At 43.2% G+C, this 70,660-nt stretch overlaps 6 protein-coding genes across 7 annotated transcripts in view; 3 read left to right on the plus strand and 3 right to left on the minus strand.

Moving 5' to 3' along the window:
* Positions 1 to 8,042, minus strand: part of necab1 (N-terminal EF-hand calcium binding protein 1) — a 58,791-nt gene extending 50,749 nt beyond the window's left edge. Inside the window, exons 1-2 of the mRNA XM_056298832.1 lie at positions 7,956 to 8,042; positions 4,968 to 4,992 (exon numbers count right to left, since the gene is read on the minus strand). Coding sequence (XP_056154807.1) covers positions 4,968 to 4,992; positions 7,956 to 8,042 — 112 coding nt within the window. The remainder of the gene's footprint in view (positions 1 to 4,967; positions 4,993 to 7,955) is intronic.
* A 3,876-nt stretch (positions 8,043 to 11,918) lies between these two features.
* tmem64 (transmembrane protein 64) lies at positions 11,919 to 26,545 on the plus strand. Its single transcript, XM_056298948.1, has 3 exons — positions 11,919 to 12,775; positions 23,288 to 23,443; positions 26,354 to 26,545. The coding sequence occupies exons 1-3, from the start codon at positions 12,065 to 12,067 to the stop codon at positions 26,543 to 26,545; spliced, it is 1,059 nt and encodes a 352-aa protein (XP_056154923.1). The 5' UTR covers positions 11,919 to 12,064.
* Positions 26,546 to 36,358: 9,813 nt separating this feature from the next.
* On the minus strand, positions 36,359 to 47,556 carry tdp2b (tyrosyl-DNA phosphodiesterase 2b). The gene is made up of 7 exons (XM_056298658.1): positions 47,417 to 47,556; positions 41,601 to 41,719; positions 41,264 to 41,440; positions 40,839 to 40,930; positions 39,641 to 39,759; positions 39,167 to 39,337; positions 36,359 to 37,192 (listed from the first exon to the last, which is right to left on the minus strand). Exons 1-7 carry the CDS (start codon positions 47,540 to 47,542, stop codon positions 36,908 to 36,910), a joined length of 1,089 nt encoding a protein of 362 aa, XP_056154633.1. The 5' UTR covers positions 47,543 to 47,556; the 3' UTR covers positions 36,359 to 36,907.
* Positions 47,557 to 47,831: 275 nt separating this feature from the next.
* On the plus strand, positions 47,832 to 49,298 carry acot13 (acyl-CoA thioesterase 13). The gene is made up of 3 exons (XM_056298839.1): positions 47,832 to 48,014; positions 48,681 to 48,865; positions 49,044 to 49,298. Exons 1-3 carry the CDS (start codon positions 47,931 to 47,933, stop codon positions 49,201 to 49,203), a joined length of 429 nt encoding a protein of 142 aa, XP_056154814.1. The 5' UTR covers positions 47,832 to 47,930; the 3' UTR covers positions 49,204 to 49,298.
* A 136-nt stretch (positions 49,299 to 49,434) lies between these two features.
* c18h6orf62 (chromosome 18 C6orf62 homolog) lies at positions 49,435 to 54,050 on the minus strand. Its single transcript, XM_056297893.1, has 5 exons — positions 52,767 to 54,050; positions 52,447 to 52,623; positions 52,219 to 52,344; positions 51,462 to 51,596; positions 49,435 to 50,829 (listed from the first exon to the last, which is right to left on the minus strand). Exons 1-5 carry the CDS (start codon positions 52,893 to 52,895, stop codon positions 50,704 to 50,706), a joined length of 693 nt encoding a protein of 230 aa, XP_056153868.1. The 5' UTR covers positions 52,896 to 54,050; the 3' UTR covers positions 49,435 to 50,703.
* Positions 54,051 to 54,175: 125 nt separating this feature from the next.
* Positions 54,176 to 60,439, plus strand: gmnn (geminin DNA replication inhibitor). 2 transcript variants are annotated; one of them, XM_056297891.1, is made up of 7 exons: positions 54,176 to 54,272; positions 56,821 to 56,900; positions 57,712 to 57,813; positions 57,984 to 58,122; positions 58,337 to 58,419; positions 59,166 to 59,276; positions 59,455 to 60,439. In XM_056297891.1, the coding sequence occupies exons 1-7, from the start codon at positions 54,194 to 54,196 to the stop codon at positions 59,635 to 59,637; spliced, it is 777 nt and encodes a 258-aa protein (XP_056153866.1). In that variant the 5' UTR covers positions 54,176 to 54,193; the 3' UTR covers positions 59,638 to 60,439. The 2 variants fall into 2 exon arrangements, with proteins under 2 accessions (XP_056153866.1, XP_056153867.1); XM_056297892.1 differs by lacking the exon at positions 54,176 to 54,272 and adding an exon at positions 54,493 to 54,989.
* Positions 60,440 to 70,660: the final 10,221 nt, after the last annotated feature.

The raw sequence follows: 70,660 nt of genomic DNA on the forward strand, positions 1-70,660 counted from the left end.
TCTAATATATTCTGTTCCTAATTCTGTCCTTCGTCACGCCCAGTGAAAATCTTAGCATCTTCGACTCTGCCACCTCCAGCTCCGCCTCCTGTCTTTACGTCAGTGCCACTGTCTCCAAACCATACAACATAGCTGGTCTCACAACCATCTTGTAAACCTTCCCTTTAACTCTTGCTTGTACCCTTCTGTCGCAAATCACTCCTGACACTCTTCTTCACCCACTCCACCCTGCCTGCACTCTCTTCTTCACCTCTCTACCGCACTCCCTGTTACTTTGGACAGTTGACCCCAAGTATTTAAGCTCATATGCCTTCGTCACCTCCACTCTCTCCACCTTGACCATTCCACTGTCCCCCCTCTCATTCACACATAGGTATTCTGTCCTGCTCCTACTGACTTTCATTCCTCTTCTCTCCAGTGCATACCTCCACCTCTCCAGGCTCTCCTCAACCTGCACCCTACTCTCGCTACAGATCGCAATGTCATCCACGAACATCATCGTCAATGGAGACTCCTGCTTGATCTACCACTTTCAAGGAGATGAAACTGGTGAGTTGCAATGTTGTTATATGTATGTTATGTTAATGCGAGGAAAATATGCGCTGTGTTTAATATCCAAACCTTTAAATGTTATGATACTGCTGACTTATAAGCCTAACCTGTATTCCAGTCGTTATTAAGCCACCCCTGCCTCTCCCCCGGTCCGCCAGAATATTGTCAATATTAAACCGGTCCGCGGGGCAAAAAAGGTTGGGGACCCCTGAACTAAAGGGTCCAACCTGTTAGCCAGGGGCTAGTGAGTGTACACATCCGTGGTCGTACACTGTTAGACTACTCCCCTCCTTCGTGCTTCTGCATACCAGCTCCCCCTCATGCCTCCGAGCGCATATGCATCCCACCCCGCCACCAAATGTAGCGGGAATTCAGGAGGCAGGCAGGAATTGAATCTGGGTTTGCCCACACCGCGCTAACCAGTCAACTAAAAGGTCCGACCCATTAGCCAAGGGCTCGCGAGTCTACACAACTGTGGTCGTACACTGTTACAATAACAAAATCAAAACTCACCAATAGAAACATTAACTACAAGCAGATATAATCGCCTTTTTTTTTTGGACACGGAAAAAGGCTAGTTGATGAACTTTTTTCTTTGTCAACGAAATTAACATCAATTCTCAGATACTGTGAATTTCCAGTGGCTGAATGGACGAAAGTTGGTAAGCAGTGGTGGGAAAATATCATCAGTGATGATGAATAACAAGAGGGATCATTTGTTGAGAACAAATGAGCCCGAAAAATAAGGGGGCTCGCGAAGCAAATGAATGGACCGACCTGACAACTCCCACAAAAAAAAAAAAAGGTGTTCCCCGTGAAGACTTAAAGTAGTTCAAAATGACTCAGGTTTAGATATGAACTATAAAGAGGTGTTTGATAGCCGTGATACTTGAATATTGTTAATAAATATTTGAATTCAGATTTCACTAGGCGCGCTCTGAAGGTGAAGTTCATCATGGCTGTCATGTTGCTGTATAGCTACGTCTTCACTTGAAGCCGCTTTTGGAACATCCCCGCACACGCGCACACACACACACACACACACACACACACGTGTCACCCCCTCGGGTCAGTAGACAAACTGTGTCGGCCCCACAGTGACTCATTCATTGCTGCTTTTCAAAATAGTCCCAGCAGACTCCTGAAATAAAACTCTAATACATCAGGTGGGATGACGTCTTCCTATTTCACCTTTTCACGTAAACTCAACTCAGCCACCGCACGGGGACAGTCGTGTCACAAACATGAGGTTCATAATCCCAAACTAATTTTAAGAAAGTAGAATGTTCTTCTTCTGCAGTTACCGAATCAGAAGAATCATCATGTTTATTGGCCGTGTAGGTTTTCACTACATGGAATTTGACTCTGGTTTCGTGGCTCTCGGTGTACTTAACATAGAATAACAACACTACAACACAACAATCTTAAGATATGTAGGGTCCGCGGTGGTGTAGTGGTCTAAGCATCGGCTTTGTGTCGATGCAGTTGCCCACTGGGGACTCCCCGGTCTCGTCAGATCCGACTATGGCCGGATTCGATGAAGCAGCAATAATTGGCAACGCTGTCTTCAGGAGGGGGGCGAAGTCGGCTTGTGTTCGTCACATGAATGCGTCTCTGTGTGTGTGTCGGAAAAAGCAGTGGTTCAGCCTGGAGTCGCGTCGTCACGAAAGTGGCGAGGCATCTCCTTCGAGACTGCCGGCCGGAGAGATGCAGTTGGGGAACGCATCCAGTACGAGGGTGGGTGTTTGAATTAGAATAGGGAGCGTTTGGCCACTAAATTGGGAGAAAAGGGAAAAATCAGAAATAAATGTATAAAAAAAAAGATATGTACACAAGGATTGATTTATATACAGGTGAAATAAGAGGTGATAAAGTGCAATAGCGCAGAGAATATATCAGATATGCTGAAATAGATGTTAGCAGGTTACTTACATACATGCCTGAGGTAGATGGACATGACAGAGCGTACCAGTACACGTACAATGTACAGTACAGTCGGTTTTACTCATTTAATAAACACCAACACATATCTGATTTAGTTTCCTGCATGGGTGGGAGAGCAAAAACACACGAATCACTTGTTTTTGGCCAAAATTTCTTGAGAAGCTCAATTCCGGTGTATAACAATCTAAAAATGAATAAATCAAAATCTACCTGATTTGATGATGTTGCTTTGAGAATCTGTGCTATTTAATATAGCCCTGTGATGGCCTGGCAGCCTGTCCAGGGTGTCGCCCCACCTGCCGCCCAATGACTGCTGGGATAGGCTCCAGCATCCCCATGACCCTGAGAGCAGGATAAGCGGTTCGGATAATGGATGGATGGATGGACTTTGAGAATAGACCCTGTGAGTGTTTCGGGTGACATGTCTGACGTGTGCAGCGGGTGCAGATACTGTAAAATGGATGAAGGAATCAAGCTTCAGGAGTCATTTATTATAGTGCCTTAGTTACGATTTTTTGTTCTCTAAAAATACTGAATTGTGTGTGTTATAACTCATGTTGATATAATGAGGTTAGGGTTAGGGTTTTTAGAGAACAAAAAATCGTAACTAAGGCACAATAATAAATTCAGTCAAATGACAATAAAAATAACAAAATAAAATTTTGTTAACTAGAAAATATTAAACACTGTTCATTGCATGATGTTGTTGAATCAGGGAATTGGTGTGTCCATCACGACAAAGCGTCCTAATTGACTTTCCATTGGCATTGTTTCCGTGGTGCCGGCACGTAATTTTAACACATTAACGCGCCACCACCACGTAATGCGAGTGTTAAGAGGTCGTGGTCATTTCACGTATTTCTGTGAGATCAGGTTGTGTGTGGGGTACATGAGCTAGCTCTGCGGGGGTCCCACGAATCTCTGACTTCACTCCAGCGGGGCGTGTTTCTGGACCTTGTTGACCAGTTCTCTATAGCCAGTTAGCCTGTCAAACACACAGGTTGCCAAGTACATGTCTAAGTCGAGCCAAAATTAGTTGCTTGAGTTTATGTTAGCTGTTTATGGACAAAAGTTGGCCGATGAAATATCGCAGGCACCATTTGTGGCTGTGCAAGCTGATGAGACAACCGACGTGGCATGTGTAAGCCAGTGCGTGATTATGCTCAGGGAACAATCTGAGAACAATCTTCAGAGCACTTTTTCTGAAACATTGAAATGAACACAAATAGCCATCACAGCCGCCATGACATCTGCAGTCAGAGAGGAGTTTTGGTATACTTGAGAGGATCAAATCATTCCTCTGAAGTACTATGGGGCAGGATAGGCTGAACGCCCTGGCCATGCAGTGTATTGAGCGGGATTTCATCCAAAAATCACCAGACTTCAATGACATGGTGAGTAACCTGTTTGCATCCCAGAAAGGTCGTCGATGTGAGCTTCTCCTCAGATAAGGTAGACCCAAGCCTATAGACCTCTTAAAAGACCATCAGACACATTTAGCTTTCTTGTCTGCATATTGCTTGTCTCTCTTCTATAAAGACCTTTATTTTTGCTGCGCTTATCAAATTGTTTTATTCAGGACATGTTTGACAGTGTGTTGCAAAACAGTTGTGATAAAAACAGTTGCAGTATTTATTGGCAGTCATTTCCGTTGGGACACATTTTGTTGTGCATCCTTAGGTGAGCCCTTTTCTGACATTGTAGGCTACATGATTCTGCATTCTGTTCTTTCATGTAGCATATCATTCCATCATTCATGCACATGTTCTTGTTAAAATGGCATGTGTTAATGTGTACAGAGAAAAATAGTCAAATGGTGTGTGTATGTACGTATGTGTGTGTGTGTGAGAGAGTTTTTTGGCATCAGGCCATTATACTTCCCTGTACTGTTGTTGTAGAGCACTTGCTAGAACAAGGTCTATAGTGTCGTTGCTCTAACTTGGTATCTCAGATGTTGCAATGCCTGGTTGGGGAGCTTCTTTGATTGACATCCCCAAGGATAATCATTCATTCACCGGCCCTAATCCACAGCAAATGGTTGGAAAGGTGAATCAAAAAAACATGTCCTGTGACTACCCAGCCATCGAACCTAAATATTTTAAGATATCAACTACCAACTGTTTGGTGACGCGAGGGATGTAATTGGTTCCAAGAGAAGAAGAAAAAAGACATGGTTTTTGATTGGTTGCCACTCCGGTACGGAACCTTGTTGGGCATTGTCAGTCTCCTGTTTCCATGGAAACTAAAAGTATCAGCAGAGATCCATGATCAGAATTTCATTGAGAAAGTGCGTCTGTTTCCACAGATCCCTTTGACACATACACGGGGACGGAGCGCAGCCACAGTGGCAATGTGAACACAAGGGCAAATGGAAGTGTGTGTGTGTGTGTGTGTGTGTGTGTGTGTGTGTGTGTGTGTGTGTGTGTGTGATGTATGTGAACGTACAATCTGATAAATTGTTTGATTCTTACCGTTTTTATCTGCTCTCCGTAAGATCTGAAACAAGAAAGAGCAAGGGAGGATTGTCATTGACTGTTCGACTTCATCAAACAAGTTTTTTTTTTTTTAAAACAAACGGCCGTACGTTTGAGCATACATGCTCATATGTGCACTGGTGCTTGTTTTCCACTGTGCACATGCATTCTGCATGTGCGTGAACACAGATTTGTTTCGTTGTGTGTGTGTGTGTGTGTGTGTGTGTGTGTGTGTGTGTGTGTGTGTGTGTGCACGAGTGCACGCACATGCACCATTGATCATACTCTCAAAGACAGTGAGTCTTTAAATGATTGATAGTGCAGTCGTGGAGCCCAGCGGAGATAAAAGCTACACTGCCAGTGACCACATTAGCTTTAAAAGGTTGGGATCACCAACCTCAAAACAGTATTGCCTACCGTCTTGGGCCTAGGTCTAATGTTTTATCACGTTAATTCACTGTTTGTGTCTGAGATATACATTTATCATGGCTGTCTCGACAAACAAAAATACCCCGTTCTATGTGGGCACAGAAGGGGTCATGAGAAACTGAGCTGTGCTATAAGCAGGGGGGAAAAAAAAGAAAAATTCCAGCACATACACCACCTTCTGTCTCTTGGCAAGCTCTCCTGTTTGCAGCCATGCGTTATTTTGTCAACTTTATCTCTGTCAATCAGTCTCTGTCTCTTCTGGCGCGAGGTATATCTGTATCCGTGAAATTTCTGTCTCACCATTTCCTACCCTCCTGTTCCCTTTCTCTTTGTCAGAGAGACTCTACTCCGTCTTCATCAATCAGCCTTAATTTTGTCATATTAATGTCTCATATTTCACATCAGTCCCCGGCTTGTTCTCTGTTTATCCTGTCTATGAATTTAAGCCAGCCACAGACCTACTTTTGTCTGCACTTGTTCATTTGGGGTCATACTGTTTTTAATGGATTTAATGGTTTTAATGGCTGCAGCCGGGCGTTGAATGGACTCGCATCTCATCTAATTTTACTTCATCTCATCTCATTTTACCTCATCTCATCCCATTTCATCTCATCCAAGCTCACCTCATCTTATTTTGTTTAATCTCATCTCATCTAGTGCTGGGCAATATGGAAAAAGTTATCGCCATAATCACAGGACGTCTTTACATGATATGTATATATTACGATATCTGCTTACGTATGCCAAAATACCTTGTTTAAGGTTTATCATTGAACTGTTTGACCATGTAAAGTGAAATATCAAATCAAACCCATTTTTCAAATAATACTCCCTTCAAAAATTTCAGACCTCATTTTGTGAGAATTGTTTTGGTAATAGAGTCCAGTTATTGATTTAGACAACAGAATTGTGTTCCGCAATATGGCAATATCCATATTTCATCCCAATTTATAATACTGTTGGAAGATGATAATTGCTAATATTGAATTATCTCATCTCATCTCATCTCGCAGTCAATCTCATCTTGTTCAGTCGCATCACATCTGAGGTTCTCATATATTGCTGGGATGAAAGATCCCATTTTGATTTTTCCATAAAAAGGAAGTTTTGGAGGATCACCAGGGCCAACAATGTGCAGGAAAAAATTATTAAAAGATCCTGTTATTCTCTACCAGAAGGAAATACATGTTTCGAGCAAGCAGGTGTGTTTTAATGACATATGAGCAATAATAAGCAGAATGACTCAAAGGCCCATGTAGTAGGTGTCAAAAAAAGAGAGACGAGAAACAACATGCTTTCAATTGACTCCCATGAGATGATGAGTTGCGGTTGCGTTCCCTGTCGATCTGAGCCGTAACATACAAGAAACGCTCCACATCAATAAAACGTTTGATCTGGTGTACTGAGGGTTAGATATGGCATGCGAACAGCTTGTACTTTGCTGGGATTGGTTTGAATATCCTGACAGGGTGGGCGATGATTCTCCCTGCTGGTTTCCACCGCTTCTCTACCTCTTTCCTTCCCAGGCACTCAACACAAGTACATGTCCACGGTTAAGGCATCAAATGTGAGGGGATGATGGGATTATAATTAGGTGCTGCATCCTCAGGCTACAGAGGAAGCAGTGCCATTTTATGGGGGGGGGGGCTCTTTGGAGACGACCACTTGAGGAGCCTCAGTTCTGCTGATATAGATGAGGCCATGTTAAACCGCCTGTTAGCTGGCAGAGACATGTGAGCTTTAGGATCACGACCAAAAACACTTGCAAGTCTCATTATGTTGAATTATATTATATTATGACGCCTGTTTTCCCCAACTATTTCCGTTCTTTGTTATGTAAGTGTTTGTGCCTGATAAATATACCTCTGTGTGTGTGTGTGTGTGTGTGTGTGTGTGTGTGTTTCATTTCAGATACACGTTTTAAGCATTGTTTTACATAATCCTACTGAATTTGACACATTAAGAAAAAAAATCTGATGCTCTATCTTAAAATTCTGATCAGTGTCTTTAAGCTGATATGTTCGTCAAATAACCTTCCTGAACAACCAGGTTGTTAAATTGTTGCGTTTTAAGCACTGCCACTTAAATGGATGGCCAGCTAAATGTGATGCCCACGGCATGTAGTAAGAAGCGGACATGTTAAAGGTCAGGCTTGTCAGATTAATTCACTGTCTAGAAAATCGTGCCTTTTTTTTTTTTACATCACAGGCACATCAGTGGGATTTATATCCATGGTTAAACGTTACCCAGGTTCAAGAAGGCGAGTCTATAAAAATTAATTTGAATATCAATATGAAAAGTGAATTAACTGTTTCAATAGCCTTCCTAACCTTCATCTTACTAAGTTGTTCTTCAGAGCCATGTCAACGTAAAGATGTGTTGATATAAGCATATTCAATTAAAAAAAAACAAATTCATTGATTTTACAGTATAGCTTCTTTAGATACCATGGTACCTAATGCAAAGTTTTTGCGCTCGACCAAAGAGAGTGTTGGCGCACAGTGTGCGCACGAGGACCGCAGTGTGGACACATCTCAAGTGAAAAACGGTACTCACATCAATGAAAATGGACATTCCTTTTTTAAGCTCCATTGGGCTGCTGACCTCCTCCGCGAATAACTGCACCTCCTCGGAACAATCCATCTTGCGAAAATGTGATCTCAGATGTGAACTGAAGTGACAGTGTGCGTCTCTCCTCTTATGTCATCAGTTTTGGTGTAGCTATAACCTCTGAGAGGAGCGACTCTCAACAGTCTGAACCCGCTGTATCTCACGCACCACCGTCACCGCCAGCGGATGCGTCCTGTTATGCCAAGTTTTGTATCCCCCCCCGAAAAAGTATGTTCCCGCGTTCCCGCGGCGACGCAGATATGTGGAAGCACGTTCAAGAGTAGACCTTTTTTTTCTCTCGCATTTTTTACATCATCGACACGGTTTTAAGAAAAAGGTAGCGTACTGAGAGCAGGCGACTAGCAACTGGAAAAAATTGCTTGTGCGTTTCGTATGCTACCTTGTTGTAAAACCGTGTTGACAACCTAAAAATTGTAATGAATATATATATATATATATATGTAAACAAAATCAATTAAACGTCTACATGTTGGTATTTTTCATTTGCTTACGTGAAATGGAAATGTAAGGTCTGCTTTATAATGGATGGACTTTATAATGGATGCGCATCCCCGCGACGCCGCTGGTCGCATGGGGTACATATTCTTTCGTGTTTACAAAATATGCCATGACAATCCAAACTCGCTTACGCCGCAGGTTGTTGCAGACGCGCGTCTGTGTAATGCCGATGTTTCAGCCCCACTCATCCAATGACGACTATATCTATATCCATATCTCTCTCTGTATATATATCTATATCTCTATATATGTCTGTCTATCTCTGTCTCTATATATATAGATGTTATCATGCTGCTTTTACATGTGCCGTTTATTTCATACAGAATAATGCAAGTTCGTGTCATTTTGATATTTTGACATCATAGGTAACGTCATTACTTTCAGCCCGAGACCAACACGACTGAAGCCGTATCACTGCAGAGAGACGTAAGTCAGTAAATGTTACTGAATGAACTGTACCCTTTAGGATGTGTAGGGACTCGCAGAAAATTAAATTAAACATTTCATTGTTATGAGCAGAGACAAGCTGTAGATCCCAACATCATGTTTTTTTTTTTTTTTTTTTTAAAGAGAATCTGAGCTGCTGCCGCCAAACTCCCTTAAGGTCATGTGTGATTGTCTAATCCTGTTCAAATTTCTCAGAGTTCACAAATATTCATTCAAGAGCCATGTTTTTTCATTGCATTTTGATTGCATATAGTCTTCTTCACATGTCCCCAAACCACGTGATAAGAGTTGACCAAGGTAAGCCCTTTAGCCTGTTATTACACAGGATATTTTTAATAGATTCATGTTTTGAAGTTGTTATTTTATCATGCATAGATTACAACCCTGGCAATACTTACATTTGTGCACTGTTCTTTTCAATTTACGTGATTGTATCTATTAGTACGAGTACAGCAATGTTGCATTATTAGATGACAGTACTTCCTTTATTGAGAGGCATACCTAAACAGACAGAGCAACTTACTACATTTAAGTTTATGTTAAGAAAATGTGGCGTGTTTATAAATCTAACCATAGAAATGAAACTATAACCTAGCTGTACAAGTTTGGCGTGTAGTAGAGGAGTGGTACTTTGCTTCTGCTGCAACAGACCGAGCCTGTTAAAGTATAATTCCCCATTTGAAAGGATTAACCGTGTTTCTGTGTTCGAGCTGCAGAATAATTCATCGCCTTACCTAAATTCCACTTTGTGAGGGATCTTCCCGGCTCTTGCTTGACACCTGCGGTGCGCCTTGACGTTTGGCGGTGTAAAAACTGTGCAACACCTCCATCTAGTGGAGATTCATAATAGCACACATCTGCTTCGTGTGTTAAAGACACATCAGCTAATAATGTCTGTAATCCGCTAAAATGTCTCGGATAAAACAGGAAAGCTCGTTGCATCCGTGCTGCATCGAGGAAAAGACGAAATAATGTGATTTAATTTCTTTTGAGGACAACCACCCAAGGCTTCTCTGTGCACACAGACGTCTAAAGGGGGAATATGCGGTGTTCACTGGTAGATGGATGAATGCACATATTGTCTGCTTCATTCCCCTCATTATAAATGAAGCAGGGGAACTCCCTTTGGGCTATTATGTGGTCTCGTACATATATGAAGAAAGTCATGCAAACATGTCATTTCGACTTATTTCAAGTAGATTTGAATTTAGGAGGTTGCTTTTTTCCTCTTTAGGCAATGTTAAAATGTTTTTATTTCTTTCCAGTCACAACTAAACCCGAAGTATGATGAGATTTATTTTTTAAAATGATAAAATCAGGATTAACACGTGGGCCCTCACCAGTGAAATGAAGGCAATTATAGGGCACTTCTCAGCAATGAATAAGTTTTGATTTGGGCATGAATAATTCTTGAAGTTATATGTGTAGATTTGGATGATATCCCGTTTTCAACAGCATGGAACTGCTGTCGGTTATCTTGCCCACCTCGAGAGTGAAGAGACGGGGAGGGAGGTTTTCAAAATGAAATGGTCTGAGGGTCTTCCCCAGAACATTGTTAAATTCAGAAACCTTTTAATTACGGCATAGCATATACATCTTGTAATTCCTTGTAAAAATGCATTTGCAAACACCAACCAAAATTACGTCAGTTCATTATTTACATTTCCTTATTTAATTTGATCATAAATTGCATAGCCTTAGTGCCTTGCAATCCTACTGTTTATCACTTAACTAGGCCTTCAGCGACAAACAGTGGACCTTCAACGATGATCCTACTTTTTATCGTCGAAGGCCTTGTTAAATGAGGAATGGGGCACTTGCGTATGAACCGTCACTGAACTAATATTAAATCCAGAGACTTGGTGTGGAAAACATTCACCAGTATTTGAATTCTAGTAAAAGTCGGGATAAAATGGACCGCGCCAGAACTCCGTGAGAGGCTCATGGGAGAACCCCCCCCCCAGAAATACGGGGAGAACCGGGGGGGGGGTGCAAGTATAACAGCGCTGCTTATGTGGCACGACGGCTTATGCGACGATAAAAAGCCCCCTAACATAATGATCCAAAATAAACATCTGGAGAGAGGCGCCGTGTTATCGCGATAGGGAACGGAAGCCCGTGATTGGAGCAAAGCGGCGGCGGTCACATGGGTTTGGGGCGCTTGGCATTCTGGGACACAAACAGTGGTCGGTATCGGTATGAATAGCATTGGCGTGAACGGCGTCCGCTGTGCTGTGGGAAAGCGATGTGAGAAACAAGACGCAGCTGGATGTGGGGGGGGAAAAACAACAAAAACAAACAAAAGGGGTCTGTCTCCTGTTCGGACAACACGCCCGGATCGTCTCTCTGCACACGGAAAGTGGAGTTAGAAGGTAAACTCTCGCCGACTTTTGCCGTGAAATGGAGCGGAGGACTTTATCCGTGCGGCGAGCCAGCTAACGACGGAGAGCGGGTTAATAGCGCTGCGATGATTTATGCTAGTCGCTTAGCTGGAAAAGGGCAGAACTAATAATGCTGCTCTTGTCAGAGTCGTAAAAGTTCAAACCCTGCGACGATTCGAGTTCTATCCTGTACTCTCACACAAGCTGTCCGTTTGTTTTGGCCCCTTCGACGCTGTCACTTTATTCGCAGCCCCTTTTTTTTCTTCTTTTTATTTGGTTGCGCATACAAGCCCTGCTTTCATTTGTATGAACTGGATCCCAGCGCGGTGGATTTGTGATAAGTGTGGATATGGCATGTGTTACGAATATGATCTATACAATTGTTATTAGTGAGTCACTGAGCTGCCCTGCTGCCCATCTAGTTTACCCAAGATAAACGTAGTTATTATGTCGGATAATTAGTTTAATGACAACCGAGATTGAACGGATTTATCTCTATGGATCGTTACACAATCCCTCGCCCTATCACAGAGCCATGTGCTGGCTGTGCTGAAGCCATCTGTTATACTTTAATATATCCCATTTTCATGCTCAGCACGTTGGTGTTGCAAGAAATGGACCTTGGGCGGATATAAAGACTTGACGGGAATTTCAACAATTCAGACTATTCTGAGCCCAGTTGGTCATTTGGCCACCTGACGGGGCAACATGTGGATGGCAGGATCTGCGAACCTGCAGCTCCTCACCAAGCTCCTCAGACATGCAACGGGCAAAGCCCAGATCCAGTTGAACCGCTGGCTGCAGAAGACAACAACGGATGAGTGCGACAAAATCGACATCCTGATATGCAGCGCCTTTGATGAGAGAGGCGCCGGCATGGGAAAGTTTGACGCTGACCCCGAAGACGCCAGCAACGTCGGTGGGGTGGCCTTCAGCGGCGGCGGAGAGTTTCGGCACCCTTGTTGCATCACCACCTGTTGCTTCAAGAGTGCCCTGTTGGCTTGCATCCTGACGGCTGTGTGCTTCTCCTCCGTGGCCCTGGTGCGGCAGTACCTCAAGGACCTACTGATCTGGGTGGAGAGTATGGATAGTCTCGTCGGAGCCCTGCTGTTCATCGTCGGTTTGATCGTCGTGTCCTTTCCCTGCGGCTGGGGATATATCGTCCTGAACGTGGCAGCTGGCTATCTGTACGGTTTCATGCTGGGCATGGGACTTGTCATGGTCGGGGTTTTGATAGGAACTTTTGTGGCACACCTGGTGTGCAAGCGGCTGTTGACTGCCTGGGTACTTAATAAGATTGGAAACAGTGAACAGCTCAGTGCTGTCATACGAGTGGTGGAAGGAGGGAGTGGACTCAAAGTTGTGGCCTTAGCGAGACTCACACCCATACCCTTTGGGCTGCAAAATGCCGTTTTCTCGGTGAGTACAAAAATGTATTGTATCTTCCATAAACTGTGATCCTGTAATTATCATCTCTTACTTAGTGGGAAGGGATTGCAATGCAAATGTCTTTATGGGGGTTTAATGAGTTATTAGACAGTCACTATATATACATTTTAATTAATAAATCAGTGCTTTGCATGTACTCCTATCATGCGTTATGTGGCTGTGATACCCTTGAATGCTTGTCATCAGAAGGTCGTAGCAATGAGCCAGCCTAAAGGGTAGTTCATTAGCTTGATCAAGGATGCCTTAACGGGGCAAATAGCTGGCTGTTATATGGCTCAAAGCTCATGGAAGGGTCTCTGGATGCCAGGTCACCCTGCCAACTGGACAAAGACAACACTACTAGACCAAAGCTTTCCTTTCTCTTAAAGGGGACCTATTATGCTGTTTTTCAACAATTTAAGATAAGTCTTTGGGGTCCCCAAAACATGTCTTTTGAGTATTTTTACAGAAAATACCACTCAAATTAAGCGTTCTAGCATGCTTCTATACCCCTCTGTTGACCTGCTCAGATTACTGTGATTGAGCATATGCTAATTTGATGCAAATGAGCTGCTGCACCCCACGCCCCACTCCATGATGTCACCTCTTCAAGCCACTCCACCGAGTTGACTGATACTTGAGGATCTTCTTTGAGTGTGAAAAATAACACATCTATCATTGTGTATATTGCCGTTCGCAGTTTCACTGTACTTAGACTTGCATGGCATTGTTTTGCCAACTTCAGCTGGAACGTTGCCATCTAAAATAAACGTTATCCACTCAGCTCTTCTGCCCTCTGAGGTTGGGAGCCGATGTAGCGATTTGTGCGGGTTATTACAGCCAAGAACAGCGCATTTTCCGTGCAACACGCTATGCAAGCTAGCTAGCGGTACCTGCTAAAAATGTCGACCTTTATAGCCATGTAAGGCAGGTGGGTGGAGATATTCAACTGAAGGCGGGATTATTATAATGACTTTTCTTCCGTGACGTAAAGGGCGGAAGGATATTTGAGCGGCTTGCTGTGTCTGAACTTTTTTCAAAAGTTTTCAATTTGGCTGCCCACAACAAAATGACTGGGTAGTTTTACTTCAGTTTGTGTGTTAGTAGGCCCATCAGAGACTCAAATGTTTATGCAAAAACACGAAAAAAGTTAGTTTTGCACAATAGTTCCCCTTTAACTTAACAATAGTCCATGCTTGCCACAGTCAGTACAGACATTAGTCATGTTAGCTGAACATTTTGGACATACATTGCATACTGTACGTTGCTTCCAGCACCTGTCCTGTATAGCCACCACAGCTGGCATTAATCAGCAATATTCAAAGCAAGTCCTTGTCATGTGGTATATCCAAGTGCAGAAGACCAGTACATAGAGCATAAACATGTACAAGTTTTTTTTATTATTATTATTGTTCATTTGTATGAGGGGTTACTTCGATTAAATGGCACCAGTATTTCTCTTATCTAAAAGTATTAATTACCTTATCAATTTAAACTTTTGTGCCTGGACTGTTTGCCCTATTTTGGGTTACAATGTTTTCATTAACTTTAAACTTTCATGAGGGCATCTTTTTTCATGTTTTACTGCATTTCTTTGCATTATGCACTTGAAGCACAATGAAGAAAAAAAATCCAGACTTTGTAGATTTTGAATAACTTGCAGTCAGTTCTCAGTGAATTTAAGTTGCTGCCTATATTCCTCGTCACTGGGCATCCGTTCAAACCATAGGTCAAGGAAATGCCACCTAAGAATAAGCAGTGCTCCATAGTTGTAGACTATCAGCACTGTGATCAAGATATTGCTCACATCTGCACTCCTACAGTTCACGTGAGGCAGCTAACCTTCATAAGTTGCATGAATAATTTAAGGTCCCTGATTACTCCTTTCAGCCAACTCATTGATACCTCCTAACAATAAATGCCTACAGGGATGTGTTCCTCCGTTGTAGCCTAGCAGCTGAAGGGTTATGCCACAGGACAGGAGTGAAAAAGGTATGCCAGTTCCATTTGAATGATTAATGATGTATGTCAAGCCAATGGTGAACGTAATGTTGCGTGGCCACTCAGGCTTGAATTTACAAAGGAGCAATAAGCATCGGGCTAAGAAATTGCCCACAACTGTCTTCAAAGCTGCATACAGTACCTTTCGTGTTAATGGTAATGTTACAGTTTTAGCGTAATATATAGGGCTTAGATTTTTGATGAAACATGATATTAAGTGGTAGGAAGACTTTTTTTTTGATACATTAATCGCTGATATTTTTCTTAAGTCAGTTAAGAGATTTTCACAGCATTCATAACTAGACCAAAGCCACCACTCTGTGGCTACGCCTCATATACAACGATTCACTTTACTTTATATATACTTTTACATTTTGATCAGTATCAAAACTTTACTGACAAAAATCTAACTTAAAAAAAAAAGCACACGAAACAAAAACAGATTGAGAACTTTATGATGTCAAAAACATCACATTTTGTAGCCCCTGCCGTAGGGACCGGTGAAATTAACGATGTCCACTTTACCTCACTTGCACATTTGGTCAAACCTTTTTGTGTGAAAACAATTATCCAACAGTAAAATATCTTAAAAGGAAGAATCTCTGCAGTTCAGAGTTGAAATGGTGTTTTGCTGCTTAAAGCATAAAGTAAATAGGTGGTCAAGTTAATATATGAGAAGAGAAATTTAACATATATGACATGTTTTTTACAACTCTGCTGATTAAAGTTTCATAAGCCGTTAATATTTATGAAGACGTGGCCTGCTGGAATGAAAATTGGGCAAAATCCTTATTTTGGTATCCCTGTTGATCCTCTTTTGTTGGATTGAATAAGGTTTTCTGAGTTTGTACAAATTCTGCAATAGGAGAAGAAGGGTACCAAGAGATTTTGGAAAAACAAGGTCATTGTAACAAGATGATGCTGAGCCCCCCCCCCCCCCCCCCCACACACACACACACGCACTCCAGCCCACTGTTTGCTGTCTGTCCCTGGTGGTCACAGGGCACTGACATCATCATCATCTTCATTCTCCCTCATTCTCCAGGTACCAACTGGTGACAATCCAGGTGAAATTTGGACTCCGGGTCAAGCATTGATTAGATCAATGAGTTGTTTGATTAAGCATTTCCGTCATCGTGGCACTCGACACTCTTTGAAATGCAGCCATGTTCTGTAAAAGTGCAAAACAGTCCGGACTCGAAACTGGTACATACGTTGTAATGTAATGTACAGCGCATGTACCAACATGGTCTTTGGCTGTCATGTTAGGACCTGAGTTATTTAACCTGTTTTTAGAGGCAGTACTCAGTAGAGAGTGGTTGGACTGAAGTAAAGGCTCATACTGGCCTAATCTAATCGTAGACTCTAACCATCACTATTTCAAATCGTCTTTTCCAAGCTTCCTCATGCCGTTTCCCACTTATTCATGCAGATAATTTTAAGGAAAATGGGTGATCTTGCAGTTTGTTCTCAGTTACTTTAACGCTAGAACGACCAAGACAGTCATTATGACCGTTTTGGATTTTCAAAGTTTTATAACTTTGTGTGTGTGTGTGTGTGGGGGGGGGGGGGGATACAGATCTGCTGCTCCCTGATTGCACCTAAAATTGCATATATTTGCATTAAAATTAGTTTTAGATCAATTGCACAAAAAAAAGTTATAAGATCTACCTAAAACGACCATGACCGGTCAAAATGACTGCATGTAATTTGCGCGTGATCGTGCATGTCATGTCACTATTTATGACGTGAGGTGTTGCAGTATTTACAGTTGTTGGACAGCGGCAATTTTAAATTGTTTGAAAAATAGTATTAAAGTTGTTAAGATGTTAATTTTGGTGTCAGTCGTTTCTTAACAGACATAGTAACATACGTAATGCATTAATATCTCAATTGGGTATTTATCTTGACAAAATATAGAGTTTAAAAACCGATCGCCCGTGGTCGTTCCAGTAATTTTTACGTTCCGGTCGTTGTTTGGGACTGTTTGAATAGTTATTTTCATTTCTTTTTTTACATTTCACATTTTATAGGCCTCGTTACGTTTGTTAGATTAGCAATATGCGTTTTTCTTTTTGTTTTTCAGGTAATATTTTGCTATTCAAGTTGGACCATGTCTCTGAAGTTTAAATTGTTTAAAAATAGTATTATAGTTGTTACAATGTTAATTTTGGTGTCCGTCATGGCCTAACAGACGTACTAACATAGGCAACGCATTAATATCTCAATTGGGTATTTATCTGGACAGAGTTTAAAAACCTGCAGTCATTTTGACCGCCCATAGTCGTTTTAGGTAAGAGGGAAATCCTGATCGTTCTAGTGTTAATCATGTTTAAAGTATAACAAGTCCAATCTTTGATTCAGTAGACTGTTGTTTTTTTTAAGCTTGCATCAACTTGTTTTATAAATTAGACCTTTCTGACAGTCAGCAGTGAGAAGGTTGATAATACAAATCATCAAGAGATTGGACATCTAAAACACTCCTCATTGTGTTGGCAAATGGTAATAATGTAGCTTTACTAATAGCTTGGCATCTGGGAATCATTTCTTTGTCGGATCATTTGGGCTGAGACCTTCCTGGAGGTCATAGTAAGCTGACATAGATGGGCTTTGGCAAGGATAGGCAAAATGGATGAGAAAATTCAAGGACAGACCCATGAACACTCCACCAGCCGTTATGATTAAACTGTAAATAAGGACTAATAGAGGTAGAAATATACAATTCCTTTTCATTTTGAAATCACAGAATATTGTTTTTTTCCTCTCTTGTAACGGATACACAAGTAAATACACCTTTAAATTCAAGTAAAGCTATCGGCATACTGTAGATTCCCAAAAAGGCTGTGCATTTGGTCCATTTGCAGTGGCTTACAAATTTGAAGTAACTATTACTTACTCCAAGCCCAAGGACTAATGAAGGAAACCAGTCTAACAGAGTCTTGCAAACACTGTCAAAATGTGGAGATTGTTAGTCTTTTCTAAGATTGATATTGTTAATGTGTTTTTCCCAGAAATTCAGTTCAGTTGTATCAGTTGACAGGTTGAAAGACGGCCAAGATTTTACAGGACCACCACTGTTTGTACATTTGTTAATTTTTCTCCACAGACCAGCAACTGAAACCTCTGGTATTACAAAATTCCCTTTCCAAGTTCTTTACGTATATCACCACAACAGATGGTTTTGTCTTGCATGACTGACTTGGATGACTTCCCCTTGATGTCATTTCTTACAGCTCCGTGGAGCACACTGGGTCATAGTTCACTATCCAAAGCGTAGCGCATCACCCATCACAGGATCAAACTAGCTGTCTAAAAGGCTAAACCAGCAGTTGTATCTATCACCCTAATGGCGATCCAGACTCCTGCTCTGCAGACATTAATAAGAAGTGCCATGGTCAAAGGGGCAAACTCCTTCTGCTGCTTTTCACACCTGCTGCCACTGCCAATGGCATTATCGCTCCTGCTGAGTCTATTTGACAGACTCATATTGCGAAGTTTGCCAAATGACATCAGCGTAAAACAGAGGGGTTTGAGCTCAATCTACTTCAACGTTTAGCTTAACTCTTTCTGGTTATCTTATCTGCGTTCATGTTCAAAAGCAAACAACTGTACTGTCTCTTCGAGGTGGATGCATCTTGCAATGCCACAGGGGAAAAATCGGGCTGCCTACTCCTCGTACATAAAACTGAGGTTGGAGATCTTTTGTTCTTGCCAGAGAAATGAATATAATGGTGGAGCCCCCGCCGGAGAGTTGAGCCAGGGGCTGGAAAAAAAAACTGCTAATAAGCTGAATCCCTCACTCTGGCTCAAGACCCAAAGGGTTTTCAAACCCATCTATGCCTCTTTTTGTTAGACCTCTGGCAATCCATCTTACCTGGAGGCTCATTATCAAGCCTGGTTGATACTGAATCTTTATGGTCCTCCTCTCAACAATCAAAAGGGGTAAATGTGAAAGTGGGTGGTTACCACAAATTATTCCCCCACGCTTGATGCTTACTAGGTCAGGGTGGAATTATGTTTTGCCTGCTTTGCCCTTGGTAAGCACTTTCTGTGGAGGAGGCTACATTTCAGTGTGCCCCCCTGCTTCTTTCTGCTGATTTGGATGCTGGTGCATTACAGCGGGTAACCTAAAACGACGTAAAGACTGCTGCCGTTGGCAAAATAAGCCTGCAGCTCAGGAATAAAGGTCTTGGCAGCCCTTTTGAGGCATAGATGGAGATACGCTGATGAGCCAAAACATTGTGTATGTACTAGCTGAAAACTTATGGAATATTTTGCATATATATGGTAATCATTGGCGGCCTGGTGGCCCAGTGGTTAGCACTATCGCCTCACAGCAAGAAGGTCCTGGGTTCGAACCCCGGAGTTACCCAACCTTGGGGGTCATCCCAGGTTGTCCTCTGTGTGGAGTTTACATGTTCTCCCTGTGTCTGTCGTGGCTTTTCTCCGGGTGCTCTGGTTTCCCCCACCATCAAAAAGACATGTATGTTAGGGTTAATACTCCTGTCTGTGCCCCTGACCGAGGCATGGCAAGAAGAACTGGAGTTGGTCCCCGGGTGCTGCACGGAAGCTGCCCACTGCTCCTAGCTACACAGCTAGGATGGGTTAAATACAGAGCACAATTTCCCAATGGGGATTAATAAAGTATATCAAAATCCCCAAAAAAAAAAAGACCACTCAAGTGAACCGAATAACATTGATTATCTCCAAACAAGGGCACATGTCAAGGTCTTGGTAGTTTAGATGGTAAGCGAACAAACAGTTCTCGTAATCAACGTCTTGGATGCAGAAGAAATGGGCAGGAGTAAAGCCTGAGTGACTTTGACAAGGGCCAAATTGTTAGGGCCAGACAACTGGGTCAGAGCATCTCTGAAACGGCAAGGCTTGTGGGGTGCTCTTGATCAGCTGTGGTGAGTACCTACCGACAGTGCTCTTAGAAGGGACAAACCACAAACTTGCGACTGGGTGTTGAGCGCCCAAGGCTCATCGATGCGCGAGGGCAATGAACGCTATCCCATCTGGTCAAAATCGACAGAATCCGATATTAGAGTATTGTGGCACAAGTCAAAGAAAATTTTAACGATGGTTACGAGAGGAATGTGTCACAACACACAGTGTATTGCAGACCAGTCAGACTGCCCACGATGACCTCTGTCCACTGTTGAAAGCGCCTGCAATGGGGACCCAAGCATCGGAACTGGACCGTGGAGCAGTGGAAGAAGGTCGCCTGGCCCGAAGTGTCCCATTTTCTTTTAGATCACGTGGATGGCCGTGTATGTCTGCGCTGTTTACCTGGGTGATGCACCTCCAGGATGCACTGTGGGAAGACGGTGGAGGGAGTGTGAAGCTCTGGGCAAAGTTCTGCTGGGAAACCCTGGGTCCAGCTATTCATGTGGACATCAATTTGACACGTGCCAGCTACGTAAACGTAGTGTTGAATACGTAATGTGATTGCGTTGTGTTTTGGCTTTTGTATCCTCCACTTCTTTCACATATTATATCTTTAGATAAGAGTCAGAGTTTTTAATTCCATCAATCTTTAATCCTGCTGATTTCATTACTTGTCCCCCCCCCCCCCCCCAATTTAAGACTTAAGGTCTGCTATCCAATGAAATCAGGTTATGAAGTGCTTGGTTGAAATGAAAACCTGCACACCCTTTGGCCTCGAATTACTCCTGGTCAATAACATTGCAATAAGATTTTTTTTTTTTTGATCCCCCCGCCCCCCTTTTTCTCCCAATTGTATCCAGCCAATTACCCTACTCTTTCGAGCCGTCCCTGTCACTGCTCCACCCCTCCCCTGCTGATCTGGGGAGGGCTGCAGACTACCACATGCCTCCTCCGATACATGTGGAGTCACCAGCCACTTCTTTTCACCTGGCAGTGAGGAGTTTTGCCAGGGGTACGTAGCGCATGGGAGGATCACGCTATTCCCCCCACTTCCCCCTCCCCCCTGAACAGACACCCCGACCGACCATAGGAGGCGCTAGTGCAGCGACCAGGACACATACCCACATCCAGCTAACAGGGATTAGAACCAGTGATCCCCATGTTGGTAGGCAACGGAATAGACCGCTACACTACCTGGATGCCCTATAAAGACTACTTTTAACCATAATTACTGTTTTTTTATTATCAAAGATGCAGAGTTGCATCACTTTGACACTAGGTCACTTAAGTTCAGTCGAGGTTTTTGGTGTCAGTTGGACTTCTTTTATCCTCAGCAAATACTATTTCAGTTGGACGAAGTTGAACTTGAATCGGCAGATCCAAATAGGCTGGTTGAGGTTGAGAAGGAATTCTCTTAGTGGTTGTAAAAATACCCACAGCCAGCCATTCCCTCACCCTTCCCTGCCTTACGCTAAATAAACTAGCTAAGCCCCATCTTGTCTGGGCTGGGGCAAAAGCTCCACATGGATGAGACTTTAAAAGGCATGTGCATGCCTCTGCTGCTGATTTAGGATAACGGAGCGAGGAAGAGGAGAGCTCATACCCTCTTCTCTTCTTATTCGGATCACTCAGGCTCTCTGTGGCCCTCATGACAGCAAAGCAGTGTCTCAGGGGTCAGAGTGTCTTTAGCTTGTTTGCACACGGCGTTGACATATCAGCACTAATCTTTCAAGGAGAAACTCCAGCATCTAAGCCTGTTACTTGAATGTACTGGGAAAACAAGAAGCTTGCCATTATTGACCTGGCAGTGACATCAGCTCTGATAAAGTGTCGGTATCAAACCAAGTGTAATCTAACAAAGACTCATATCCGATAGCAGTAGAAGGGTATTGGATTTATCAGTGATAGAAGACACTGGCTGGTTTAGCCATGAATGTTTATAACCAAACATTACTCTGTTTTTCTTTTTTTGCATTTATCTTTATTACGATTGGAAGCATCAATGAAGAAAGAGAGAGAGAGAGAGAAGGAGAGATGTGCCTGAAAGATCCCGAGTTGGACTCAAACTCAGGATCCTGTGATTAGGCCTGAGCCTGCATGGTATCCGATTATCCGGTTGAGTTACCTAGATGACCCCTAGATGGTCTCGATGCACATGCCGTCGTCACACAGTAACCCTGGACGTGCCAGTATCGGCCACATCGTTGTCATAGTGAATACCATACCAAGGTCGCACTTACACACACACACACACACACACACACACACACACACACACACACACGCACAGCACAGCAAGGCACTCATACACAGCATATGGCTTACATAATCACTGGGGATCAAGGGTGACAGAGGTACACATTTATGTTTAGGTGGTTGTGTTGGGAAATCTAGTGATAACAGATGAGCTGGATGTGTGTAATGCCAGGTTACAGATAAGACTAGACACAGACGCAGGTACAGCAAACACCCCGCCCCGCCCCCTGCTAAAATGCTGCTGTGTTTATTGGCCAGAACCTTATCCCCTTTTTTAGACTTGGTTGTGAAATGTGCTGGCTAACCTCAAGGTTTCCTAATTTATGTGAAGATTTAAAAAAGTAATTAATTAAAAAACACTGCAAATATTTTTTTGAGCCCTTCCATATTTAAATTAAAGGTATAAACCGTTGCTGAAAAACAACAGCCGAAGTTAAATCAAAGAAGTATTAATGCATTGTTATGATCCAGAGCTACACTAAATTAAAGGGAAATTCAGCCAATTTTCAATGTTATTTCCCTGTATTAATCATAGCAGTTGCATTTCTATAACGTAAGCCAATGTGTGTGTACTGTAGCCCGCTATAGGAAACTGGCTTACTTCAGCTGTCATTTGATGTCAGTGGCTGATGGAAGAACTATAAGACATATCGTCTGAGATGTCTGTTTTCTAAGCTCTGCTGTTGAGAAACTGTTACACAATGCATGCTGGTACATGATGCAATGTAGAACAGCGCTCTTGGCAGGAGAACATTGATTTTTCTGTCAAAATGAGTTGCACCAAAGAAGTTATAGCAGTTTAAGGGGCTAGATAGACCACCAGCACATACTTGACATGTTTTCTGTGACATTTCCCTCTATTTGTTTTCCCTGCCATAGGTCTGTTGAAATAAACCTGCTTTTTTTTCTTTTTCTTTTTTTAAGAAGTGGTTAGCACTGTTGCCTCACAGCAAGAAGGTCCTGGGTTTGAACCCAAGGCCATCCCAGGTCCTTTCTGTGTGGAGTTTGCATGCTCTCCCCGTGTCTGTGTGGGTTTCCTCCAGGTGCTCCGGTTTCCCCCCACCATCAAAAAGACATGCATGTTAGGGTTAATACTCCTGTCTGTGCCCCTGAGCAAGGCAATGGAAAGAAGAACTGGAGTTGGTCCTCAGGTGCTGCCACTGCCTTCTGCTCCTATACAATAGGATGGGTTAAATGCAGAGGCCAAATTCATTGTAAGAATACAATTCGTTTGAAGAATAAAGTGGCTTTCTTTCTTTCTTTTCCTAATTTCTGCATAAAATGTGAAGGAGTGTTCTCTTTTACCTAAATGCAAAGCACAGGGAATGTTTCCTCATCACCGGTTTCCATTTTCAGATCACAGACGTGTCCTTGCCAAACTACCTGGTGGCCTCCTCTGTCGGCCTGCTGCCCACACAGCTCCTCAACTCCTACCTGGGCACCACGCTGCGCACCATGGAGGACGTCATCGCTGAGCAGAGTGTCAGCGGCTATTTTGTCTTCAGCCTGCAGGTGAGATATTGGGACCATGCAAGGCCTGTGTCGCTGGCTAAGTTTTTGTTCAAATTAAATGAGCAAGTAGGTTTACACACACTAGGGACTTTGTCTCATTAGGATGCTCAACGTAAAGACAGAGGACATTGTCTACGGGTCAAAAATGGCCCATAACAGTGTTTAACAGCAGAGAAAAGGCTAAATGATCTTTTTTCAACCTGAAATTTGATGACTTTTCCTACAGTGACCCCAACATTAGGAAAAGTGGAACATTGTGTTGTTCATATTTCTATGAGCGCTATCCACCATTTGGGTACTAAGATTGTCTTAGGGTCATGTTTGACCTGGAAGTTAAAATCAGCTTTATAAACAGGTTTATAAAAACGAGCGGTGTCCACTGATTAAATGCAGTCTTTCTGCACTATCAAGAGGGAAAACCCAGATAGTCACAAAGTTTGTGATGAATGACAGGTTGTTTCTTGGTGCAAAATAGATTTGGGGTTTAAAATTAAATCAAGTTGCTTTAATTCAGAGGTTTAACGACGGCGGATCATAAATGACCCTTAAGACAAGGGCAGTATACAGAATGTGTGGGCAACACAAGGATTAAAGTAGAAAAAAAAGAAAAATATCTATTACTATCGGAGTGCACTGAAATATCTTAATATTTAATCTGCAGCTAAGTAAAGGAGAAGTATGCAAAAAGTTCAGTGTTTGCCTTAAGCATACCAGTTTTCCTACTGTCCTGGAAAAGACTCAGGTTTTGCCATTTCTAATTTTGACAAGTTGGCATTTACCCAGCTATCTAAAAAGCATCTCTGGTCCCACAGACCAGCTACCAGCTAGTCCAAGTCAAAATATCTTGTAAATGTCAAAAATAGACTTTCATAAGAAGTTACTTCCCCCCCCCAGACACTGACCTTTTCTATATTTTCTGCTTTTTATAAGCCAGGCTGATTAGCTGACCTTACCTTTGTGACACTGACCATGTCACTGATGTGGTAACTGGAAAAAAATGAAAATGTCAATTTTTCTTACATGGTTGAATGACCTTTGCCATTCAGATACACATGTTGTGCACAAAATCTTTCTTCGTCATCCATGCTTGAATGCTTTACTCGCAGACGCCAGCGGTTGTGGTCGGGACGCTGTAGAGTAGCCTTAAGAGAAGACAAACATATTTCAGTCTGTTCATGGCAACTTTCCATGAAGGAGTAGTTATTAAAGCCATAGTGGAACATTGGAAGCTGGGGAGGATGTGAGCACATCACCAAGTCCCCATAACACAGCACAACATCTTTTGTGGTTTGAAAGAAAACATCTTTTTTATGGACTAGTTTTATAGTCAAGTCAATTTTATTTGTATAGCCCAATATCAAAAATTACAAATTTGCCTCAGGGGGCTTTACAGCAACACAGCATCCTGTCCTTAGACCCTCTCATCAGATAAGGAACAACTCCCTAAAAAAAAAAAAACCTTTAACAGGGAAAAAAATAGGAAGAAACCTCAGAGAGAGCAACAGAGGAGGGATCTCTCTCCCAAAACGGACAGATGTGCAATGGATGTTGTGTGTACACAGTTTACAGAATACAACATTGAAAGAAGATAAAAGAATTATAATGGGATTATAAAATATATTAAGAATATGATGAGGAGGGGCGGCATGATGGCCCAGTAGTTAGCACTGTTGCCTCACAGCGAGAAGGTCCTGGGTTCGAACCCCGGGGTTATCCAACCTTGGGGGTTATCCCGGGTCGTCCTCTGTGTGGAGTTTGCATGATCTCCCTGTGTCTGCGTGGGTTTACTCCGGGTGCTCCGGTTTCCTTCCACAGTCCAAAGACCTGTAGGTCAGGTGAATCGGACTTACTAAATTGTCCCTAGATGTGAATATGTCTGCCCTGGATGGACTGGTGACCTGTCCAGGGTGTTTCCCCGCCTGTTGCCCATTGACTTCTGGGATAGGCTCCAGCATCCCGTGACCCTAATTAGGATAAGTGGCTTGGAAAATGGATGCATGGATAATGATGAGGATGCTAAGCAGTGTCCAGATGCCACCGGTACAGCCCAGGACCACCATGTAGACCTGGCAATATACACAACATAACTTTTACTTACCCATGCGAACCGTGCTAGGCAAGAAACAGTGCCAGGCCCCTACATAACTGCCCCAAATGAACTAGGTGTTCAACATCCTTTACCCTCAGCTTACACCATCTGCAAAAGGCAATTTGCTTTTTATGTTCTCGGTCACTAGAGACTCTCTGCCGGTCTTGAACATCTGTGAGAAATGCCACCAATGCTAACCAGCTAACCCTCGGGTCATTTGAAACTGTCATCACTTTACTCTACACCTGCTCTCTTCCATACACTCTTCACAAGTGCTCAAAGCGTAAGGGTCTGTTTTCTGTATGCAACCTTTTAACAGATTTGCAGACGGTCGGAGAAACGGATCAGCTCAGTACTAATGGGGCATTAGTGTCGAGCAGTAAGAATTATTCCCTCTTACATGATCTGTATGAACCTTGATCTGCACCAAACTGATGATAATTCATTAAGAAATAAAAAACCTGTGGGCTGTTTTTATTTTTCCTGTCATATAAGGCTGGGCGATGTTGACAAAGTCAAACATCACAATACTTTTGACTGTATAATCATAATATGGATAATGTGATGATATTTGGGAAATAATCATTAGTAATGTGGATATGACGAACAAGCAGGTAGAGACATTCATTGTTCAACAGTCGAATAAATTTAGATAATTGTCTCACTTTACTGTAATTTTGCCTTTAAGACAAGGGGCATATTGCGTATTGCAACATATTACATATTGCAGTTTTAGTCTTAACATGAATATTGATGAACCCAATATTGTTGAGGTGGGAAAAGCTCTTCATCATCTCCGATCTTCCTTTTCCCTCCTGCAGATCATCATCAGCATCGGCCTGATGTTCTACGTCGTGCACCGTGCTCAGGTGGAGCTCAACGCCGCCATCGCCGCCTGCCAGATGGAGCTCAAGACCTCTCACATGAACGGCACCGCTGCCAACCACAGTGGCTTCACCTACTGCAGCAAGAGGGCGTCGGCCGGCACTGGGAACTGCGTCAATGTGGTATGACCAGGACCGATTGGAATTGAACCAGCTGTTGACCTTATTGAAGGAGGAAGCACTTGCTTACCCTGGATGAAGAAGAGTGAAGGTGGTCCTAGCGTCATGCGACATAGGGGAATGCATTGAGGTTTTGGGGGTCTCTAACATTGTGTCGGGGGTCGTACAGCATGTTGGTTTATCAACATTGCATCCCGACCATCCTCCCATTAATCCTCAGCAGTGAACGTCTTTATCCAGACACTTTTTTATCGTTCAGAATTTTGGGACCAGTCACCATTGAACCCATGAAACAAATGGTACAGAAAGAAATGTTCTTTTTTTTTCTGGTACATCATCTCAAAAGTTGGGGTTGTTGTTGTTTTTCCCCCTTTTTTTTTTCTTTCTTAATTTAAAAAAAAAAAAGAAGGTACTTCAAGTTTGTCCAGCTCTGTTACAGGAGTTGTCGAGCAAATGTGACCGGTGGTGGTTGAGTGAGTGAGTGCGTGAGTGAGCGAGCGAGCGAGTCATTTAAAAAGCTAGCTAGACGTAAACTGCCTGCTAACACGTTGAATGTGCAACCTGGGACTTTACAGAGTGTCAAGGAGATTTTATTTCTTTATATTCGCAACTTAAGTGTCAAAACAAATCCAACCTATGCACCTTCCATGCATATTACATCTGTCTCTGGACTTTCAGGACGTTTCCTGGGTCCTCTGTCTGCAGCCGATGCTGATCTGCAACACAATAGATAAGGGCATTTTACCTTTTTTGTTTTTCTTGGAAAAGATTTGGCTTCTGGTTCATATTTTGAAAGTGTCTTATCGTTAGGCCACAAAGCGGGCAAAAAAAATCAAATCCCTCAGTCAGCATGTGTGAGCTATGCTGGTTAAAAACCACATCAGCTGAACGGCGACCCCTCTGGCTGGGATCAGTTTTAGGGCTTCCGCGGTTGTGATGAGAGCAGATGGACAGGAGAGCTGCGTTCACAGCAGCAAACTCAGGAACGTTCTGCCAGGAGAGACGAGCGGTGCCAGGTTTCATTCCCGAGTAGCAAAGCAGCTCTCCACCATTCAGCTACTCCCCGCTCACATTCTGCAACAGAGATCTCCTTTTCTCCCGACTAATATGACTTGATAATATTTTAACGTCTCTTTTTTTTTGTTTGCCTCATTTAGTTTTTGTTTAGCAAGGGGATCGTTTCTTGTTAGTGATTACGTACCTCTCGTTTAAGACTGTAGTTTTACCATTGACTTCTGTGTGCAATACGACAGCAAACGAACGGCATGATTGTCATATTTCAGTGCTCAAACCAAACCGAGAAATGCATGCTAAAGGACGACACAAGGGAAAGCCCGTGTCTTCAGTCCCCCTTTTCCCGTTTGTTTCGTTTATTTTGCTACCTTGGTTCTTCGCTAGTGTCAAAGTGTACGCCAGATGAGATGACAAGGCTGTTATTTTCAGTGTGCCATACATAACTAGCTAAATATCAGGTGCCATGACACTGGCCTCACTTGATTTTGGGTATGTGTGACTTATGACTTACTTTATTATTACTATTGTTTGTTGCTGAATGATACTGTTGGTGATATTCGTTGTTAATAATTGATATGACAACGTGTTTCGGACTTTGGCCCTTAATGCAACAGAAAATCTCTCGTAGTTTTGTTTTTTCTTTTGCACAGTTCACTCCAATAGACAAACACTATTTTCGTATTAAGAGAAAAAAGTTGGGAGTTTGTGCCCTGGCCAATTGGAAGAGTCATAAACGGTGTGTCTCAAAGCCGACAATCAAACACACAATGGACTCACAATCAATGAATGTGATCATGACTTTATTTTGCATTACGTGTATAAATGTTATTATCGTCATCATCGTGTTGCTGCTCCTCAGACGAAGTCTGATCGAGGAATAATAAGGGCTCCTATACGAGACATCCATGTTGTCCCCCGCTCATTGCTCGCACAAGCCTGTGCTGTCGTCACTGGTACTGTGTTCCCTCCAGTTTTACTGTCGTACTGAAAATCTTTTTTTTGTTTGTTTTTTTGTTAAAAAAACAAAACGCAGGCAGTGTGTGTAATGTGCATCCAAATACATTCCATGCTGTCAGCCATATGAAATGCTGTAGATTTATTTCCGTGCTAAACGTCTTCATGTTGTCGCCGGCTGAAAGAGCCCCCCCCCCCCCCCCCGTCATCTCAGAATATATAGCAATAATGTTGGGGAGTGGAGAGCAGCTGGGATCTTCAGCCAGGTGTGGCCAGTTGCTCCACTTTCCCCTGTAAAGATCAGGTGGATCAGTAATTGGTTAAAGTGAAATAGATGTTGATTTGTATTCCGATGTAAGGCTCGATTTGAATCGAATACCGAACCCCCCCCCCCCAGGCTTGTGTTTAAACTCTTCCACCTGCCTCGCATCTACTTCTGTCTCGTTACGACGGACGTGTGACGCGGAAGACAGGCGTCGGTAGTACGGAACGCAGATTGGGCCAAAAAAATAAGTTTTAGGGCTAGATTGACGTTTGCATTAATATGTCAACTTTGTGCATTTTAAGACTACAGGAAAACAGCCTGTTAAGTAGTTAGTAACGTTCCATACAATATGGACGCCAGCACCAGTGACTGGTAGAGCTTTAGCATCACCCTACTTTGGAGAGCGTCACCTTATTTTGGAGAGCGTTTCGGCAGATGGTTAAGATGTACTCAGCATTTGACATATCTACTGTCATATGAAAGTCGTCTACAGTCCCAATACCTACATTTCCTTGCTTTAACTTAAAGTTTATATGAGTTGGGTAAAGTGGGTTTCATATTCCTTCCCCCCCGCTCCTTTTCTCCCCAATTGTACCTGGCCAATCACCCTGCTCTCTGAGCCGTCCCGGTCGCTGCTCCACCCCCTCTGCTGGACCAGGGAGGGCTGCAGACTATCACATGTCTCCTCCGATACATGTGGAGTCGCCAGCCGCTTCTTTTTCACCTGACAGTGAGGAGTTTCGCCAGGGGGGATGTATTGCGTGGGAGGATCACGCTATTCCCTCCAGTCCCCCCCCCGAACAGGCGCCCTGACCGACCAGAGGAGGTGCCAGTACAGCGACAGGACACATACCCACATCCGGCTTCCCACCCGCAGACACGGCCAATTGTGTCTGTAGGGACGCTCGACCAAGCCGGAGGCAACACGGGGATTCGATCTGACGATTCCCGTATTGGTAGGCAACGGAATAGACTGCTATGCTACCCGGGTTTCATTCCTGAGAGCTCATTTGGTACACTTTTTTTTAATATATATATATATATATATACACTACCGTTCAAAAGTTTGGGATCACCCAAACAATTTCGTGTTTTCCATGAAAAGTCACACTTATTCACCACCATATGTTGTGAAATGAATAGAAAATAGAGTCAAGACATTGACAAGGTTAGAAATAATGATTTGTATTTGAAATAAGATTTTTTTTACATCAAACTTTGCTTTCGTCAAAGAATCCTCCATTTGCAGCAATTACAGCATTGCAGACCTTTGGCATTCTAGCTGTTAATTTGTTGAGGTAATCTGGAGAAATTGCACCCCACGCTTCCAGAAGCAGCTCCCACAAGTTGGATTGGTTGGATGGGCACTTCTTTGAGCAGATTGAGTTTCTGGAGCATCACATTTGTGGGGTCAATTAAACGCTCAAAATGGCCAGAAAAAGAGAACTTTCATCTGAAACTCGACAGTCTATTCTTGTTCTTAGAAATGAAGGCTATTCCATGCGAGAAATTGCTAAGAAATTGAAGATTTCCTACAGCGGTGTGTTCTACTCCCTTCAGAGGACAGCACAAACAGGCTCTAACAGGTACTATTTAATGAAGATGCCAGTTGGGGACCTGTGAGGCGTCTGTTTCTCAAACTAGAGACTCTAATGTACTTATCTTCTTGCTCAGTTGTGCAACGCGGCCTCCCACTTCTTTTTCTACTCTGGTTAGAGCCTGTTTGTGCTGTCCTCTGAAGGGAGTAGTACACACCGGTGTAGGAAATCTTCAATTTCTTAGCAATTTCTCGCATGGAATAGCCTTCATTTCTAAGAACAAGAATAGACTGTCGAGTTTCAGATGAAAGTTCTCTTTTTCTGGCCATTTTGAGCGTTTAATTGACCCCACAAATGTGATGCTCCAGAAACTCAATCTGCTCAAAGAAGTGCCCATCCAACCAATCCAACTTGTGGGAGCTGCTTCTGGAAGCGTGGGGTGCAGTTTCTCCAGATTACCTCAACAAATTAACAGCTAGAATGCCAAAGGTCTGCAATGCTGTAATTGCTGCAAATGGAGGATTCTTTGACGAAAGCAAAGTTTGATGTAAAAAAAATCTTATTTCAAATACAAATCATTATTTCTAACCTTGTCAATGTCTTGACTCTATTTTCTATTCATTTCACAACATATGGTGGTGAATAAGTGTGACTTTTCATGGAAAACACAAAATTGTTTGGGTGATCCCAAACTTTTGAACGGTAGTGTATATATATATATTGTGAGATAGCTGTTGGCTGATTCGCTTGTTTTTTGTTGGGGGGATTTGGTATGCTGGGTTTGGTGACAGTCTTCTGTGGGGCGTCCTCTCCAAACTTAAGGTGATTCTCATAGTTGGTGACAAATTGGTGAGAAACAAATGAATTTTCCGACAAATTTAATGCCAGAAAAAAGAAAAAAAAATCAAAAACGTGCGAAGACCCGAGCTCATGATCAACCGCCGTTGATTAAAAAAAAAAAAAAAAAGGTTCCTATAGCGTTTTAGACTCATTTGGGCTTTTGAAAACTTTATAGATGGTGTTTCAAATAAATATAAATATATAGATAAAACAACAGGAGCAGTTTTCCACTTAAGGCTTCTGGGTCTTTCTATGTGGGCTCTACTTAGATATAGTTATGCAACAACAGATTTCAAAGGGAGGTGTGTTTCATAGACATCCATGCAAGACCTGAGTCTGGGATGTAACTGCACATTTAAAGTATTGGTACTCGCTCGAGTACAGTGTGATATTACCTAAAAGGTCTGTGCAATATCTATGAGATGGATTACTTCCCCACCCGTATCAAGTGCATTACACATATACTGTATTTTGTAATACAGAGAATTTTTTCCGACAGTGGATGAATATTGATATTTATCACTGTACGATGCTTGTCAGTGTTATTTATGGGCGAGAAATAAAACCTGTCTTTCTTTAAAAAAAAAAAAAAAAACCCAGAAAAACCTAAACTCTTGTTTCAGTTTTGTTTTGTACAAGTGATTTAACTTTCAGAGACCATCCCCGTTTTTCCTGAAACCTTAAAACTGGAATCACAACACCGAAACGCAGCCTTGTCCGCGACCCTCAAAATCTCTGGATGTCTCCGGATCCTCCTTCCCTGAACTCCAGTGTGATGTGATTGCCATGGAAGTGGGAGGAGACGAAGGGTGTCTGACTTTTGAAGGCTCTCTCTCCTGGCTTCTCTCGCTCTGCGATAACTTTTAGTCCTCGCAAGGGCGGAAGGTACCCCACACACACACACACACACACACACACACACACACACACACACACACACACACACACACACACACACACACACAGCAGAACTGTAAGGCCAGAAATAATGCTGGCTTCTGGGGCAGTTTGTCACAGCGATTTGGAAGTGAGGTGGTGATGGAGTGCTACTGCGGAGCTTCGCTGCCACCACTTACACTTGCCCTTGTCAAGCTATGAGAATGTGTGTGTGTGCATGTGTGTGTATGAGCGTACATATGTAAATATGTGCTTGAGTGTGGATGATGTCGGACAGACATGGTTCAAATTGGCCTTCATGCCACAGCTTGTGAACACCCCTGTGAGGATGCAACTCTAATTGCCCAACACACATACACACACACACACACACACACACACACACACACACACACACACACACACACAGGGAAGGTGCCCCACAGCCATCTGGTCAGACCCCCACTGCAGCTTACAATACAGGGAGTCAAAGAGGATCCAGTCACAGCCCATCAATCAAAGGCAAACAGAGCAGCAGACTCCTCTTGTATTTTACTGCTCCATCTGTTACCGGTGGGAGCTGTGGCAGAGATTTTTCAGCTGCTCTTTACACAACCCACTGACATCCGCTGGGTTCCGGGTCAGATCCATGCCCGACCCGACCCCCCCTTAAAGGACAAGACTTCAACCCCGGAGCCCTCCCATCGGCTACGCAGTCGTCCTCCCGGAAACCGGGAGTATTGGTCTTGACAGCCATCACGTGGTAAAAGAAAAGCTCTCACTGAGGGCCATTCTTCTGGGGGATGAAGTGCCAAAAGTCTTTAAGGACCTTGGCGATTCCAGATACTTCTCTGGGGGAGTGAAAATGTTAAGAAAGAAAAAAAGGGGGGGTTGGGGTGATTTTTGGAGTGCATCCATCTGGGCTTTGTGTAGGGAAACTCATATTTGTGTATGCGTACAGATTTGCCAAAGAGGAAAAAGTTGACAGGCCCCCAGCAGGGCGCTCATCTTACTCAAGGGGATAAATCACATGACCACTTTCTTGGTCCAGACAGCTGTTGCCTCCTTCTGTACCATCAATGACCTGCTTTACCCACCCCCACTTCTCCTCTGGATGTGGTAATGAGTGACTGCACAGGTGTTGTGTAAAGTAATCTGAAGCAGGCCACCTCCGGAGAACCGTTCGTAACCAGAAAGAGGGGATATAAACCAAACGCCTTACTTTGCAGGCCTTAGGGGATACCCACTGTAATGAACTGTGAAATTTAAAAGAAATTTTTAATTTTGTCTGTAACCATACAAAAATAACCAGAATCAGTAAAAGTTATTTTTGTATGGTTACAGGCAAAATGAACTTTTTTTTTTAATTTCATAGTTCATTACAGTGGGTATCCCCTGAAGCCTGCAGTTCCAATAACTATGCCGTTATGGATTTGTAATCATGTTGCAAAAGTTGCTAATTGAAGAAATTATTCTTCTCAACCACTAGGGGGGATTTCACCTTTCCTCCCTGTGACTCTTTTTAAACAGGATGTGTCCTAACAGGGCTCGCCTCTCCCTGGTTTACCTCGGCACCCAGATCTGAGACCAGCGGAGGAGCCGATTTATATAGAAACATTCTTCTTTCTCTTGCATTCGTCTCAGTTGGATTCACACATACCCAGCCAAACCGATTTGAACGGTTTCCAGCTTGGATATGGTCATCGAATCTGTTTAGAACAGGCCTGAGTTATCATTTCTAGATAAAGCTCCTTCTGTAGAATTCAAACCATTTCATGCTGAGGTAGAAACGCAGCCACCAGGGAGCAACTCTATACATCCATCCATCCATTATCCAAGCCGCTTATCCTACTCAGGGTCCTGGGATGCTGGAGCCTATCCCAGCAGTCATTGGGCGGCAGGCGGGGAGACACCCTGGACAGGTAGCCAGTCCATCACAGGGCCCACACACACACACACACACACACACACACCTAGGGACAATTTTAGAATAGCCGATTCATTTAATGCAGTAGACTGCAAATACAAATAGACTACAGATCTCATCAAATAGGACAACGCTGAGTCGGGAGTCTGGATGTTATTTAACTTACTCATCAGGCTAATGCTGAGAATTAACACAACAAAACAAACAGCAGGAGCAGAGAGAAGAGAGAGGATTCACATTCCTGAACTGTCTACTCCTTCAATGGGTGCCTTTGAGGGGGTAAAATGAAAATTCGTCAGAGAATTTACCCCAAATTTTAGCAGTCGTATTTCTTATTGACGCCATATGTGAAATTCGCCAAAAAAAAAAAATGAACGTGACCAACATCAATAGCAAACTTGAGTTTTTGAGTCCTTTAGTTAAAATGTAGTCATATTTAAAGTCCAATAAAAGCATTTAAGTTGGATAAAATTACTGTCACCTGATAGTAAATAACCCAGGACATCACAAGCTGCACATTGCAACGAATGATTCTGTAACGCCCCCTTGTGGCTAAGTATATGTGTAACGGCATATTCTGTGTTTCATGACAGAAATGTCAAAATACGAGCCATTCTTAAACTGTAACAACTGTTGATAATACAATAGCAATAAAAGTACACCAAAGAAACATTTCAGATTTTCACATTTATTGGTACCGTTTATGCTTTATTGGCACTTTTTAAGTGTAGCAGTAAAAACAATCCAGCCAGTGAGGATGCACAAGTGTCAAGAGTGTGCCACCATTCTACCACCTCACGTCAGGTGCTCCACTCACACACCGAGTTTGGTTTCAACCACTGATGCCAAAAGGGCAATTAAAGACAATTCAACTCTCTCCAGACTGAATCATTCATCCATGGCAAAGTGTTCAACCTATAGAATGCTTCTGGCAGACCAAAATATGCGGCAATAATGACTTGACCAACCAGCAACTGAAGACACCCTGCGTTTGGAGGTGGAATCCTCTTTATGACTATTTGAGTCAGCTGACATTTCTTCAGAAGCTTCCTGAGATCATGCCTGCCTTGCAACTCCCACTGTTCAGAGGTAGAGCCTTGGGAAATACTGCAGAGTCCTCAAGCCCATTACCATTGCAATTGACCACCTTCAAGGTCAGAACTCATGCTACTATGGTGAGCTCATACCTACTCTGTTTGCTGTTCAGGTTAAACTACATCACCTGCAAGCGTCAAACCTGCGGTAATGCTCACATATCTTGCAAGCCACCATAGCTAGCTTTGAGGAAAGGTTCAGTAGCTTCTTACAACTGAAGACTGACGTCACTGAAGCCATCCTGGCTACAGCAACCCACCCGTTTTTCAAGATGAGGTGGTTGTCTACCGAACTAGGTGCAGAGAAGAAGATACATTGCCTGTTTCTGCACTCAGCTGAAGAGCTTGGCCATGTGAGACTGCCTCAAACACCGCTGAAGAGAATGAAGATGATTTCCTCATTTTCACTACTCTCACTTCAGCGTCTTAGGGTTATACTGCAATTTCACGAATTAATCACAAATGAATATCATCCTGTTTTCAAATATTTGTGATACTAAAAATCCTTGAATTTAATGTAAATTCATAACAACCTTGTTTCCATTTGCCTCTACCATTTCCAATCCCAACAACAGGAACTGAGAGCTAGTTGGGCAGAAAGATGTTGCCCAGCCACAACAAAGCAGAGTAGGAGACCCTTCACTTTCTGGAGGACCCCAGAAAGGACGATTCATATCCGCTGATCAAGCTACTCTTTGTGAGATTCAACACCACTTTGCCACCATTGGCACCGGTTAAGCATCTCTTCTCCTTTGCAGGCATGGTTTACCCTCCTCACAGAAGGCAATTAACAGCTGTGCTGAAAAACAACTAAAACTGAAAATTGTTAGATATTAGTTGTGCTGAAAAACAAAACAGAAATGGAAGGACTGCAGGGTTGGGAGTACACAAAGGAGTATACTGTTTTTCCTCTTCTACTATTTTGTACTGTATTTAACAGTACCATTACTCTTCTGTAATGGTCCTGTTATGTGTCTTTTGCGCTCAGTTGGTTGTAAAGTTGAGATCTCAGAAATGTACTTACTCCACTGCACTTGGAAAAGGCATTTGCTAAATGCCCAGTCTTATTGTCTTCTGCAAGAACTATTGCGTCACTGTGGCCCAACTTTTCAGTTCCCCCAGTTGCATTTCAATTGGCTGTTCATGCAGTCAGCCAATGGTTGCTTTGACTGACAGAAACCACCCAGCATACACCCCTGAATTCGCAGCCTCCCACCTCCAAGATATCCTGATTGGCCACTTCAAATCTGTGACGTGGAGGAATTGGCACAGCTAAGGTCAGACCCATATTGAGGCTACTAAATGCCTAACGTGATATCAGTTTGTATAGAATATATTTTCAAACGACAAATTACTTGTATTTTAATTACATTCATTTTCTCATAACAGTATTTTTTATTTTATTTTAACACATTTGATGAGCAAGTATTTGTAACACAACCCTTTTTGATGTGTGCCCATCTCTGCTGATACACAGAATACTACTTTGGTTAAAAGGAAACGAGGCGCTCAACATTAAATGCATTTCCTTGCATCGCACAGGTATGGATGTCCTGCAGGAAGGAGCGGGTCTACGTGTGCGAGTACTGTGAGGTTGAAGCAGCAAAGTAATTTAAGTCTCAGGACAAATCTTTCAGACTTTATAGTAGTTATTCACCAACAGGATATTTTCTGATCCAAACCCGCTTTACCTAGCTAAAATCAGACCTTAACTCCCCCCCATCATCATTCTTTAATACTTGCCTACCAAACCTCTGCATTTATTTACAACTTCTTCGGGCCAGTCTCGTAAAATTAAAACTTCAACTTCTTCGCCTGCACAGTTGACCAAAACGACTCAGATTCCAGCTGATCTGAGCATCCCTACACGGGAGGGGAGAGGCTGCAGTAAATTCCCCAGTGATCACTAGTATAGCGGCCACAGTCCAGCTTCTCCTGTCCCACTAAGGCCATGTTCTCAGCGGCCAGGCTGGGGACGCCCTCCCTTGTGGCTGGGCGGACATACAACCGGTCGAAGCGGCAGCGGCTGATGTACTGGACGTTCTTGTTGGTGTTGCTCTTGGTGTCCCAGGTGTAGCGGCAGTGCTCCCGCTTGCCCAACCGCTCCCACACATCATAGACATCAGGTGGGAGGCCCACCTTGGCCACCTAGGATAGACACGATGTGATTAATGCAGAGACCCTGTCATATATTATCTCTGGTGTTAATAATAGAGACAAATGCATGTCTCCCCACCTGCCACCCAATGACTGCTGGGATAGGCTCCAGCATCCCCGCGACCCTGAGTAGGATAAGCGGTTTGGATAATGGATGGATGTATGAAAAACTATAAAAATAAACGGGGAACTATACGGACAAGGTGGAACAACCATATACACTGATGAGTCAAAATATTATGACCACCTGCCTAATATGCTGTTGGCCTTCTTGAGTGCTGCCAAAACGGCGCCGAACTGCTAAGGCATGGACTCTCTGGTATCTGGCACCAAAACATTAGCAGCAGATCCTTCCAAGAACTAAGTAGCAAGGTGTAGCCGCCCCTGATTGGACTTGAGGTCCAGCACATCCCACAGATGCTCAATCAGCTCGGGACCTGGAGAATCTGGAGGCTAGGGCAACACCTTGAACACTTCATGTTCCTCAAACCATTCCTGAACAGTGTGGCACAGCACATTATCCTGCTGAAAGAGGTCACTGCCATCAAGGAATTCCATTGCCATGAAGGGGTGTACCTGGTCTGCAATGATGCTTAGGTAGGTGGCACATGTCAAATTGACGTCCACATGAATGGCCGGACCCAGAGATTCCCAGCAGAACATTGCCCCAAGCATCAAACTCTCTCCACTCCCTCCTTGTATTCCCACAGTGCATCCTGGTGCAATCACTTCCCCAGGTAAAAGATGTACACGTACACAGCCATCCACGTGCTCTAAAAGAAAATGGGACTCTTCAGGCCAGGCGACCTTCTCCCTCTGCTACCAGGTCCAGTTCCGACACTCGCGTGCCCATTGTAGGCACTTTCGGTGCTGGACAAGGGTCATCACGGGCACTGACTGGTATGTGCACATGAAGCCCCACACACAGCAGGGTGCAATGCACTGTATGTTGTGACACATTCCCCCCATAACCATAATTAAATTTTTCTGTGACTTGAGCCACAGTAGACCTTTTTTTTTCCTTCCCCTTTTTCTCCACAATTGTATCCAGCCAACTACTCCATTCTTTCGAGCCATCATGATCTCTGCTCCACCTTCTCTGCCGATCCGAGATGAGCTGCAGACTACCACATGCCTCTTCCGATACATGTAGAGTCACCAGCCGCTTCTTTTCACCTGACTGAAGGGGTGCTTCGCCAGGTTGACGTTGCACATGGGAGGATCACACTATCCCCCCAGTTCCCCCTCCCCCCCGAACAGGTGCCCCAACTGACCAGAGGAGGCGCTAGTGCAGCGACCAGGACACATACCCACATTCGGCTTCCCACCCACAGACACGGCCAATTGTGTCTGTAGGGACACTGGCAATCCCTGTGTTGGTAGGCAATGGAATAGACCACCACACCACCCGGACAGCCCACAGTAGACGTTTTGGCGGTTTGGACCAGACGGTATAGCCTTCATTGCCGTCGCGCATCGATGAGCTTTGGGTGCCCAACACCCAGTCACCAGTTTGTGGTTCGTCCCTCCTCAGACCACTGTCAGTAGGTACTTACCAGTGCTGACCAGGATCACCCTACAAGCCTTGCATTTCAGAGATGCTCTGACCCAGTCATCTGACCATAACAATTTGGCCCTTGTCAAAGTCACTCAGGTCTTTACTCCTGCCCATTTCTCCTGCATCCAACACATTGACTACGAGAATTGATTGTTCACTTACCATCTAATCTACCCAGACCTTGACATATGCCCTTCTTTGGAGATAATCAATGTTATCTGGTAATGTTTTGGCTCATCAGTGTATGTGATCAGACAGACAAAGCTTATTATACTCTGCTAATGGGTCATCATTTCTGTTCAACTAATAAGCCTCGTGGCGCAGTGAAGAAGGGGTAAAAAAGAGAGGATAAAAAAAAAACTATTTTGCCATAAGATCCTGTCCCGACTGGAAGAGGGAGGGTTTACCTCTGTGTCTCTCAGGTTGGTGTCCCCGCCAAACAGGACGGTGAGGTTATCGGGTGCATCCCTCATCCTCTGCATTACGAGGCTCAGCTGCTTCATGCGCTCCGCAGCATGGCCCTTGCAGCTCTCGAAGTGAGACGTCATCAGACACAGCTCATGACCTTTGAACGTCACCTGATTCAAGAGGAGGACACTTAGAAGTCGCACTAGGTCTGAATCAATCAACATCCCTGTTGTTTTTAGCTGAGCAAGCTTGAAAATTCATGGAATTTGATCTAATGGGTTGCCCACGTCAAACACAAAAGGTGTTGTGCAACAGTATGAAGTAGAATATCACAGAGTAACGTGAAGAAAAAAAGCTTGGCTGAAGTCAGTCAGTCTTTCTCAAAACATGCTGTATAAATAAAGTTTGATTGACCGATTCATTGAAATGAAAAAAGCACATTCTAATGTGATGTGTTGTGAGTGTGAACTAACATGAGCGATAAGCAGATTCCTCATCATCTGGGTGGTGGGATAAGGAACGATCTCGCTCCCCTGCAGTTTGACTCTTGACTTCTTCAGCATCATCCCGGTGAAGTAACCGTCCTCACCACCTGGTATGAAGGTCAGAGCAGTGTGAGAAAACAGCAAAGCCAATCACTGGCTCAGCACTACCCACAGGGTTGAAAATGACTGTTTCTGTATAATGTGAACTAAGGTGCTCAGTCCATCCATCCATCCATTATCCGAACCGCTTATCCTGCTTTCAGGGTCGTGGGGATGCTGGAGCCTATCCCAGCAGTCGCTGGGCGGCAAGCGGAGAGACACCCTGCACAGGCCACCAAACCATCACAGGGCCGACACAATCGCGCACACATATTCATAGCTAGGGACAATTTAGTACAGCTGATTCACCTGACCTACAAGTCTTTGGACTGTGGGAGGAAACCGGAGCCCCCAGATGAAAACCATGCAGACACAGGGAGAACATGTAAACTCCACACAGGATGACCCGGGACGACCCCCAAGGTTGGACTACCCCGGGGCTCGAACCCAGGACCTACTTGCTGTGAGGCAACCACGCTAACCACTGCGCCACCGTGCCGCCTGGTGCTCAGTCCATGTTGTGTATATTGCCCTTTGTATGATGCAGTACTCTGTCCTATTTATCAAGTTTCTCAGTCCGGTCCTCAGAGACACCCAATACTGCTGGTTTTCTATTGTGGCAAGAAGATAATAAAGTTATCAAAATCCCTATAAAGGTGTTCATGATTTGGATATTCTTTGTTCAACTATTTTTTTCAACTACATGAGCAACACAAGGTATAAAAAGGAATATTTTTTTGCATGTAAACCTTCGGGATTCTAACTTTACGCCGTGCTTCAACATCTTTTTACTGAGCTACAGTACGATGCACTGTATATATAAAGAGTTGATTATGCAATGCTCCCTCTGTGTGGTTAATTTTGGTTGAACTGGGGAAGTAAAGACTGAAATGATCGGTTGACAAAAAAAAAATGTGTTGTCAGTGGGCTTACAAGTTAAGCAGGACGAAGGATGTTATTTCTTAGCGGTGCAGTCTAGCTATAGGTATGACAGATGGTGCCGAGTTTCACATGAATGCAGAGAAAAAACAGGGATTGAAAATGAAGACTTTAGCTCTATTAAAATCAACCCCTCCAAATATAATACCTTCGACAAATGAGTAGCTGACTGCCCGTTTCTTCAAGTAGTGGATGTAGGGAGGAATGAGCTCCTGCAGAAACACCACATCAGGTGTATATCTACATAGAAAGGAGATCCCATTGTTCAAAGCTGAATCTCCTTTATCCTTTCTGTTTCAAATATCTGAGAGGGGGGGTGTTTTATAGCTTATCCTGAACTCAAAAACAGAATTTTCTGAAATAAAGACAATATAATAAATAGCAAACAAGGTATCTAACTAAAAACAAATTTAAAAAAACATTAAATAGTATAAATAAATGAGTAAAACAAAGTAATGTCCTCCATTAGAAGGCCTAACCAGTTCTTCAGGCAGCACAATTTGTACTCAGCTTGAACTAAATGCCGTACCACAAGACGCAATAATAAGCCAAAATGTAGAAATGCACTCTTACAAAACTATGTAGGAGCATAAGCCTCTGGCACGCTCTTGGATGTTGTTTGTGTCTAGTCCATCCACGTTCCAAGTAAGCAGTGACAGTTTATTCTCATTTTTATCCTCTGGTTTTTGTGAGATGTCTGCTGTGCTGGAACCAGTAGAGCAGGCTGGCTGATCTCCTGTCAGGTCTATGCTGGAAAATTATAAGAGACTAAATTAGTCAATAAATAATTAGTTAATGCATAACTGGCAATCGTTGACTACTGGGACTTATGAACAGCAGTAAAACTGGGCAAACAGCATAGTGCAAGAGCATCAACTCTACAAACACAGCTGAGATATGGTCCGCCTACCAGTCAACTGCAGAACTGTCATCCTGCTTCTTGGCTTCAATATTGCCGTCTCTCTCTGGTGAATCCTCTACTTCAAAAACCCTCTCCATGTCAGCCTCAAAGAAAGATTCCAAAGCTCGCTAAAAAGACACAAGAGCAGAAAAGCCATGCATTTTTACATGGCTTGATACTTGCTGCGGCCAGTGGTACCTGGCTACTATACATAAGCCTCGTCGTTGGGTAAAAGTTGCATCAGTAAATTGCTGGCACTTTCTTTGTACAAGCAAGTCTCACACAGAAGACTGTGGAAAAAGAACACTTTGGACATTTTGGTACAATATAGTACAAGTAAAATTGCAGAGTGACTCGCTGCCTTTTGGTAGGTATGGTGGGTGCACAGTTAAAACAGATCCAACAGATGTGAAAAGGATAGCTATCATACCTAATAATAGGTATAAGGTAATATAATGGTAAATTATATTACAAAGTCACAGAAAGTTGAATCAGTTCATCTGGACACAATATGCTACAGCAGCTAACGTAAATTAGTTTAGTCGACTGACTAACCGAACGCCGCAACGGGAGAGTGGGAAAGGATAACGGTCGTCGGGATGGATGGACTAAAACCTCCCTCAACATTAGTGTTAGACTCCAGCAACCTAGCCAAGCCGTGGAAGAGTTGGAAGGAGGAGTTTACACTGTACACGGACCTCACCATGCCCTAACACAGAGAGGTAAACCAGTAACATTTGAAAGTAGAGCACTTCCACCTACTGAGAGAGGCTATGCCCAAATAGAAAAGGAACGCAGTCAGATTTGCTGTAGCGCAGTCCCGAGTCAAAATCAGATCAAGAGTATTGCCCGCTTTGTGTGTGGGAGGGGTGGGAACCTGTCTGAGGTCAAAGGACGACAGGAGAGACAGGAAGTTAGTCGCTTGGGTTTTGTCAGTAAGGATATTTATGTCTCCCGTGACAATCAGTGGTGTGTCATCGTCAGGAATGGCTGAGAGTAACATGTGCAGTTCGACTACAAAGTTCCCCAGTTGACACCCTGGTGGGCAGTATATGACAACCACAAATAGCTTAATAGGAGCAGTAACCATGACTGCATGGTATTCAATGGGGGAGTTGTTGCTTAGCAGACAAAGCTTAGTGAATTTCCAGTTTTTGGAAATGAGGACACCTGTACTGCCTCCATGCCCAACAGAACGGGGTGTGTGAGTTTTGTGCAGATGATGATTTTATACTTATCTGTTGTATTAACTTTTTATTGTCTACCCTGCTTTGTTTTGATTTTATGCTGCCTGATACAGTGCTGCTTGTTTTTGTTTTGTTTTTTACTTGTGTTCTGTAAGGTGTCCTTGAGTGCTCTGAAAGGCGCCCACAAAAAAAATGTATTATTATTAAATGTATTAAGGCGGAGTCAACAGAGAGTGCGGCCGGTGTGGCAGTGTTTTCTGGGCATAGCCAGGTTTCGGTCAGGGCTAGTACCCGAATGCCTGACAGATTAGCAAGTGCTTGGATAAATTCTGTTTTATTTACAGCCAATTAGCAATTCCATAAGCCAAAAGTGAGGGAGGCCTGAGTAGAGGAGGCTTTCCTGAATGAATAGAGGTTCTCAGGGTTGCATTGTCTGTGACAGATGCGATTTTTTCGACAACGGTGAATGACAGGGATGCCTTTGTAGCACATGGTGGGTGAGGCAGGCAAAGAGCGAAAATAGTAGAAAAGGGAATTACCAATCAGTGTCCTTGCTCAGTGGACTCGCACAGGTAGACTCGCAGGTTTTTACCTAATTCAGTCTTAACACAATGAGTCTTAACATACTGAACTCGCCCCGTCTGATTTTCCCAACAAAGGAAGCAACAGAGGATGCGACCTGCATCAGCTGACCCACCTATTGGAGCTCAGCAAGTGAAACTTGCAAGTGCTCAGCCCAACAAAGCCTGATAACGGCCTAAATCCGAATCAAAACTCAAAACAAGTTTTAAATCACTTACCAACCGACTGCAGTGTCCTATGTTCAAGATCAGAGCTTGTTCTGCTGAGTTTAAGTCACTCTCTTATAAGCTGACGGTGAAAACCCCGCCACCGTCTGATTTTCACCACAAAGGAAGCAATAGAGGGCGTTATACGTGTAACACCGAATTATACACGTGTAACACTGCATTATGTAATAATGTAATAAATTTTCACATCATTATGTAATAACACCGCATTATGTAATAATGTAATTAATTTTCACATCATTATGTAATAATCTGCCACATTTTGTAATAAAATGCCTGAATGCATATGTTGCCCCATTTTGTAATAAGTTATTACATATTGCAGTGGTTATTACAAAATGCGGGAGCTGCACTTTTTTTGTAAGGAAAATTTAATAATATGGTGCATTATGTAATAATCAACCAAAATGGATGTCTCAATTAAAAAAAAAATCGTTACATTAGAACGTTTATTTTAAGCATTTTAGCATGAATCATGATTAAAAATTAATTTTAAAAACTATTAGTTAAGTAGATTAGGGGTATCTTTCATTAGTCAAAACTACATCAAGTGTAACTGTATTCATTATATTAATAGAAATTGTACTTGGAAGTTCACAGAGACATAGAGACTGCACTACGCGAGTGTTACACTGACACAAACATCACTGGTACACACAAATGTCAGGAGACACACACATGCAATCAGGATTATGTTATGCAAATCTTCCACAGAATAAAAAAACAAACAGGCAAAAGATAAAAAATAGTTGCACAAAAAAGACCAATATGGAACAGAAAAAACTTTCAAATTCTTTATTCTATCAATGTCCAGTTGTATGTTTACGCAAAGCAAATGTACCATATTGTAGTGGTGAACAATACTATGGATGAACATTTAGACTAAATATAGACTAAAAATAGTCTAAATAATCAATCAAATCAAAATTAGGTATTATCGTTAATTATGTTTATGTACTTTAAGTAATTAAATGAAAAAACAGCCACAGAAAAAGCTCTAGCCTAATAACACTGATTTGCAGTGGATTTCCAATATGCAGAAAGTTTACTTTAAACTTGCAAAAACTTCTTCTCAGGTAGCTACGATAGAAATAACTTTTCCTCCAACATGTTCTCCACTTAAAACAACCAATTACATACTTAGAGTAAAGATAAACGATCTGGAAACTACTAAACTAGATCTAAGCTACAGACACTTGGAAGGTGCTTTAAACAAGAGAATGTAGTTGCAAAACAAAGGATAAGATACCAATTCTTCCAAAAAATATCCTTGGTTTTTAATTGACCTTAGCCAATATACTTCAGCAAGACCCAGGCCATCATCCACTTGCTATTTTTTTTCCAAATAGCTCCCTTAGTCTCACTGAAAGACCGCTACCACATCCAGCTGATTTATAGAGCCCCATGACACTGTCATTGTCCAACTGAACGCTTTCAGCTAAAGTTCCCTAATGTAGATTTGAGGATGAAATGGTGATGCAAGTTCTTGAGAAAGTTGAGAAACCCTGTTAAATACCCCAAGCATCGACATGTCTACATCTAGTGTCAACTGCACAATATATGACAGCAGTTCTGTCAGCAGGATGGGCATGTCATGTTTTCCATCATAATGTAGCATCATCATAGGGCTCATCCAGGGGATCATGATGGTGTTCATCATGACAGATGCATACTTGGATAGCATATCACGATGTGGGGCCTATGGTGATCACATAACACCACAAAGGGCTGCTGAGATTTTCAATGTTCAATTTCTCAAACCGGTGGCTGATTTTACGGATGTTCTATAAGGGGAAAAGTATTTGACGGTGTCCTCTGTGAAGCCTATGCTGGACCTTCTAAAGGGAGAACTCTTATCCCCAGACCTCAAGCACACCACACTCACAGCAAACATCAAGGAAAAAATGTGCTGTGTTCTTGACGTAAAGTACAGCGCAACACCACTTCAAGAGCTCCTGAGAAAGGCCATCCTCCTCGATCCAAGGTAGAGGGGCAACATCGGGGATGCAGTGGTCATGGATGATACTAAAGACCAGCTTTTAAGGGAGATGATGGAGATGAGAGAGGAAGGAGGCAACAGTGATGGAGGTGGGGACTGTAACAGAGCTGTGGCAGAAGATGATGAATCTGCATCTCCTGCACCCAAGAAGAAGAGGCTGTGCGACCTGTTGCAGAACAGAAGAACCCAAATTGCTAACCAGGCTGTGCCAAAAAGAGTGCAGGCTGATACTGAACTGAGACAGTACCTGCAGGAAGAGACACTTGATCTCTTGGCGGATCCTCTGATGTGGTGGTACAACAACCAAGCAAGGTTCCCTTTGATGGCCAAGTTAGCAAGAAAGTACATGTGCATTTGTGCAACAAGTACTGCCTCTGAGAGAATGTTCAGTATGGCTGGCAACATTGTGACCCCAATCAGATGTTGCCTTAAGCCAGATAAGGTCAACATGTTGGTGTTCCTGGCCTGGAGTCTACCTAAACAGTGAGGAGCATGACTGTCTGTGGTTGTGGTTGACAAAGATATGGCCTGTTCTGGCCATAGTGCATTGTTTATTTTGATTATTAATACCTTCCATTTTCAGTAATTTCTTTTTATATTTCAATAATAGGCTTTGTATATTTAAATGGTTATTTATGTCATATCTGCCCTGTGCAATTCTTGTTTACAAAGTCTAAAAGGGAAACAGAAATTAAATTTTTATTTATATATTCCAATGTTCAGTGCCAATAAATGGCTCTTCTTCTTCATCAGGTACATGTGTATTATTCAACTATGATTAGGCTTATACAATAATAGTGGCATAAAATGATCAGAAAAAGACAATTAAATCATTAATTGCAATTATTTGTATGACAGTTAATCGTCAATTAAAATTTAATGATCGTGACAGCCCTACACACAACAGTGTTCCTTCTTCAACTTCCACCATTTGAGCCTTGGCTCTGCCTTCACTCTCTCCCTCTTGATCTCCAAAGTCATCCTCCAGAACACCATCCAATGTTGCCTAGCTACGTTCTCCCCTGTCACCACCTTGCAGTCTCCAATCCCTTTCAGATCACGCCTCCTACATAATATATAGTGCACCTGTGTGGACGTTCCTCCACTCTTATACGTCATCCTGTGTTCCTCCCTCTTCTTGAAATATGTATTCACCACAGCCATTTCCATCCTTTTCGCAAAATCCACCACCATCTGCCCTTCGAAATTCTTCTACTTGACACCATACTTGTCCATCACCCCTGTTCCCTTCACCAACATGCCCACTGAAGTCCGCTCCAATCACCACTCTCTCCTCCATGAGTACACTCTCCATCACTTCATCTAGCTCACTCCAGAAGTATCTCTTCCATCTCACACCCAACTTGCAGGGCATATGCACTGATAACATTCATCATCACACCTTTCCCGCTTTACTTATATCACTCTTCACTTTCAACACACTCTTGTCATACTCTTCCTCCAGATTTACCCTTACCCCATTTCTCCTCCCATCGGCACCATGGTATAAGAGTTTGAACCCACCTCCGATACTCCTGGCCGTACTTCCCTTCCACCTGGTCTCTTGTGCACACAGTCTACCTTCCTTCTCTGCAATCCATCCATCCATCACATCAGCCAGCCCTCCCCTTTTACCAGTCATAGCGCCAACATTCAAAGTTCCGACTCGCACCTCCACACTCTTACCCTTCCCTCTCTCCTTCTCCCGACAGTAGCATAGTTTCCACCAGCACCCTGCCAGCCAAAAGTACCGGTGGCGGTCGTTGGTAACCCGGGCCTCGACCTAGTCAATAAATCTGTGCAATAAATAAAGATTATTATTTACTGTACCTCCATTTCCCAGTCGTTCTCAGCCAGGTAGCATTGAGCCACGGCACTGTCGGTGGCCGTAATTGTGACAAATTCGTCGCAAATGCGACTTCTTGATTCCGCCACGTCAGAAACAGCGGAGCTCATCTTTGGTTTGGCTCTCATCGGACGCGCTCACACTCGTGTACACCCGGAAAAAGCGTCCGGGTGGGAAAGTTTAAAGAACAACAGCAACAACTGTGTTCCGCTGCAAGTGAAAAATGCGACGCTAAAGATTACACCACTAAGAGAAATGCATTTACAAAATAACATGATTTAAAGTGTCATTGTTGTTTGTTTGGTTTTTTTTACTAATTGCTCTTAAAATCCGAAACGTGGGCCAAATACATTTAATGGGAACTTCTGTATAAAGTGCGGGTGCTGCGAGTGGTGTCCACACGACTTAGCAGAAAAGCAACGCCGTGGTGAGGTAAATACAACTGCACCTCTTGGTTTCCTGAAGGCAGAGGGCACCGTTTCGATACCCTCTGTCGCCATGGCGTCAATGTCTTTACAATCGATAAAACAATTAATGAAAGCGATGGTGGATCACTCGGGTTTCGACCGAGTCCTGAACAAGGTAACGCGACCTGTCCTGCTCTGTCGTCTAGTGTTGCTGTACCTGCGCTCGTGTTTACATTTAATTGTCCTCGTGCATATTAACGTCATTGTGGTTTTTTTAAAGTCTGCTTATTAATTCAGAATGAAACATGCCGAAGTGTGTTTGGTTTTGTACTTTTATGGTCAATCCGTGTGAGAAGGGAAGGACATTAATGAAGGACATACATGAAATTTCCTTAACTGGAGGTTAATTCAATGTCTGCGTCATCCTAGTGTTGCTTTGTACACGTTTGTGTGCAATGTGAAGGTTTATGTGACTTGCAGTTGCTTTTACACGAATTTATTTTGTGTTTTCAACTTCAACCCCACACCCCCTCCACACACACACACACACACACACACACACACACACACACACACACTATACTATCATACTGTAAAATCTGCACTTTAGCAAGTACACACTGTACTTTGTTCTTGGAAAATATAATTTCATTCATACTTATTCCATTTGTTTCCTTTCTGTAAATGTCGACTCTCTTGTGGCTGTTGTGACAACTTAATTACCCCCCCCCCCGGATAAACAAAGGTTTATCTTCTCAAATTCATTACTTTGAAATAGGACAGCAGTCTGTTTGGGTTCAAATTAAAGCTCAGTGTTATGTTTCACACGCAACCTCCTTAGATGAACATTGTGTCAGCGATCCCTGGTAAGATGGTGTGTGAGATGAAGGTGGAGGAGGAGCACACGAACCGAGGAGGGACCCTGCACGGCGGACTCACGGCCACACTGGTGGATGTGGTCTCCACTGGGGCCATCATGTACAGTGAACGCGGCTTACCGGGGGTCAGTGTTGACATGAACATAACGTGAGTCTATCAACATGTCACGCTTCATGTGAATTTGACTTTTCTCCTGTCTTAAATAGAATACTGCCTCCATTTCTGCTCACGTGACCTTGAGTCCAAATGTCTCACTCTGGTCAGATTGAAGAATAACTTTACTATGGCAGAACTGGGGGAGGAAAACCACATCATTCTCTTACAGATACATGAATGCCGCCAAAATAGGGGAGGATGTGCTGATCACTGCTCAGGTTCTGAAGCAAGGGAGGACCCTGGCCTTCGCCACTGTAGACCTTACGAACAAGGCCACAGGGAAAATGATTGCACAAGGGAGGCACACAAAGCATCTTGGCAGCAGCTAATTCGCCTACCCAATGTGCCTGTAAATTGTAATGTAACGTCATGGCGCAGCCAAATAAAGACTATTAACTGAAAATGAAAGCCCACTGTGTCCTGTTGGGTCAGATTTAGTTGCGTGTAGCCACTAACTGTGACAGTTTTCTGAACTAGTTTTCTACAGTGAATATGTTAAATGTTTTATACAAAAGGGCTACATGATACTCATTGGGAAGAATAGAAAAGACAAATTATGATTTGAAAATTTGCACTGTATTGGGATATTTTCAGCAGTATTGATTTCAGAATAATTACAGAATGAACCCCAGAAGAAAAATGACCCACCATAAACTCTTTCAACTGAACATACTGAATCAACAAGGAGCGTTAACTATATGTACTACTGTGCTTCATATTCTTGAAAAGCAAGCTTGCAAAAACCAATTTAAATTTTATAAGCACTGCAGCAAATTATCCTATTTATAGTCAGTCAAATTTAACAAAAATCAGATTAATTTTCATCTTGTCTGTTAGGTACATTAAATTTTAACATTAGTCCCCATTTAAAATTTCCCATTAACTCACAGCCCCCAAAAAAACAATCAAAAAAAAAAAACCATTCAACATGAGATTTCAGTAGCTTGAATGAATAGTGCATGAACAGCTTGACGGTGATAACCTTCAAAATCTAACATATCCCAACTTCTTATCTGCATCCCAGCTTTTAAGTTACTCATGAAATTTTACCAAAGGCCTGCCTAATATTGGGAGGAAAGCAAATGACACCCTTTTTTGGGGGGAGGGGGGAGGGGGGAAAAGCATCAAAACCAAAGGCTGTTTAAAGAAATGAAGCAGTACCTACACCAAATGATTTTTCGACAAATATTGTTCATCTTGAAATCTTTACTTACGCAGGTGTTTTAACACCTACTCATGCCTGTCCTCGGTCAAAAAATTAAGTTGTTCTAGAAATACCCCCCCCCCTCTTCCCTCCTTGACATTACTAACAAGTTTTAACAATCCTTTTTTCATAACAAGAATACCAAACGCATCCCTTTGAAGACACAGTGAAGATCGGTGTGTCGTTCCTGTTCCGATGCAACATCAAGTGTTTCTTGGGTGACGGGTGTCGTTGACGCAGCGGCTCCAAGAGAACAACCATCCACTCAAAAATCAATGTTCGTGCAGGTTCAAATAAACAAAACTGAATGAGGGAGCTGGGAGGAGCATGAGGGGAGAAAGGGTAACAACCAGGTATGGTGGGGGTGTGGGGGGGAAATCCAATATCAGTGAGGGGAGGATGAGGAATGTCAGCGGTGAGAGCAAAATCAAAAGATAGCAACTGAACCAACCTCTGGGAATCAAAAGAAAAAACAACGGGGTAACAAAGGAGGAGGAATCCAAGCGCAAGTTCAATTCTACTGGATGGAACAGGGTGGAGATGATTAGATCAACTTGCTTCAGTGGGCTTAGGTAGAAGGGAGGAGAGGATATTTCCTCTCCCTGGCTGGGTGGAGGAGGAGACCTTAGTCAGGCATGTATGGGCGGAGGTGATCCTCAATGTCTCCCACACCCCAGCAGGTCAGCTGGTCCTGGGGCAAGTACAGGCAGAGGCTACACAACTTGAAAACTGTGGCCTTGGTTTTAGGAGTCTGCGTAAACAAGACAGATATTTTAAAATAGTTGAAATTATGGTTGAAAAGAGTCTGAAGCTCAATTGCTATTACGTCTCAGATATGTTTAATCAACAAGCTTAGCTGATTACAGCCTGGAAGATTTACATGAGTAAGATGGTCCTTTTTGATACTTTCTATTGCCACGGAATCATCAATAACCAAATCATTAACACTTTAATAGTCGCTCTTTTTACTCATTACCCTCTGCTAGGGAATTACCGCCAAGAATAAAGAGCTACCTAACTTTTTTACATTTTCAGCAAACAAGCCAAATCAAATGTAGAAGGCAGCAGGAGGTGCCAAATTTAAAGATAAAGTTATTTTGGCTAGTAAGCAGATATGGTAGGACAAACACATAAAATAACTTTACCGACAGATATAAGTTCTATAACTAAAATTCAGGTTCAACCATGATTTCTTGGTTTGGCTGTGAGGAAGATGCTAACGTTAAAGCACTGGTGACTGTTTCTTTGTGAATCAATCCTTTGCGATTTGATATGGTCAAACACAACTACAAAAACCACAAATCATTCTAGATTTCAGTACATTAAATAGACCCAACAATACTCATGATTTTAACTAAGCAGCTGACAGCACCTCTGTCTTACCTGCAAGTGCTGTCTATCCATAAAGAGAAATACAGACTGAGCAGGGTTGTTCATGACCATTCCAGCCTTGTCCTTGCGGCCCACAGCATGCAAGAACTGCTTCTCGTAGTCTCCATGATGAAATTCAAACTTGGCCTTTAGGACAGAAGAAGTGCCATAAATTGCATTAAGGCATGAAACCGTGGTGAAAAGTAAAAAAAAAAAAGTACTACAAATCAACAACAAAAATCACTTGTCAGGGTTGAAGCATTTAAACCATTGGCCCTTAGTTAAAATGACTTTTCATGACTGATGTTCAATCAAATGAAAAAAAAAAAGTCTTGCAGTTAGTAAACTTAACTCCATTCATATGACCTGCATCTAATCAAGAAGCAATGAATGAAGAACATTGCACAATATAGTGAAAATTTGACATCTGTTCCATTAGCAAAAGCAACTTCCTTGTTTAAACTTGAAATATTGAAAAGCAGACAAATAAGTAACCTTGATTAAAGACATGTCAACCCCCCACCCGCCACCAACAAGCGAGCCTGTGTATATTTTCACAATGGCCAAAAAACTAAAACAGGAAGTCCCTGCATTTTATTTGCAACTTGAGGCATAGTTTCAAGTTTACCACAGCATGTTTATACCAGTATATTTGTTTTAAGCTTGTTTGAAAGTGATACACAAAAACAAACATTTGTGTGGGTTCCTTATTTATGGACATCCCCATTTTAAGCTTCCATTAGTAATCTGACAGGCCACAAATTCTAACCTGAACAGGCCTGAAGGGCTCATCGTCAGCCCCCTTCCACCTGGAGAACAGGAGACAGACAATCTTCTCAATATCATTGCGTGGCCAAAGGATGAAGTCCATCTCCTGTGTGCAACCTATCACATCCTGGAACCATAAAAGCGAAACGAATGTAAAACAGCACAGAGAAAAAGTCGTCTACATCCCGAGCAAATCCCCGCAACTACAAAAAAAAAAGTCTTCACTTACCCTGCGCATTGACTGGTATCTGGGGGCATGTAACTGCACAACATCTTTTTGCAGGAGTTCTATGGAACTCTCAAGGGAGTAGCTGGAATCCCGCACGCCTCTGAGGATGTTTTCTTCATAGTTATTGGTCATCACCGGCACCACTTCAGCTACCTCAAAAAGTGCAGACTTCTTTTTCTGTCAGGACAAAAAAAAAGCAAAGTTCAGACCACTATTGTAAAGCATGGTAAGTGAATGACCTCTCCATGTGGCAACTGCCACAATGTTAAGCCATCCGCCTCAAGTGTGTGTGAAGCATCGTCAACAGTGTGTGCGCTCACCTTCTCTTTGAATACGAAGGCTATATAAATCTTGAAGTCAAACTGATCAGCCAAAGATTCCCTTTTCTTTCGCAGCTGAGCTCGAAGTCGATTCCTTGTTTGATTTCTTCGTGAGGTTGGGTCGCCCATAGTTAGGATTTTGATGGTAGCGTCTTCTCTTGCACAGAATGTTTTGACTATACTCTTTGTCTTGTATGCCTTTGACAGAGATGTAGCTAGCTACCCTTTTCAGAAGTGGTGCGTCAGACGATTCTACACTAGCGCTTTTGAAATACCCACTGCCTACCAACTGAAAACGTAAACAAATCAAAAACCAAAACTATGCCATTTTCATTTTTGTAAAAGGGACAAATGAGCAGGAGGGGAATGATTATCAAGATAAGACTACATCTCCTTGTTCCTTACTCAACAATTCGTGTTTAAGACATGACTTTTTTTTTCTTCAATGAGCCAAATGAGCTTCTATTCAACAAGTCATTGGCACGGATTTAAAACAGAAATTTGAACGTAAGAGCAACTCAAATCAGATGCACTTTTCCCCCCCTTGGTAATTAACAATGACATCAACAGAAACGGCTGCTACTGTCAAAACCCATACCGATAATATACCTTGCTAGGAAAGTTGAGGACTATTCGAACTAGCAAGCACACGAGTATGCTATTATTGGGGTCATCTCAAAGTCTCTCGTCCATGGCTGCCGCTTTGTGTTTACTCTCTGCAGTGGCTGCTCTGCTGAACGCGTTACAGACGGATTGGGGAAACAGACAAGCATGGCAGGTAAATGCGGATGCCAGGAGACGTTGGCACCGGGTAACATCGAAGGCTGCTAGGAAGTAATCTGACATGTCTTGGGTATCTACCGCCATTCAACTTGGCCCGAGGTCTGCGGTGCTGCTGCCGCTGTAAATGGTCATGACGACGGCGTGTTTAGCGGACTAGCTAACCCTAGCTAGCGTGCTAACCTAGGCGTGCGCTTCAAACACTAGCTAGTAGTGAACCCATTAACTGACATCTACATCTTAACCTCTGACCGCCTGGCGTAACTGGGGCCCGTGTGGTTGGCTTGTAGCTAGCGTGCAGTCATCTTTTCAGACGCGTTTACATTTTCCGTCTGGTTTCGCCACGGCCGTCTACGATGGGAGGGTCGGGGAGATTTGCACGGCCGGACTGGACTAACTGTTTTTGCGCGTGGTCAGCATTTTTTTTTTTAGCTATATCTTCGGCTGAAATTATATCAGAACCACCTCGTCGGGGTGTCGTTAACCGGTGACACGAAACAAAAAGCGAGCAAAATTTTCCTTCCCCCCCCCTCCTCCTCCTCCTCTCCCCCACGTCTGGTTCCGAGGCGTCCGCCGCGCTTGCTGTCGCTTGTTTTTCCTGCTTCTCTCCTTTTTCGTCAGTCGTCACAACCACCAACTCGTCCTACATGCCATGTCAAGATAAATTGACAATCCAGCTGAAGTCCTCCGTTCTGTCAGTCGACGTGCGGCGTGGTTCGTCTCCCGGTGGGCCCATATTTAACAGCGTTTCTGTCGAATATCTTGTTTGTGTTTTGTTTGTCTTTCCGTTGTTTTCGTCCGTCGGCGCAGCCCAGCGATGACGGTACGAGCTCGTCGTTCGACAGACCTACCCAAAATGGCCGCACAGTCAACCGCAGGGATATGACGTATGCGGACATGTGACCACGTCGGGAAAAACAACAGCAACAAAGCCACGAATTGAGGACCGCCGAGTGTTTCAGAGGACTTAACGATTGATTCAATCAGATTGATTCAATCAGATTAAATCAGAGATTGATTAAATCAGTCAGAAAGTAGGCCGCTGTTTATGACGATACGCCGAGAGAAAAAAAACAAAGGGAACATTTACGGGAGACTAGCCTGAACTGAATCAAAGAAGAGATAAGGGAGCGTGATTAGTCTTATGGTCATGAAACTGCCACAGAGCAGAAAATTACTCAGAGCGTCAGAGTTGGAAAATACGGGAACATCCAGCAATGCAGTTATATTTAATAAACTTCCCCTGGGCTTCGATCCGTAATATTGAGCAGTAGGTGGCGGTAATGCGTCTTAAATATGGATGCCAGCGCTACTTATTAAAAAAATACAAGAAGAAGACAAGCGTGACCATTTTACGTCATCTGGTGGGCGTATTTAAGCATCTGGCGCGAGTTCCGTAGAAAGGACTCGAGCAGCTATTCGTGTATTACCCTGTACTACAAGGTAAATCATAGCTTGTTTTTGGACGGTTTACATTTATATTGTTTTTATGCAGTTTGATTTGAGAAGTTTCTAAATTGTTGGGGATATTTTCATAATTAGACTAGGTTGTGATGTTTTTCTTCAAATAAATCGCGCTTGGTTATCTCGTATTTGTTAGCTACTCTAATGTTAGCTAGTGGAAAGTTGATGGGATGACTCCAGTTTGTGTTAAAACTCCCCTTTTAAATACGTCATCCATATTCAAACTTATATAAGAGACCTTTTTTAATATTCGCCTTTCGGTCCAGCGAGCACTGTAAACAAAAGGTTCAAACAATTCAATGAGAGGAAATGTGATATTGCACATGGCTCGTTTGGAGCAGTTGTTTCGAAACTGGGAGTGTTTTCCCCGAAAGATGGCTTCGTTTGTGAATACATATGTGAACACAGCAATTGCACTTGAGTCAGGGACAAAACAAACGGGCCAAGAAAAGGTGGTCTCTACTCGCTTCCAGTCGAACCCCGAAGCGGTTTGTTTGCAGTGAGAACGCAACCCGACCCACAACAAGCATACCCGATGCGTCTGAATAGGAATTGTTGGGTGAATGTGTCACTGTATGGATTATTTAAAGCGCGCGCGCCTTCTCGTACAGACGTCTCGAAGCAGCGCGGCTTTCTGCGAAATGCACGTTGTTTTTGTAAAGAAGTCTGGGTTCCCTTTCAAAGTGGTTGCGATACTCGTACTGATAACGCTGGTATAACAGCCAGAGAATCGAATCGCGACAACTGCAATGATTAGCTTGTGAGTTTGCTCCATTTTCGATACGTTGTGCTCGTGTTTTTCTTTTTAGATTGCGATGAAATTTCCGCACGAAAATTCTGACCAATGAGGGAACTATTTGCTCGCGCATGGCGTTTGTTTAAGGTTGACGCTAGATCCAACGGGGTGTAGGCACGGAAGTAGCCGTGATTGGCTGTTGCGTCGGCCAATAGACAGCGCGGAACCTCGAAGCGCACTGACTTAAAACAAACGATGCGCACTGAAACATTTAGCTAGCTAGCTTACAACTGACCTTAACATTGCCAGATCGCACTTGTAACGATAGCTAACGTTAACGCTTGCTAACAATGGAATTGAGAAAGAGTTTAAACCCTAACTAACAACCAATCACGTCTACTTCCGTGCCTACACCCAGTTGGATCTAGCATCAACTTTTAACACCTTTGGTCCGTTTTAAAATATTGCCCTGTGAAAACAAAGAAATTACTCCCTGATTCGGGAACAAAGCAAACGGACTATAGGTGTGAAAATGTCCTAAATTCTGTATGGTATTCTCTTAAGAGCAGAACTAGCGTTAGGCATTCCTCTGTAATGCCTCTCTTGCTTTGTCTCCAAACTGTCCAACTTGAGCAGTCCCTCTAATATAATCATTCCTAATCCTGTTCTGTTCTTCATTACTCCCAGTGAAAATCTTAGCATCTTCAATTCTGCCACCTCCAGCTCTGCCTCCCGTCTTTTTGCCGGCACCACTGTCTCCAAGCCATATAACATAGCTGGTCTCGCAACCATCTTGTAAACCTTCCCTTTAACTCTTGCTGGTACCCTTCTGTCACAAATCACTCCTGACACTCTTCTCCGCCCTGCCTGCACTCTCTTCTTCACCTCTCTCCTGCGCTCCCTGTTACTTTGGACAGTTGACCCCAAGTATTTAAACTTGTATGCCTTCGTCACCTCCACTCCTTGCATCCTGACCATTCCACTGTCCTCCCTCTCATTCATGCATAGGTATTCCGTCGTGCTCCTACTGACTTTCATTCCTCTTCTCTCAATTTCATACCTCCACCTCTCCAGGCTCTCCTCAACCTCCTTGGACTAAAATGACTTCCAATAAAACCCTGAAGCATTCTGAAAAGTCATCTGAGAATGTCAAGGTAAAACATTTTTAGGCCTGGCTCAATGTTCATTTTCAAAAATTGTTTCACAAATGCAACCTTAACCTTGCCATGCATGTGCTGTTTTATTTTTATTTAGAAACCTCTTTTTATCATCATTAGAGCCTACAAAATTTGGTGCTTTGGATCTTCGTGTGTCAGTTATGGATGTGATTTCCCTTAGTCTCTAAATGATGGATTAAATCAAAGCGTGTATATTGTACAACATTGTGCTGTAAAAAATATTTGTAGAATTGAATACTGGTCTCAAATCCCTCTCATCCTGCACTTAAAGCACCGAAACCATCTTGAGACTTCAATAAACAAACTTGCCATTCTTGCCTTTATATGAAATGCCAGACATTAACTGACCTAACTTGTTGGCTGTCCATAATGAGCTCTGGGCATTTTCCCACGGCCATTGTGAGAGTGTGCACCGTAAGATGCACTTTCCCACACCTGTGCAGCTGCCAGACATGGCTGAGTTGTTCAGCCACTTTTTTCTGCCGCTCCCAGTGTGGTGTTAAGCCCAGGTGAATAGAGTAAGAGGCTACCAAAGAGAAAACATCAGTCATGTCGCCTGACCTCCCTGTTTCTTTCCCACGGGACTTGAGTATACATTTTCTCAAGAGGGAGGGGACATGTTTGTATTGACAGGATCTGTTTGTTTTTTTTTTTGGTTTTTTTTACCCTGCTTATAAGTTTATATATACGCACATGCTTGTAAACTTCTCACAGCTTGGAATAGTAGACGAAATTACAATGATTTTTTTTTAAATCAATTTTATTTCCTAACAATTATTTCTTCCAGAGCTTGTTCACAGGTTCTAATCAGTACATGGGGCCTGCCAGGAAAACTTTTCAGGTCCTCCAGCCCTTAGCTGTCAACAAGAGCATGGGGAGGTTATCCCAGGTATGCTATGGCTCAGACTTTTTTGTTTTCCAATTCACTCCCTTAATCATCTTGTGTTGTAAACTCTGGTGTAGATCAGAATTATGGTAAAATTATACTTAAAGGAGAAATCAAATACTTTGTTTGGCAAATTAACTGCTGTTGAACTGACGTTAAATGTTTCTACTCAGACAGGGAAGGTCATTCCCAAAAGGAAGGAGTGGGACGTTGAACAGGTGAAGGACTCAAAGAGGGTGAAGGCCACACAAACGGAAACAAACTGTATGCCAGATGAAGTCTCCACAGAAGCTTACGAGCTCATGGTTAAAGGTACAGAAGTTTGGATGGTGGCAGAATTTAGTAATAGTATACTTGGTATCCCCCCCCTTGCTGCCATTTTATTCAGTGAGTCCTGGCTAATACAATATGCCCAATAGGTGCCTAGTAATTATATCTTCAACCCCAAGCTGTTGTGGTTTTTATCTTGACTATGCCCCAACCCTGTTGTTGGGTAATGGATGAAACTTTTCTCCCACTATTTCAGAAACCCCTCCTTCCTCCTACTGGAAAGAGCTGGCTGAGGAGCGACGGAAAGCCCTGTATGATGTTCTCCAGGAAAACGAGAAGGTGAGTTAATCGCTGAGCGGGAGGTTGCTAATGTTTAGCCATCAGTTGAGCCTTTCCCACGCTCCCTGTGATTGATTCTGAAACCTTGGCTCAATCCCAGCGGGCACTTAATATACAAGATTAAGTTTCAGTTAAAACTTATAAGCGAGTATTTTAAAGGGTTACTCTAACGTTTTGAGATCATATTAATCAAATGATCCCTTTTGAGAAGAAAAGACTTTTGTTGGATAAGTTGGAAGGTAATGAAGCAAGTTGTCAAAACAACTTAACATATTGGAACTACTGTACTACAAATACATGCAGATGAATAAACTAAAGTGGGTTTGTCATCTTGTAGCATTAACCATTCCCTGTGTGACTAAACTACATCTGCAAAGTGGGAATTCACATTCAAGAGGGTGTAAATGCAGACTGTGGTTAAAAAAAATATTCAAATGCAAATGTCAGTCATGGCCATTAAAATTATCACTTAGTGTCATTGTAGAATCTCGATTTGTTTTTTTGTTTTTTGCATTGCTGCATCAGTTGAGCTGTTTGAACAAACTTGTTCTCGGTCCCAGTCTCCCTATGAGCTGTTTGAACAAACTTGTTCTCAGTCCCAGTCTCCCTATGTGGTGAACTGTATATTTTCATCATTCAAAAAAGGAAACCGTTATTGGTGGATTACGTTTTATGTTGTTTTCCTTTTATTTATGACTTGAGTTGGGCCTGTAGCCTCAACTATCATGTTGTCATTACCTCTACAGTTACACAAAGACATAGAGGAAAAGAATGAGCAGATAACCCAGCTGAGGAGTGAGAATGAGGAACTGCAGGAACTGGCACAACACGTGCAACACATGGCAGACATGATTGAGGTAAACACTGCTTTTTTTCCCCCCTGAATTGTTAATATTCAGCTAGTTTTGGTGCAGAATAAGGTTACTCTCTGCCTTGACTATGTTGTGAATTGCTAGCTGTGGAAGGCAACTGAACATGTTGAGTGAGCTCTTCAACAGCTCTGTGGTGTTGACATGTACTTTATTTTATCTTCAGAGGCTTACTGGGAAGGACCCTGGCAGTCTAGACGAGTTGAGGGAAATTGCCGTTGAACGGGAACCGGAAGATGCAAATGACGGCGATGAGCTTGATGACGCCAATTATAGTGCCAGGGAAGAAGAGGATGAGGACGTGGCCTCGGACCACGAGGGAGCCGGACCCTCGGGAGAGCAGGATTAGTCGAAAGAACTATTTGTGTCATGGTGCTTTGACATACCTGTTCTGGCAGGCAGGTTTTATCCAGATTGTTCTTAGGTGGTGTTATGGGTGGACATGTTTGCTTTTTATTTAAATGTTGTTTTTTAACTTGCACCATTTGAACTGAATTGTGGTCTTTCTTTTTTTTTAACCTATGTTTTAGCTGACAGTTATCAGTTAAAAGCTGTTTAAATCAATAAAACCTCCAGTAGTTGGATGATCCTCATTGCCACGGGGGTGGCACTGTATTTATTTCAAATTTGAGCCTGTAACATCGGTGTGTTGCTGCTTTGTGAACAGGATTTTGCTGTGGTGCAGTTTTATTGCACATATGTGTACATATTCCTTTTTTAATATCTCGGATCTTTTGTTGCCAACAGTAAGATTTTATGTCAAGGAAAGGGCAAGCCTGGAATGCCTGTAATAAATTACATCCTATATGGAAGTCTGACATCTCTGACAAGACAAAACTAGCATTCTTCAGAGCATGTGTTGAAAGTATCCCACTTTATGGGTCGGATAGATGGACCATGAAAAAAGATCTTCAGGCGAGACTTGACGGAACATACACATGTCTGCTTGTGAGAGTTAAGAACATCTCCTGGCGGGAGCGCAAAACTGAAATTGACAGTGATACCCTTTCTATCTCAACCATGGTTGCACAGAGGAGAGCGCGTTTTGAAGGACATTGTTATAGAGTAAAAGATCAGATTATATCTGACGTTATCTGTATGCATCTCCCATGTCCTAACAGGAAGGTGACCTTTCAACTACATGGACTGTATTTCAAGAGACACTCAAATAAATGTTCAAGACCTACCAAATAGAATGGAGAAACAGAATACTGACAGGATGTTGTGAATGCATGCCCGACTGCGGTTGGAGGATGATTATGCTTTTTTAAATGGTCTCTTTAAAAACCATTTAGTAAACGCTTCATTATTTAGTGTTAAATGAAGTAGACTAGTTACCAGCAGTGCATTTAAAGTTTCGTGGGTGGTTTTTTTTTTTTTGGTCTCTTTTTCCATGGGCAGTCATTGGGTTTGCAGGCCAGAACCTCAGCATGCACAGTAGTAGTTGTGCAGGGTTTCTGGGCTGGCCATACCAGTCCTGTCTACAGTACCACTATCTGATAGTGACTGTCGAGTGTGAATGATGGCTGTGATGTGGGAGCCTAGGATACTGTGCAAAAAGCAGCTCCATAGTTTTGCTTTGGGGGACAGCAAGTTAGCTGGTGTCATCAGTTCCTATTAATACAGCATTGTGTTAATTGATTTGCGGTGGGGGGGTGTTTAATTGGTGAACATGGATGATCTGACCTGCTAGCTGACCATTTTTGTATCTTTATGGCTTGTTTCTACAAATGTGTTTGGAGTGGGTTATGTCAATATGTCCCATTTGTAACGGAAGCTTCCCGCCTACAACTGGTGAAAAGGCCCAGAGATTGTGCTTGTATCTGATAACTGGTGTGGGTGTAACGTGTCCCAGTGAGGCCTTGGAGAATTTGTTTTCTGGTTATATGTAGATTTCAACCTGTCCTCTATAGTGGGAATGTACTGGACCACCAGCGGGAAACCGACAAGGCCTCATGACAAGGGCAAACATTTTAGATTTTTTTTTTCTCTAACTAGAATGTTTCTTTAAATATTTTTGAATAGTTTACACAAAATGCATTTTCTTCCACATGCAACTTCCTTTGGTGCAGGAAACAGAATTTGTAATCGATTACGGCTGAAATTTGAAAACTGGTGGAGGAAACCGAAACGGAAATTTAACTCGATCTAAAAAAAGTGCTGAAGATGGAGATGTGCAGACTTCACAAATAGATACTCGATAAAAGCTGCAGATTTTTAGCCATTTTGAGGATGTATCTACCATAATGAAGATTATAGATATAGGTTACAGTAACAAGGGCAGCACGGTGACGCAGTGGTTAGTGCGGTCGCCTCACAGCAATAAGTTCCTGGATTCGAGCCCCGGGGTAGTCCAACCTTGGTGGGTCATCCCAGGTCATCCTCTGTGTGGAGTTTGCATGTTTTCCCCGTGTCTGTGTGGGTTTTCTCCGGGGGCTCCGGTTTCCTCCCACAGTCCAAAGACATGTAAGTCAGGCCGTACTAAATTGCCCCTAGGTATGAATGGGTGTGTGTGTATGTGTGTCAGGCCATACTAAATTGCCCCTTGGTATGAAGGGGTGTGTGTGTATGTGTGTGTCAGCCCTGTGATGGCCTGGCAGCCTGTCCAGGGTGTCTCCCCGCCTGCCGCCCAGTGACTATTGGAATAGGCTCCAGCATCCCTGAGAGCAGGATAAGTGGTTCAGATAATGGATGGATGATTACAGTAACAAAGTATATGCAGATAATATTTGTATTTACTCACCCTGGGATGGACTGGCGACCTGTCCAGAGTTTCCCCCCGCCTTCCGCCCTATGACTGCTGGGATAGGCTCAGGCATATCCCGTGACCCTGATTAGAATGAGCAGTTTGAAAAATGGATGGATGGATCTACGAGACAAGCTGTTGATATTGGGGTCGCCAACCTTCATCTTTATCATCATCATCTCCTCAGATCAAATCAAAGCAACCAGGTAAATGCAATGTATCTTTTGTCATTTCATCAGTGGCTTTTTTCCTGAGGGTCTGCCTTTAAATTCGTTATTTTGTCCATAGGGAGGATTTAATGCAAAAGGAGATATCAATGTAATTTAGGAAAAAAAGTGGCAATTGGATTTATGACTGCCTTAAGCTTTTTTATGTCTCCATAGTTTTTATAAATTAGTTTAACTGGCCTGCCATTTTCCTAATGCTATTTTTTTTGTTGCCCCCCCACCACTTTTTCCCCCCCTCCCCAGTTGTATTCTGCCAATTATCCCACTCTTCCGATATGTCCCAAATCAAGTCATCCATCCATCCATCCATCCATTATCCGAACCGCTTATCCTGCTCTCAGGGTCGCGGGGATGCTGGAGCCTATCCCAGCAGTCATTGGATGGCAGGCGGGGAGTCACCCAGGACAGGCCGCCATGCCGTCACACGGGGCCGACACACATACCTAGGGCCAATTTAGTATAGACGATTCACCTGACCTACTTGTCTTTGTACTGTTGGAGGAAACCGGAGCACCCGGAGGAAACCCACGCGCACACGGGGATAACATGCAAACTCCGAACAGAGGACGACTCCCAAGGTTGGACTACCCCGGGGCTCGGACCCAGAACCTTCTTTGCCGTGAGGCGACCGCGCTAACCACTGCGCCAATGTTCCGCCCCAAGTCAAGTCAATTTCATTTGTATAGCTCAAAATTACAAATTGCCTCAAGCAGTGTTGAGTAACACGTTACATTTAGGCAGTAACGGGGTAATATAACGCGTTACTGATACAATATCGGTAATATCATTACAGTTACTGTGCCCATGTAACGCGTTACTGTCTTCTATTTCATCTTTTATTTCACGAGTTTCTGAACGAAATGCCACTTCCGCAGTCAGCGTCAACACCAGTCAGCACGAGATGCTATCTGACGCTAGAACGCCGCGCGCATGTCTTGTTGATATAAATTCTACTGTCCCTGAAGAAGCGCGCAATGGCGACGACAGCAGAGCCCGGGTCGACTTTTTCAAAATGGATATATTCCCACTACTTTCAGTTTGTCCGAGCAAAAGAGAAGAACATCACTGTAAAGTGTAAAGTGTTATGTATTGCCGATCGGGAGCTATCTACTGCTAGAAATAGCACAAGCAACCTGAAGAAGCACCTGGAGAGTTGCTACTAACGTCCGCAAGCAGAGTGAGCGGGAGGATGGCGCGAGTACATCGAAACAACTAAAGCTGGGTTTTTCCAGACCCGAGTCAAAGTTGGTGGACCCAGGAGAAGCGCGAAGGCTGGTGGCGGAGTATGTCGTGGAGGACATGTTGCCTCTTGCTACGGTGGAATCACCAGCGTTCCGAAAACTTGTATCCATGATCCCTGTCAGATCAACTCATAAGGTAAAAACCGTGACGTTAGCTAGCTAGCTAGTCCCCCTAATGCATTGCTAAATAAGTCCCAATAAACATAGCCTAACGTTAGCTTAGCTAACTAGCAAGCCAGCTAATGTCACCCTTAATATTCGGACTTGGCTCAAATCAACTAGCTAACGTTAGCTAACCTAGCTGGCTAGGTAGAAGAGGGGATGAACTACTAGCTAACAACTAAAGGGATTGCAAAACTGTTGTAAAACGGTAGCTAGCTAGCTAACGTTAGCTTACTCTAACGTAACCAAACGTTCATGCTGTTTCCAAAGAAGCGGGAGTTGGGTTGAGGTGAAGAAGTTGATAACGTTAGTTGGCTAACTTACTCCAACCAACACATCGTGCAATGGAACTAGCCTTGTTGTGCTAGGCTAGCCAACGTTAGCTAGCTAACTGTAGCTGAAGGCACGGAGTTCTTGGGGAAACAAACAAAAAGGGTAACGTGTAGTGTTTGCCATCTTTTTATTTTTCAGCATGTACTACCAGATCGAAAAACCTTTGCCAAGGATTTGGACAAGGCCTATGCAGCGATGGAAAAACAGCTGAAGAATAAATTAGATGCCCAGGACTATGTGTCAGCAACAGCTGATATATGGAGCAGCAATAACAATAGTTTCCTGGGAGTGACTGTTCACTGGATCGATGAAGGAACAGTCAATGTATTTGGTTGTGCCCTTCCCCCTCTCCCACAGAGTTTTGAGCATCTTTTTGATGGAAAAGAGCTCTATAAATACTATACTGGTATTATTATTGTTGCAGCTATAGCTTGTAGAAGATTCAGGGGCAGACACGCGTATGATGCAATTGCAACAGAGCTGGAGGACATTTTTTCCCAATATGGACTGACCAACAACAAAGTGACCTGCATGTGTGACAGACAATGGGAGTAATTTTGTAAAGGTGTTCAAGGAGTTTCAACAGCAGCAAGCACAGTCTGAGTCTGATGAGGAGGAGATGGAGGAAGGTGGTGAGGTGACCTTTACAGACCTGCACAGTGTGCTCTCCACCGCCAATGAAAATGCTGAAAACAGTACATGTGAACTGCCTCCCCACTTTAGATGTGCAGCCCATACACTAAATCTAATTGCAAACAATGAGGTAGATAAATGGCTGTCATCTAATTCAGAATCCAAGGCTGTGTATCGTAGTGCTACAGGCAAATATTCTGCACTATGGACAAAGGCCAGCCGCTCTCCTATAGCATCAGAGTACCTGGAAGAGGTCAGCAGTAAAAAGTTGATTGTTCCTACTGTAACCAGGTGGAACTCATTCTATGAGGGTTACCCTCACCTACCGTTTAGGGTTACCCTCACCTACAATGTAGGGTTACCCTCACCCACCGTTTAGGGTTACCCTCACCTACCATGTAGGGTTACCCTCGCCCACCGTTTATGGTACCCTCACCTAACGTTTACCCGTACCTTCACCCGAACACCTACAGCTCAGGTGGAAGTTCTCCTTACTGGGTGACATCATCCTTGTACTGGGATGAGGGTGTGTATCATAGTGCTACAGGCAAATGTTCTGCACTATGGACAAAGGCCAGCCGCTCTGCAATAGCATCAGAGTACCTGGAAGAGGTCAGCAGTAAAAAGTTGATTGTTCCTACTGTAACCAGGTGGAACTCATTCTATAAGGCATATGCCCGCATTACAGAAATGCCCCTCACTGTCATCAATAACCTCTGCACAAAGCTTCAGATTAAATGTACGAACGACAGGGAGTACCAGTTTCTAAAAGAATACTGTTCTATAATGAGACCTTTCACAGCTGCTTTAGACATTTTGCAGGGCGAGGAGAATTGTTTTTATGGAACACTTCAGCCAACATTAGAAATTCTTATGGCCAAAACCCTCGCAATTAAACATGGCCTATCGCAGATGAACAGTGGACTGCCAGACATCATTGTGACCACAATCAAAGGTCAGTTTGCAACAATTCTTGACTCCAAGGAGGCTTTGCTGGCTGCTGTCTCGCTCCCCAAGTTTAGGCTCCGCTGGTTGAAAGTGGAAATGAGAAAAGACAACATTAAGCTGCTGCTCATTACGGAGGGCCGCTCCTTTACAGAAGAACCAGCAGCCCTGACGCCTAATCCTCATCCACCTGTTGCTGCCTCCAATGAGGATGACTTTTTTTCCTTTGATGCAGAGGCCAATGTAACCAGTGCAGCTATGTCAGTGGAAACGGAGGTGGTGGACTATCTCAAAGCTGATCCTGTGATGGAAAGCCTGCTCAAGTTTCCACAAATTAAAAAAGTGGCACTCCGCTATAACACAGCAACACCATCCAGTGCACCAGTGGAAAGACTTTTCAGTCTTGGGGGACTTGTTCTCATTCCAAAGAGAAACCGCCTCAGTGAAGCACGCTTTCAGCGCCTACTCCTGCTGCGTTTTAACGAGTTCTTTAGCAGTATGTAGTAAAGCCTTAGGTCAAGACTAATTGCCTTCTATAGTTTATTTTTATTTATAATTTATTATTACTATCAGCCTTTATAAGGCTGTATGTTTCCCTTGCTTGTACTGCAGGTCTACCCTGTTTGGCTGTAGTGTTTTTTTTTTTTTTTGTTGAAATAATAGCCTACACTACAAGCTATGCACTTGTTTATTTAATGAAGTTAAGGTTATTTATTATTTTTTTCTTCATCCAGGACTGAAATGAACCATATTTTGTAATTAATGAATGATGCACTAATATTTGTTGCTGTTGGTCCCATACTATTTCAGGGATGGAAAAAAATGAATGCCCTTCTGGTGGCTGTATGTTTAGTGACGCTCTAACATGAAGTTGTTGAAGTCCAAGCAATTAAAAAAAGCATAGAAAAATATATTTTGTGTCTTTTCATGTATTTGTTTGTTGTGATGTAGTTCTGTGTAATCAGCTCCAGTTAATCTGAGCTTCTGCGCTTCCATTATTCACCATGAAAGAAGTAGTATGTGCTTTGATTTTTTAATGCCTAGGTTTCGGGGTGTTTAGGTTGGTGAAAGTAACTCAAAGTAATATGTAATCAGTAACTAATTACTCTACACAAAGTAATATTGTAATGTAACTTATTACGTTTAAATGAACGTAACTAGTAATATGTAATATATTACATTTTGGAAGTAACTTGCCCGACTCTGGCCTCAAGGGTTTTTACAGCAATACAACATCCTGTCCTTAGACCCTTGCATCAGATAAGAAACAACTCCCTAAAAAAAACCTTTAACAGGGGTGAAAAAATACGAAGAAACCTCAGGGAGAACAACAGAGGGATCTCTCTCCCAAGACGGACAACATGCAATGGATGTTGTGTCCCAGTCACTGCTCCACCCCCTCTGCCGATCCTGAGAGGGCTGCAGACTACTACATACCTCCTCCGATACAAATGGAGTCGTCAGCCGCTTCTTTTCACCTGACAGTGAGGAGTTTCGCCAAGGGGACGTAGCGCGTGGGAGGATCACGCTATTCCCCCCAGTCCCCCCCTCCCCGAACAGGCGCCCCGACCAACCAGAGGAGGCACTAGTGCAGCGACCAGTACACACACACACACACACACACACATATATATATATATATATATATAAGATCTACTACTTTCAGCTTCTCCTGTTAGGGGTCGACACAGCGGATCATCCGTATCCATTTCTTCCTGTCCTCTGCATCTTCCTCTGTCACACCAGCCACCTGCATGTCCTCCCTCACCACATCCATAAACCTCCTCTTTGGCCTTCATCTATTCCTTTTCCTCTCCCCTGGCAGCTCCATATTCAGCATCCTTCTCCCAATATACCCAGCATCTCTCCTCTACACATGTCCAAACCATCTCAATCTTGTCTCTCTTGCTTTGTCTCAAAACCGTCCAACCTGAGCTGTCCCTCTAATCATGTCCTTCTTTGTCACACCCAATGAAAATCTTAGCATCTTCAACTCTGCCACCTCCAGCTCCTGTCTTTTCGTCAGTGCCACTGTCTGCAAACCATATAACATAGCTGGTCTCACAACCATCTTATAAACCTTCCCTCTAACTCTTACTGGTACTCATCTGTCGCTAATCACTCCTGGCACTCTTCTCCACCCACTCCACCCATGCCTGCACTCTCTTCTTCACCTCTTTTCCACACTCCCCGTTACTTTGGACAATCGACCCCAAGTATTTGACCTCATACGCCTTCGTCACCTCTACTCCTTGCATCCTCACCATTCCACTGTCCCCCCTCTCATTCATGCATATGTATTCCGTCTTGCTCCTACTGACTTTCATTCCTCTTCTTTCCAGTGCATACCTACACCTCTCCACGCTCTCCTCAACCTGCACCCTACTCTCGCTACAGATCACGATGTCATCATCCACAAACATAGTCCACGGAGACTCCTGCATGATCTTGTCCGTCAACCTGTCCATCACCATTGCATCAAGAAAGGGCTCAGAGCCGATCCTTGATGTAATCCCACCTCCACCTTGAACCCATCTGTCTTTCCAATCACACACCTCACCACTGTCACACTTCCCTCATACATATCCTGCACCACTCCTACATCTCTGCAACTCCCGACTTCCTCACCCTGTCATATGCTTTCTTTAAATCCACAAAGACACAATGTTACTCCTTCTGGCTTTCTCTATACTTCTCAATCAACATTCTCAAAGCAAACAACGCATCTGTAGTGCTCTTTCGTGGCATGAAACCATACTGCTGTGCACTAATCATCACATGTCCTAGCTTAACCTAGCTTCTATTGTTCTTTCCCATATCTTCATGCTGTGGCTGATGAACTTTATACTCGGGATCGACCAATTATCGGTATGACCGATTATCGGCTTAGATATTCGTAATTTTTCATATGATCGTTATCGGCATATTTTTATCGGCCAGCCGATTTAAAAAAAAATAAAAATAAAAAAGTCCTCTGCGCAACATGCGCGCTTCCGACGCAGTCTTCACTCTCCCCACTCACTCCAACAACACACACGAAGAAGAGAAGCATGGAGGGGTCCGACCCGACCCGACCCGACCCGACCACTTTTCTAAGGTAAGAGGAGCATGGCAGATGCCGTAAAACCCACTTGGTTGGTAAGAAAAGCGTGCCATAATATTAGTTACAAAACTCACTCCGTAACGTTAGTTTCTCCGTCTCCGCCCCCCCCACACACACACTCACACTCACACCAACGAGTGTAACGTCGGTCCGACGTGAACTCGACAACAGGTTGTCAATTCAAACAAGAGCACAGCATTTCCACTGCTGTGCTTAACCTTTAAATGTAACTAGGCTAAGAGAGAAAGAGGTAACGTGTGATGTTTTAGTTACGTATGGAGCGTTATTGTCAGTGTTGTGCATGAACGCGCTAAAAGAGCGGCGGTCATCATGTACAACATGTGTCATATACAACGTCGGGTGGTTAACGCATTGCTACCCGATTTCCCTCGGGGGTGAATAAAGTTTGACTGCCACAAATGTTATTTGTGTTATTGTTTAACGTGTTTTGTATTCATATCTAGTTTATGTAGTTTATTTTCATGACTATTGATTCGTTCTGTATTAAAGCTACGCGGGAAGAACGTTTACGTTCTGTGTTGTACAGGGGACACATTTAGTTGTTGCAAGTTCCTCCCGAGCAGAAACGTGAAGCGGGAGACGTGTTTACACTCCTGTAAACTACTAATAACGGGTCTCTAGGGGCTAACGGGGCTGACCCTTTAGCCGAGCGGTTAGTGATGTCGCCTTGTGGTGCAGTACACCTCGTATTGAATCCCGCACCGGGCAAGAAGATAGCTCGTTTACGCTCCGCTTAAAAGTTAGGGTTTAACAGTGATTTTGCGTTGCCCGTTGGAAGATTTCATGTTTGTTCACGCGAACTCGTCCCCTCTTGGCTGTGTGCAGCCGGCGAGGTGTGTTTATGTGCGTGTTTTATGTTTCGTCGCGCATATTTATAGTTGGGTTTCTACAGTTTGTGTGTGACGTGAAGGCGTGCTTATTCTGCACATTGTCGTGCATTGCAACAGTTCGACGGTGGAGTTGATGACGGTGATGTTGAATGAAGTACAGTTCAGATGAATAAATCTGTTAGTTAACGAATACACCAGACATGTTAGCCCTTGAGTTTGGTGTAAAAACAAGGAAGTGTGATTTAGATATGTCGAATGAACGAAAATTACAACGCGCTACTCGAATGGGGCCAGAGCACCATTAGCTAGCAAGTTGTAATGGAAGTCAACGAGACAAGATGGCCGCCCGCACTTTTCGCTGTTTTATTTTGTGTAGTTTAGTGATTCAGACTCGGTCATATGAACGTGTTTTACAAAGTAACGGCTCCCGGTCATACCTAAAAAGGGTGCACAGGTAAACCTGTGCAATTACATCGCGTTTGGTGTGATATTAGTGTGTAAATGTTCGCTGTTCACTGTGTTATTTTGGGTTTTCTGATCGTAGCTAAGCATGCTGGTTAGCTAGTACGTCAAACGCTAGTTAGTATTGTGTTTTAACTTTTTAATTTAATTGTTGTTTGAATAAAATATGCTGACGAGCAAAACTGAAGAACACAGCAAACACTGTCCCTCCTCGTCATTTCTCTTTTCCCCTGTTTTCAACAGGCTGTCCACAACTATTAACTGCTCATGGGACCCCCCCCCCCCCCCTCGGACCAGTAACCAGCGTTCGGCAAGTTACTGAAAATTAGTAAGTAGTTACAGTTACTAGTTACTGCTCTCAAAAAGTAACTGGGTTACTAACAGTTACTGCATTATAAAAGTAATTAGTTACTTTTTGCTTCAACTGCTGGGATAGGCTCCAGCATCCCCGCGCCTGAATTTAAATAAGCGGCTTGGATAATGGATGGATGGATACTCTTATTAATGTACACATTATTTTAGTGTTGCTGTGGCACAGTGTGAGACAATACAACGCTCAAATTTCATCTTATTGCAGCCATTATCACTATAATGAAAAGTAAGTCGTGGAACAATAAAACACAATAGATATGTTCTGAAACATTTATTGTACCTCAAATCAAGCATTAG

Source organism: Lampris incognitus, chromosome 18, assembly GCF_029633865.1.
Source record: "Lampris incognitus isolate fLamInc1 chromosome 18, fLamInc1.hap2, whole genome shotgun sequence".
NCBI classification, from domain to species: domain Eukaryota; kingdom Metazoa; phylum Chordata; class Actinopteri; order Lampriformes; family Lampridae; genus Lampris; species Lampris incognitus.

Coding starts and splice junctions, on each gene's coding strand:
- c18h6orf62 (XM_056297893.1), bottom strand. CDS start 52,895: ATGGGCGACCCAACCTCACGAAGAAATCAAACAAGGAATCGACTTCGA. Junction 52,624..52,766: donor CCTTCGTATTCAAAGAGAAG/GTGAGCGCACAC, acceptor TTGTCCTGACAG/AAAAAGAAGTCTGCACTTTT. Junction 50,830..51,461: donor TGGATAGACAGCACTTGCAG/GTAAGACAGAGG, acceptor TTGTTTACGCAG/ACTCCTAAAACCAAGGCCAC.
- tmem64 (XM_056298948.1), top strand. CDS start 12,065: ATGTGGATGGCAGGATCTGCGAACCTGCAGCTCCTCACCAAGCTCCTC. Junction 12,776..23,287: donor TGCAAAATGCCGTTTTCTCG/GTGAGTACAAAA, acceptor TTCCATTTTCAG/ATCACAGACGTGTCCTTGCC. Junction 23,444..26,353: donor ATTTTGTCTTCAGCCTGCAG/GTGAGATATTGG, acceptor TCCCTCCTGCAG/ATCATCATCAGCATCGGCCT.
- acot13 (XM_056298839.1), top strand. CDS start 47,931: ATGGCGTCAATGTCTTTACAATCGATAAAACAATTAATGAAAGCGATG. Junction 48,015..48,680: donor TCGACCGAGTCCTGAACAAG/GTAACGCGACCT, acceptor CAACCTCCTTAG/ATGAACATTGTGTCAGCGAT. Junction 48,866..49,043: donor AGTGTTGACATGAACATAAC/GTGAGTCTATCA, acceptor ATTCTCTTACAG/ATACATGAATGCCGCCAAAA.
- tdp2b (XM_056298658.1), bottom strand. CDS start 47,542: ATGAGCTCCGCTGTTTCTGACGTGGCGGAATCAAGAAGTCGCATTTGC. Junction 41,441..41,600: donor GACAGTTCTGCAGTTGACTG/GTAGGCGGACCA, acceptor ATAATTTTCCAG/CATAGACCTGACAGGAGATC. Junction 39,338..39,640: donor GGAATCTGCTTATCGCTCAT/GTTAGTTCACAC, acceptor CTCTTGAATCAG/GTGACGTTCAAAGGTCATGA.
- gmnn (XM_056297891.1), top strand. CDS start 54,194: ATGCCATGTCAAGATAAATTGACAATCCAGCTGAAGTCCTCCGTTCTG. Junction 58,123..58,336: donor TTACGAGCTCATGGTTAAAG/GTACAGAAGTTT, acceptor CCACTATTTCAG/AAACCCCTCCTTCCTCCTAC. Junction 59,277..59,454: donor ACATGGCAGACATGATTGAG/GTAAACACTGCT, acceptor TTTTATCTTCAG/AGGCTTACTGGGAAGGACCC.